This window comes from Semicossyphus pulcher, unplaced genomic scaffold (genome assembly GCF_022749685.1).
Source record: "Semicossyphus pulcher isolate SPU_LCO1_2020_fin unplaced genomic scaffold, fSemPul1.0.p SCAF_17, whole genome shotgun sequence".
Taxonomy (NCBI): domain Eukaryota; kingdom Metazoa; phylum Chordata; class Actinopteri; order Labriformes; family Labridae; genus Semicossyphus; species Semicossyphus pulcher.
Genome location: NW_027211681.1, coordinates 25,497,503 through 25,569,591, shown reverse-complemented (window position 1 = coordinate 25,569,591; position 72,089 = coordinate 25,497,503). Strand labels below are relative to the sequence as shown.

At 40.7% G+C, this 72,089-nt stretch overlaps 1 protein-coding gene and 1 long non-coding RNA gene across 2 annotated transcripts; both read left to right on the top strand.

The window, feature by feature from the left end:
- The first annotated feature begins 26,932 nt into the window (after positions 1–26,932).
- Positions 26,933–29,160, top strand: LOC138595326 (uncharacterized). The gene is made up of 3 exons (XR_011308465.1): positions 26,933–27,279; positions 28,805–28,867; positions 28,967–29,160. It is a non-coding gene; the product is annotated as an uncharacterized lncRNA (long non-coding RNA).
- A 3,479-nt stretch (positions 29,161–32,639) lies between these two features.
- Positions 32,640–66,705, top strand: LOC138595055 (B-cell receptor CD22-like). The gene is made up of 15 exons (XM_069666374.1): positions 32,640–32,657; positions 33,024–33,199; positions 39,075–39,181; positions 39,536–39,555; positions 40,369–40,421; positions 40,516–40,541; positions 40,672–40,785; positions 41,012–41,272; positions 41,443–41,569; positions 43,991–44,018; positions 54,231–54,336; positions 65,213–65,473; positions 66,345–66,429; positions 66,522–66,582; positions 66,682–66,705. Exons 1-15 carry the CDS (start codon positions 32,640–32,642, stop codon positions 66,703–66,705), a joined length of 1,467 nt encoding a protein of 488 aa, XP_069522475.1.
- Positions 66,706–72,089: the final 5,384 nt, after the last annotated feature.

Genomic DNA, 72,089 nt, shown 5'->3' with positions numbered 1-72,089 from the left:
GACTTTTTACAGACATTAGTAATGATGTATTTCATGGTTCATTAAGTCATGGTGGTAAGGAAGTTTCACTGTCTCATCATGCATGGTGTGTAAAGTGATATTTCAAGCTTTCTGCAGTCTGGATGGCAACTTAGTTTATTTGAGCACTGCTGGAAGGATTGACTAATTAATCTTTCAGATACTAAATTTTTCCTGTATTTTTACCAAAATGGAAGTCATGAAAAAAATAGCCTTCTCTTTTATATTATTGGTGAGGTGGTGTGGTGTGGACAACACAAGTCGTTGTTTTATCCTTGTTCTCACATCTGTTTCACGATGCATATTAAAACTTTGAACAGGAAGGAAGTGGGTTGTATTTTAGCAGCTTCTTTCTGTCTGCTAACCCCCTGACCACAGAGGTATGGTACAAGTAAAGACAACTTCTTTTAGTATTCTGAGAGCATTTGTTTGATTTGATCAGTCTGTATATGGTGTACAGTAATGATCTTGTGATGTGTTTTATTGTTACTAAAGCCAGACAGCAATAAGAGGAGCAGCTATGAGTTTAACAGCAGCAAAGAGTGGATTTGTCGTCTTTCTTCTCTCCATGACAGGTAACTTACATCATGTCACATGTTTTCTGTATCTTTACATATTAAGGTATAGTGATTTTATTGTGGCCGCATGAAGTCCTCAGATTTTTCTTTCAGACATGAAACATATCTTTGTATCTTTTTACCTAACACTTATAAAAATGGTTTTCCCGTTTAAGCCAGTGAGGGTTTTAGGGTAAATACAACCCTATTTACATGAAAGTGATTATTCTAGAAGTACAGGCTGCTGTTGACTTCGACTCGAGGCATTTTTCAATACAGTATGCCAAATTTGGACTTGTGCATTTGGTAATTCGAACTGGGCAAATTCAACTCAGGAATTTAAACTCTGAGAGCACACTAAGAGACCTTTGTGCAACAATGAAACTGCTTTATGGAGCTTTTAACCTATTAATAGTAAATGGCTATAAGAGGACTGCTGCTGTCATTATGGATTAATCTTCAATCAATTAAGTGTACAGCTCGTAATTTTAGCTTGAGAGTCTTTAGAGACTTGTTAGGACAGGGTGATAATAACGGATCACAACATTCTAGCATAGAAGCAACTAATTGAGACTAAAAAGTGTTCTGGCTTCTGTTTGTAGTCCCAGAAGTATTGTTCTACAGTGTTTACGCAGGCTTTGGCTGTGCTCATGAAAACAGTGTGTAGAAATCAAAAGGGGTGGAACGCAATCCACAACAATGCAAACCAGGAACCCATCAGCAGTCATCTAACAACGATTAAGCTTTAGTTACTGTATATAAACAGATACCTGCATGCAAGTGCCACTCATCAACCCCTCTGCTCAACACCAAATACATTCTAGCTCCTCAAGCTGCTAGTTGGACTGTAAACAATGGCAGCGCATGTAAAGGAAGTCTTACCGGATCACCAGGAGAACCTGTTCATCCAAAGCTCTGCTATAGGCAGAAGATTGAACCTACATTCTCAGTTCAAACACAGGATGTGTCTCAGGATGTGATTGGCCTCCCTGATCTGGTTTTGTTCACGTGTCCTGGCAACTGTGCGAAGCTCCTGTCAGCCTTCACATGCATCCAGTTGTAAAACTTCACACCTTCGATCGCACCTAAACCAGCTCTGCTTCCTGAATATAGACAGCTACATGCAACAGAATCTCTGAATTCTTAGAAGTATCTTTGAAATGAGATCGTCTTTACCATACATCACCTTTCCACACTTAATCACCCCCTTGACATTTCCTTTGGTTTTAATGTTACAACGGCAAATAAAAGGATTTCATGTAATGCACATTATGTGGGATATTACATGGTACATACACATTACATCAAAATTAGAGTATGAAAAGCTCAGAGTGGTTTGCTGTGAAATCTCTGAGATCAGGTCCAACCAATTGCCCGCATGTTGACTTTTGCATCCAGCAAATGTCTCCTTTTTGGTCTGCTCTTGATTGTTCATCAAACTGTTAAAAGTCCAGATTAAATCTTTTTGACTTTTACAATGTAACAGTGTTTAATTGAAAACTTTCAAGAGGGGTGGATACTTATGCAAGGCACTGTATCGTTCCCAAGGTGTAAAAGTGAATATCCATGTACTTACACTTGTGTCTGATTAGAACTTATATTTGTGTTCCTTCTTTACAGATCCAGATCTTCATGTGAAGGTGATTAATTCAACAGCCTACCGAGGTTTAACCTGGGCAGAACTGAAGTGTCACAGAAGTTGTCGTCTACCTGATCGTCCTTCCTACGTCTGGTACAGGAATGGACGGATAACTCTGAAAGAAACATCTTCATTTTCAGACAGCTTTTATCCTGCAGACAGCTTTACCTGTGCCCTTAAAGGTCATGAGGGTTTTCCTTCTCCTGCAGTGTGTGAGTTCATCTCAAGGTCAACCATACCAGAGTGCCATCTGGTGGCACATTGATCCTATTGCACTGCTCAGTGAATGCAAGTATAGTAAATATGGATTGCCTGACTTCCTTTTTGCTATGACACCCTCTAACATCTATCTATTTATCTAACACCATCTTTTTTGCATTGGGCTCCATAGGATAAATACAACCTGCTCTGTGCTGCAGACAAATGTAGCTGTTTCAGTTTTATTAAAAAAGGTTTTATCTTCCAGGTGTTGGCAGTGAAACCTGCCGCAGAGTGACGTACGCTGCCAGGAGTATCTGTGCCTTCAAAGGCTCATCAGTGGACATTTCCTGTACTTTCAACAGTTATGCAGCGATCACATCGAAATTCTGGTTCAGTCCTGAACGTAGTGGCTTGTGGAGGTTTCCCTCAAGTCCTGAAGACCTGAGTGAAGACTCCCAGTATGCAGGCCGTGTTCAGGTCCTTGAAACAGAGAGAGGACGCTCCACTCTGAGAATCAGTGACCTGAGAGAGAGCGACGCAGCCCAGTATCACTTCAAATTCAACACACAATGGACGAGCAGTTTACCTGGTACATCTCTGACTGTCACAGGTACTCATTAACACCAACGGATATTTACACAGTTTAATAAAACCATGTTGTTTTACAACTCTCTATTAAGGCTCCCTTAAAGGGGTTAACATGCTGCAACCAGTGACTTTATTAATGTGAAACAACCTTTTCTTTTTAGTTAGCTCAGTACTTAATCAGAGAGACTACTTTATTGACACTTTTGTTTGCCATATTAATCGGCCATATTAATCCACTAATGTCTTCAAGTATTTCACCGATCTATTGCATGTGTGCTTTTTTACTGTGAACCAACGACAGTTTATTCTTCCTGACATACCCAGCTCTGCAGGTACAGGTACAGTACATGGGCTGCAGATTTAAACTAAACCAGCGTCCAACCACACGGCTTTTTAGGTGTTTTTAAAGAAACCATTATGAATGTTTCGCAGATTTTTAGTTACTGACCATTAATACAAACTTTTGGGGTTGAAAGGCTCTGTAAATGTTTTGTCTCATTCCCATTCTCAGCCTTTCCTAAACTTGTAACAACACTGCAGTTATTATAAATACCCCTCCACGCACACGTAATAATTTGTTAAGTAACAAGTAGTAACTTACGACTACATGACCTCTTGCCGGGTTCACCTTCAGTACCTTCAAGGCCTGAAGAAATCAGATTATCCCGCTCTTTTAGGGGTGTTGATCATTTCATTTACAGATGCTTGAAGTATTTCACTTCCGGCTCTAAATAATATCATGGCTGTGTTTTTAACTAATGACATTTGGCTGTTTTCCTCACGTGTCCAGCTCTCCAGGTGCAGGTGACTGGGGTAACAATCCACCAGGGTTATACCGAGGCAGAGCTGAGGTGTCACAGCAGCTGCTCTCCTGCTGCTCATATTTCATATGTCTGGTTCAGGAATGGACAGAAAATACAGAATGAGGAGAAATCCTCTTATAAAGCCCTGTTTGATCCAGGAGACATTATCTATTGTGCTTTGAAAGGATTTGACAGTTACGGCTCTCCCTCTGTGTGTGAGTTTACGACTCATTAAAATTGTTCAAACGGTTAAACAAATTGGACTCAACAATCAGAGCTGGAAGGTAAAATGTTGTCAGGGTCCTGATTCAGTATCTGATGTTTCACTGTCCTCTAGTGGAGAAGTTTCAGTGGCACATTCAGGCTTCATCAGCCTGACTGCTCCCTCTACGTCCTGCTTTAAAGGAGCAGTTCACCAAGATAACATATTCACTCTCTTACCTGCAATGGTATCCATCTCTTCAGACGTCTGAGGTGTTGTTTTATTTTGTTGCACACTCTGAGGTTTGGTTGTTTTTTTCTGTTGGGTTCAAACTAACAGGCATGAGAGTCTCTCCACGTCTGTGTTCAGCTTCTCTCTACAAACAGCAGCGACCTGACCACAGAGTGAACAGAGAAGAAACTGACCAAGACAAAAGCTACACTTCCTCATCCTCTCTTATATTTAATAATCTGTCTGATTTTCACCCTGTTCAGTCAAACAGAAGTATACTAACAGCAATGTACTAGTAGTATACTTATAGGGGTCTTAATCGGCCAACTTTTAAGTACATAAATTATATTATTTTAAGTAAGTGTAAAAGTAGTAAAGTTTTTTAATTTTATTTTGTACTGCAACTATCATGTGGACTATACTATAAGTGAACATATATACTAGTTATATACTTCTTGTCAACTTTTTAGTTCATTAAAGTATATTTCGAAGTATACAACAAGTAAACCTATAAGAACACTGTCCTTTTACCAGTTATATACTACCAGTATCAGCAAACATATCCTCCATTTTGCTCCAAAGGCAATACATTATTTTGTCTGGACTTCTGGGAGGATAGGGCATTACACCTCCTGACAAGTGGAGGACATAAGGAGTTCCTCTCCAACATGTGGGACATACCACAATACCTGTGAAAATGCAGCTGGAGTCATGAAATGTAACAGCCCCCTCACTCATGGTTGCAACTATAAACCAGCTCAAAAATGACAATTAACAACTAAAGCCATATTCAGAAAATATGTTCTGAACAGACACATTTCAAACCCTTACAAAAAAAGGGCATTTTCATTTCGGAACATAAGATAGCGAACTTAAACGACTCAGTTAGCACTAGGTGGCAGGCATGAAGGGAAATGAGGACGGATGAGGAGTAAGTATACTTTGAAGTAAACCGCAAGTAAACTTATAATTACACTGTTAGTTTACCAGTTAGCTATGTACTACTAGTCCACTTTTTAGTTTATGAAAGTACACTTTAAGAATTCTACATTGTTACGACCTCACCAAAGGCTCTCAAGTCAAAGAGGCCAAACATAATAAAGAGTCAGAGTTTGCCAAAATCAACAAGAATTTATTTATCAAAATCAGAATAACCCACAAAACAACCCATTTCAAAAATCAAACCTAAACAAATACTGATGGGCCGGCCAAACCAAACAAAAGCAGGAAGACACTCAGACCAGCCCACAAAGGGCCGTAGGATCTGGTGTCTTTCCTCCTTCCCTAAACTTAACCAAAAACTAAACCGTAGTAAAGAAACAAAACCGAAAACTAGACTACCGGTCCCATCAGAAAATAATTAAAGAAAGCACAAAGCACACTCAAATTAACAAAGGAGTAGCTTCAGCTGCTCCTGCTGCTGCTGCTGTGAAGCCATCAGACAAAGAGGAAGAGAGAGTCGTTTTTCTGCCCCTCCCTTTTATGGGCTCTCCTCCATCAGGTGGATCACCCACACCTGAAAGCATTAACAGGGTGAGAACAGACCTTGACACAAATAACCAGTAGGGGGAGCGCATGTAACACCCCCACCCTAAGTTACTGAACATGTACTAAAAGAATAAGAAGTACATTGCATGATTTTCTATTACGATACAATGTTCAGGAAAAAAAAAAAAAAGAATCTACAGGCGCGACAACGCGTCGGCCAAAACATTGTCACTGCCACGGACATGGCGAATCTCCACATCTCCGCGCATGTAACATACATATATATACTGTATATTCTGGTAATGGCTGTAAAATATCAGCCAGAGTGAATCAAGTCTGTTACAAGCTTTGAAGTGCACACTTTTGTTTATGAATGACTCAAGTCATCAGTTAAACACATTGTACCATCTTTCAAGTGTACCGCACTGTTGTATCTCTGCTTAGTCTGACATATATTTGACTGTGATACAGAACTCAACCAAAAAACATCTGTAAGACCAGAAGCAGGTACTTAGATTTCCACATAACTTGGCAATGGCAAGCCTATATAAAATTGTGATATTTTCGTGCAATGGGGAACACTTATTATAGTATACTTTCATAAACTAAAAAGTGGACTAGAAGTATATATATCTATACATCCCCTTATAGTATAGTTACTAGTACATTGATGTTCGTACACTTACAACATAACGTATACTTGAGAAAGTATACAACATACAACATAAGGTATACATGGGAAAGTAACTATGAAACGACAAACTGACACTGAGACAAGGGAGCACAAAGACTAAATAAACTTAGGAGGTGAGGCTGATCAGACACAGGTGAGACAATCAAGGGGCAGGTGAAAACAATAAGGGCAGGGTACGTAATCAAACAAGCGGGAAAAACAAAGGCAGGAAGTGGATCAACACAAGTGACACGGTGACAATGTAAAACAGGAAATGATCTAAACCTACGAAACACAAATACAATACTTGACAAAACAAGACTAAATTGTAACAAAAACAAAGAAAACTAAATACAAAACTAAACAATAAGAACTCATGACACCAAGAGAGAAAGTGACAAAGTAAAACAGGAAATAATATCTGAGCCCAAAATACTAATCAAAATCATAGATTAACTAGAATAACTCATGACACAATAGTTAAAATAAACTCTGTTCTCAGCATGTGACCTTTTTTTATCACATACTGCTGCAGTGCAGAGGAAATTAAACTCGTCTGTTTTCCTCTTCTCTTTTTGCTCTTTTCTTGTGATTTATGCAGCAAACAGGTTTGAAACCAACAAGCTGTGTCCCTAGTTCTTTTTAAGTCTCTCTTAACTTAGCATTAAAACAACCTAACTTCTTGGTGATGTAGGTGTTAGCTGGCATTTGGCACCTCTTGTATTTTAGTCGTGTAAAGAGGAAGGAAACAAGCCTCACAATTCTCTCTTCTGCTGACTGACTGCAGAAGAAAGACATCTTTGACGACGACGTCCTTCATCTTTGTAAGTAAAAATAATAATCAATATGTGTCATTCTGTTTAATTTCTGTATACTTATTATTTTATCTGCTTTTTTGGTCCCTAAAGTCACACAGAAAGATGAGAGGAGCAATGAGGAGTTTAACTGCAGCGGCGAGTGGATTGGTCATCTTCCTTCTCTCTCTGACAGGTACCTTATATCTACAGTTAAATTCATTGCATTAAAAGAGGGGATTCTGGGAAAATGTGGGCTGATAAATGTGGGTTAAAGTGTGGAAAATGTTGATCACAGGAAAGCGAGAAACGCTACAAACATTGGTTTTGTGTTGTTTAACTCTGTAGACATTTTTTCTTGTATCTTTAAAATGTAGAAATTTTTGTGGATAACATCGTTTGCTCTGTTTTTTTGGAGAAAGAAGCTCTGTGTGAAAAAGGTTTACATGCTGTAAACTAAAATATTATTGTACATGTTTATAACTGCTTTCTGATGCTGACCCTGGTTTTTATTTCTATGAATATAAACTTTGAATATTGTACATTTTTTTGAAAGGTGAACTTGTGTCACTGTGAAGTCTCAAGACACTGTTTGAACTTCATCTTTTAGCATCTTACATCTGAACCACACAGTACAGTTTCTCACGCCTCAGTGTTCTGCATTTCTCTTTAGTTTTCACACTTAAGTCAGCAGCAACCTGACCACAGAGTAAACTTTCCAAAGAAAAGCACAGACTCTGTAATAATTCAAGTCATACATGTTGATTGTGTTTCCTGATGTGCTCTGTGTTACAGTGGTACAGGGTCAGAATGGCTGGAGAGTGACGTACTCTCCTACTAAGACCTGTGCCGCAAAAGGATCAACAGTGAACATCAGCTGCACCTACACATACCCATCAAGAGTAAATAAGAAGGATAACAAAGTTGAGAAAAAATTCTGGTTCACCAGAAAAGAAGGTCATGAATATATAGATGTTGAAACAGAATCAAAGTATTCAGGTCGTGTGCAGAATCACTGTGAGGGGAACAGATGCACTCTGACAGTCACAGACCTGAGAGAGAGCGACTCAGCTGAATACAAGTTCAGGATCATAACAAACCAAGACACATATGTTAATTATGATGGAGTCACCCTGTCTGTCACAGGTAAAGTTTTCACTAAAATATTCAATTATTTATTTTATAATTTCTTGTTTCGAAAACACTGTAAATGATTGTGCACACGTGCAAATGAATAAACTGTCATTTCTACACAGGTTCAGCTCCCCAGCTGCAGGTGAGCAGATCAGGTGGGCGTTTGCTCTTTAAGTGTCTCAGTTGTCCTGGTGCTTCTTCCTACGTCTGGATCAAGAACGGACAGAAAATTAAACGTGAATATTTACAGTATTATCCAGACCAGGAAGGTGATACAGACAGATTTTCCTGTGCTGTAGGAGGAAATGAGAAGTTCCCCTCTCCTTCAGTGTGTGAGTACATTCACAGTCTTCCACTGACATTAAACTCCTGTACGTTAAAGCTGCTGTGAGGAGTTTTTAGCTGGTTATAACCTACCTACAAAAGCAGTTGACTTTTTATATATAGTTATTTTAAGTCCTGTCACGGCTGCCACCAGGTCGGTCTCAGACGAGGTGATTTACAGCCTTTGTTTACATTTTGTACAGCAAAGTTTTATAGTGAGTGATACGATCGACTTTTAAAAGACAGCAGGAGGAGATTTTTCATCAGAACACACTACAAACACATGTACAGGACAAGATCAGCAGAGAGATGAGATGTACCGATGTGTCCACAGGGGTCGCCAAGATCGACACACAATGAAAGTCGCTCCCAGTTGCTTTAACTGCATGAACCTCAGTGATATTTGCTGATTTAATGGGCAGAATTGAGTGAAAAAAGTCTTTGCCCCGTGAGATTGTAGAGATAATGTATAATAATCTCTTCTCCTCTGTCTGCACTACAAAATTAAGCCATAACAGAAGCTTACACTTGAAATTTAGCAACACAAGTCAGCATCATTATGTCTTTAAAATTGATTTATCAGTTAACAGTCTCCACAAACACTAAACCAGGATCACTTCCTTGTTCTCAGGCCTTCAGCACTGCCGAACAGTTCTTTATATCTGTGATGTTGATGAACTTTAGGTTTGATTTCCACCCGTGTCTGACCTTTTGTCCATTTAAAATATGGTCAGATGTGAAACTCATCTAGAATTAAATGTGTCATTACATATTGTGTTTTCTCCTCCAGATGCTCCAAAGCTTCCCTCTGTGTCAGTGAGTCCCTCTGCTAAGATAGTGGAGGGCACATCAGTGACTCTGACCTGTAGCAGTGACGCTAACCCAGCAGCTCGATATACCTGGGACAAAATTAATCGACTTCAGAATCTTCATCGTCTCAGTTCAGGACCAAAGCTTGTCTTCAGGTCCATCCAGGCCTCTGACTCTGGAGAGTATTACTGTACAGCTGAGAACGAGCTGGGGAGGAAGACATCTACAAAGATCTCTGTTAGTGTTGAATGTAAGTAAACCACAGCTCTGTCTGTCTGTCTGTCTCTTTAAGTTGTATTGATCATTTGCTTATCTTGCACTGTTTTAGAGCAGCACTTTTCCACAGCTTTGCGTCCACATCTGCACAGATGTTCAGGGTCAACCACCTATCAAGATTCAGATGCTTCCACACACACAACAACTTCTAGCACTAAAAAAATTCAACACATTTTGTTTCATTGTTTCCAGATCCTCCGATGGTTCCAACTGTGTCTGTGAGTCCCACTGGTGAAATCAGAGAGAACAGCTCAGTGAATCTGACCTGTAGCAGTGACGCTAACCCAGCTGCTAAATACACCTGGTACAAGGAGAACCAAACACTGCCTAAAGAACGAGGGCACACTTATCATTTCACCTCCATCAGTTCTGAGGACAGAGGGTGGAAAAGGTCTTTGTCTCTCTTAATAGATGTCCAGTGTAAGTACAAAACAAGAGCAAATATGATGCACAGCTTTATAATATACATCATGGGGTCACAGTGTTCCATACATGACCTTACGCCAAAATGTAACATGACAAAGCTATGCTAACGTTTGATACAATGTTATCTGATATGAATGACTTTTTTCTCTCTGAATCTCCTCCAGACTCACCAAAGCTTCCCTCTGTGTCAGTGAGTCCCTCTGCTGAGATAGTGGAGGGCAGTTCAGTGAATCTGACCTGTAGCAGTGATGCTAACCCAGCTGCTAATTACACCTGGTACAAGGAGCATGATGACTCACCAAAAGCTTCAGGACAGATCTTCACCATCACTGAGATCACAGCTGAACACGGTGGGAATTATTACTGTGAAGCCAAGAACACAAAAGGACATCATAACTCCACCTTACACCTGATTGTGGCGGCAGGTAAGATTTTGAATTCAGCTACACACATCCTGCACCAAAATACAAAAGCATCATGTGATCTTATGCTTCATCCATCTGATTAAAACCCTTCCTGTTTGACTTCTTAAAGTCAGATAAAAACATCTTCAAAAGGTTTTTCTTGAAGTCAAAAACAAGGAAACATTTGTATCAGCTTTTATGTGTTTCAGTATGACAGAAAACCTCAGCATGGTATATAGTTTATGGAGTCTTCTTGTTGCAACAGTAACATACTCCAGATTGGGAACAGAAACAAGGGGTGTGTCCTCATGTTATCTGACTGATCTGGACCTCAGATCAAGGAACACAGCCCAGACTTTATCTTAGCTGTGAATGGAGGTTATGTATTTGTGACAAAGTACTTCTTTGTTCTTAAATTGCTAGATCCTATTCCCTGCTCTACTGGGCTGTAGTTGGCAAGTACAATTGGGCTTTAAGGTACAATTACCGTAAACCATGCTTTAGAGCTTTCTGCAGGAGATTGAGCTTATGTTTCATGAGGATGGTCCAAGTTGACCAATTGCTCTGACTTACACCTTGCTCTTTTCCCAAACATAACCACTAGTGTTACCACAAAACTTGACAATTTTAAAACTCTTAATGATGTTGTCTGTTGGGTCAAGACAACATAACTACTTGGTTTGATTTAGGAGACGATCATGATTCGGGAGAAATATTTATAAAGTCCTGTGTTTTTACGACTGGCTTTCCCAGACAAAACAGCAATACCAGCCAATCACAGCACAGCAGGGCAGGACTACGTAGCCCTCCATTGTAGGCATCATGTAATGTGGACTGTAAACTTTTTTTTAATGTTTTATCATACAACGCTCTGATCACCTTTTCTCAGGAGGAGGGAAATTACCTGTTGTTGCTGGAACAATCACTGTTGTCCTCGTGGTTATTGTGTCATTCTCTGTCTTCCTGTGGATCAGGTGAGCAGCTCTGTTTAACTGAATCATCAAAAGTAACGTTTTCAGATCTTAAACACTGTATAATTTTATTTTTTAATAAATTCTCCTAACCAGAAAGAGGAGGGCTTCCAATGAATCATCTGAGGCTGAAGAGAGACCAGGCATCAGGCAGCAGGTGAGAAGAATTATGTATTTTATTCTAATCCAAAAGAAATCCCCTTCTGGTTCCTGTTCATTCATACTGCTCCCTCACTGACTATTAATGTTTCCAAAGGAGTTGATGTGCCAGACAGGATAGGGAAGCGCCTTTGCCAAATTGGTTCTTGTGAAGCGTATATTTTACTCACATAACTAATCACAATTGATCAGCTGACCTCATCTACGTGCTTCTCTTATTTTCACTGTGCTGCAGTGTATAAAAACTGTGAATTTTTACTTGTTACAATGAAGGGGCACTTGCTCTGTTCTGCACCATCAATCTATCAGACAGATTTGTTTTTCTTTTTTTCTCGTTTGCAATATATCCTGATCTCAGTTTGAGCTAATGGAGGGTATTTATCTTTTTTAAAGGTTTATCTTGAGTGTTGGTTAATGACCATTACATTTGCAATCATCTTCACATGCCACAGAGATATGTTAAAGCCCTCACAGCTACTTAACGTTGCTATACTGTAATAGGAAGCTAAGTTCACAGGGACACTCAGGTTCTGAATGAATTCCTTTTTAATGAGATAGGGTGATGCATATCCGTAAAAATCCTGATTGACAATTGTTAGAGGAACAGCTTTGGCACAGAGCAGCTGCTGAGACAAGGTCTCACAGTGGCCGTCTCACAAGCCATGGCTGCTCCGTGAAACAATTCATGTGCTGTTACACACCATGATTAAATATACACTGGGCAAATTTGATACATTTCTAAAAAGTATACAGCTCAGAAAGTTAAACTGCACATATAACAAGCAAACAAAGTTCTTTGTGTATCTGTCTTAATAAGAAGAGACTATGGTATGTAGGTCTCATACGGGGCACCATAATATATGTAAATAATTAAACACATCCTTGAGGTCAGCTTTTTACACATATTCTGATTCTTTCTTTAGGCTGACAGCTCCCTGTGTTTCTGTGGCTGAATGTCAGTGACTAATACCTCATTTGTTGGCTGTACAAAACAGCTTTAGAAAAAGGAAGGACTTTAAAAACATTGTGGTTACATGGAGAAAAAATATATGTTTAACACTGAGGCAATCATGTTTCTGTAGGTTCTGTCAAACAGAGCACTTCTTACTGAAACTTCTAATAATTTCTGCTTCTTATGGGATTTGAATCTAAATTTATTTAAAAGTCAGGCTCCACAGATCATTACAGTCAAATAATCAGGATTAAAATATAAACTGTAGATCATAACACATACTATAACAAATATTCATATGGTTTTGCAGTAGTTCTTATCAAGTTCCTAATCAACAATATTTCCAGACATAGATTTATGTGATCTTTACATAGCTTACATAGTCATACAGCAGCATGTTGGTGACACAGGTATATTTATTACATCTACACCACAGCTGCTGTTGTTTTGGGCTTTTCTGTACTGGATGGGACCCATTTGGAGATTGCAATATTTCAATGAAAGACCTTCCCATGTAAAATAGGAGCTCAAAATTATTTTGTCGACCTGATCAGGGACAGCCAGAGGAGCAGGAAGACCTGCAGTATGCCAGCATCCACTTCTCCAACAAGCAGACAGATCCAGATCTGTACTACAACATCAGACCTGCTCGGCCACACAGACACATGGAGCAACAGGAAGACACTGAGTACACTGCTGTCAAATTTAACAGGGCCAGTACCACCATGAGGTGAGCAGCTCATGAGAAAAGGACATCCTCATAGCAAAATACATTTACTTGAGAATCATGCATTTATTTCGGCCTTCCGAGCGCTGTTGTTATTATTATCACTGATGGGATAATATTTTCTACTTAATCTATATAACCACTTGATTTTTCCCTTCAGAAGCAGAGGTCAGGAAACTGGAGGGGATCCAGCTGCACTGTACAGCACAGTCAACAAAACCCGATGACCACAACAAATATTGCATTCATACTCTGATATTTCTATTTCTATATTCTTTTTCAAATTTGTATTTTACTTATAATTTTTATAATATATTTCTAAGGATCAGCCGATCCAAGAAGGTACCAGAAGGTACAATTATATATAAAACATAACTTTAACATTCAGCAGTTTTCAGCTTAGTTCGTTCTCTGCCTGTTTCATAACTGAAGAATAATGAAAGTATTTACTGAGTGTTGCTGGGTTGCATCAACAAGATGAATTTTCAGTATCAGTAAATCTAAGTTTTTATCGGTAAAATAAATGAAATAGAGTTTAATTGATTCGTAGACGCTTACTCACCAGAATTAAAAGATGAACAGAATTAACATGAAGTGGTTTTCTATCAAGCTAAGTCTGTTAATTAGATAATAAGGCTCGGCAAAGAAACTCCAAATCTCCTTCTTTGAGAATTTAAAAGTTACGCTTTCTCCAATGTAATTTTAAAGTTGATACTGGATCACTTTTTCAATTTGAGTTAATGATTTTGGTAAAACAGAATTAAATTTAATCTAGGTTTAGAGTAGAACACAACTGAGGTTTAAATAGAGGTTTAAATTTCATCATTCTTCACTTCAAGCTAGTTTTTAAAGTTTGGTGCAAAACAATTTAAAGTTGAACCCTGATTTAATCTAGTTAAAAAAGTGCTTCTTGTCCTAAAGTATTTAACTGTGAATATAATTTGTGAAACATGCTTTTTATGACCAACTGATAAATAAATATTTAATACTCAGTAACCCTTTCTCTCTGAATTTGTCTGTAGAATCTCTTCCTCCAAAGCCTCTAGACTACCTATTAGCCTGTCTCTTTCACTGCTCTAACATGTGAATACATCCCAGATGATCAATGAAGCCCTACCTGATATTCACTGGTTTCATTCATTGGTTCCCTTAAGTTTGACTGGTTATTTTGTCTTTGTTAATGTCAACAGGTGTCATGTCATGGTTATGATGGTGTCACTTCAGTCTTATGCACACCCCTTCAAATAAAGTTTTAAAATAGAGATACCAAGTATTTTTTCAAATCCACATTCTCCCTGACTTACAACATTTAAAAGAAGCATCCAGAATGTGAAAAACCTAAAACCTAAAATAGACAAATGTATCCATTAGTAATTAGTAATTAGTAATTTCATAGTTCATTAAGTCATGGTGGTAAGGAAGTTTCACTGTCTCATCATGCATGGTGTGTAAAGTGATATTTCAAGCTTTCTGCAGTCTGGATGGAAACTTAGATCATTTGAGCACTGCTGGAAGGATTGACTAATTAATCTTTCAGATAATTAATTTTTCCTTTTACTAAAACGGAAGTCATGAAAAAAACAGCCTTCACTCTTACATTACTGGTGAGGTGGTGGTGTGTGGACAACACAAGTCGTTTTTTTATCCTTTTTCTCACATCTGTTTCACAATGCATATTTAAACTTTGAACAGGAAGGAAGTGGGGTGTATTTTAGCGGCTATAACAAATAAAACAACCATGATGGGAACGGAGAAAGCCTTTTCTGGGTGTAAACTCTTGCAAAAACTCTTCAGGAAAAGAACTGTGATAGGAGAACGGGGGCCTGCAGAGGGTTTCCCCTGTGGATTAGAGCATAAATATTCACAAAAATCCCACATGAGAAGAACCAGAATGGAAGAAGGGGGCAAGCCGACCACGGTCCCTGTTTTGCTGTTCATGTTCCCATATACCACCTTTACCAGTAATTATCAATCACACCAAGAGACAAAAAGAACTGTTCAGGGGTCTGCAAATGGTTTCCCAAGCAGAACAAAGCCCTCTCTGCTTGTAAACTCACTAAACAACCCTGCCTAAATAGAACAAGGATGGAAAATGAGGGCTAGCTGACCACGGTTTTGTTAAGTGTTCATGTCCCAATCTACTACCGATACCAGTAATTGCACTGACACCAAGTGAAAAGAAGAAATCTGACAAGAGAGAAGAAACAACAACGGGAGAATGGTGCTAGCTGACCATGGTCCCCGTTTAGCAGGTCGTGTCCCCTTATACCACCATTACCAGTCATTTCAAAGACACAGAGGGGAAAAAAGAACCTCGTAGGGAGAGCTGGGGCCTGCATGGGCTTTCCCCTGCAGAAGAGAGCCTTCTCTGGAGGTAAAGTCTCACGATAACACTGCCTGAAAGGGCTGGGAGAGACCCCTTACAGGCCCCTAACTTTTTTAGTTTTATTTTGTACTGCAACTATCATGTGGACTATAATATAAACAACATATATAATATATAATATATAATATATGTGAACCTATATACTAGTTATATACTTCTTGTCAACTTTTTAGTTCATTAAAGTATATTTCCAAGTATACAGCAAGTAAACCTATAAGTACACTGTCCTTTTACCAGTTATATACTACCAGTATCAGCGAACATATCCTCTATTTTACTCCAAAGGCAATGAATTATTTTGTCTGGACTACTGGGAGGATAGGGCATTACACCTCCCGACAAGTGGAGGACATAAGGACTTCCTCTCCAACATGTGGGACATACCACAATACCTGCAGAAATGCAGCTGGAGTCATGAAATGTAACAGCCCCCTCACTCATGGTTGCAACTATAAACCAGCTCAAAAATGACAATTACCAACTAAAGCCATATTCAGAACATATGTTCTGAACAGACACATTTCAAACACTAACGAAAATATTTTTTTTGCATTTCGTAACATAAAATAGCAAACTTTACAACTGTATAATAACAACTTAAACAACTCAGTCAGCAATAGTTAGTGTACCAGTTAGCTTTGTACTACTAGTCCACTTTTTAGTTTATGAAAGTACACTTTACGAATTCTACATATATATACCGTATATTCTGGTAATGGCTGTAAAATATTAGCCAGAGTGAATCAAGTCTGTTACAAGCTTTGAAGTGCACACTTTTGTTTATGAATGACTCAAGTCATCAGTTAAACACATTGTACCATCTTTCAAGTGTACCGCACTGTTGTATCTCTGCTTAGTCTGACATATATTTGACTGTGATACAGAACTCAACCAAAAAACATCTGTAAGACCAGAAGCAGGTACTTAGGTTTCAACATAACTTGACAATGGCAAGCCTATATAAAATTGTGATATTTTCTTGCAATGGTGAACACTTATTATAGTATACTTTCATAAACTAAAAAGTGGACTAGAAGTATATATATCTATACATCCCCTTATAGTATAGTTACTAGTACATTGATGTTCGTACACTTACAACATAACGTATACTTGGGAAAATATACAACATACAACATAAGGTATACTTGGGAAAGTAACTATGAAACGACGAACTGACACTGAAACAAGGGAGGACAAAGACTAAATAAACTTAGGAGGTGAGGCTGATCAGACACAGGTGAGACAATCAAGGGGCAGGTGAAAACAATAAGGGCAGGGCACGTAATCAAACAAGCAGGAAACACAAAGGCAGGAAGTGGATCAACACAAGAGACAAGGTGACAATGTAAAACGGGAAATGATCTAAACCCATGAAACACACATACAATACTTGACTAAACGACTAAATTGTAAAAAAAAAAACAAAGAAAACTAAATACAAAACTAAACAATAAGAACTCATGACACCAAGAGAGAAAGTGACAAAGTAAAACAGGAAATAATATCTGAGCCCAAAATACTAATCAAAATCATAGCTAAACTAGAATAACACATGACACAATAGTTAAAATAAACTCTGTTCTCAGCATGTGACCTTTTTTTATCACATACTGCTGCAGTGCAGAGGAAATGAAACACACCTGTTTTCCTCTTCTCTTTTTGCTCTTTTCTTGTGATTTATGCAGCAAACAGGTTTGAAACCAACAAGCTGTGTCACTAGTTTTTTTTAAGTCTCTCTTAACTTAGCTTAAAACAACCTAACTTCTTTGTGATGTGGGTGTTAGCTGCCATTTGGCACCTGATATATTTAAGTCGTGTAAAGAGGAAGGAAACAAGCCTCACAATTCACTCTTCTGTTGACTGACTGCAGAAGAAAGACATCTTTGACGACGACGTCCTTCACCTTTGTAAGTAAAAATAATAATCAATATGTGTCATTCTGTTTAATTTCTGTATACTTATTATTTTATCTGCTTTTTTGGTCCCTAAAGTCACACAGAAAGACGAGAGGAGCAATGAGGAGTTTAACTGCAGCAGCGAGTGGATTGGTCATCTTCCTTCTCTCTCTGACAGGTACCTTATATCTACAGTTAAATTCATTGCATTAAAAGAGGGGATTCTGGGAAAATGTGGGCTGATAAATGTGGGTTAAAGTGTGGAAAAAGTAGATCACAGGAAAGCGAGAAATGCTACAAACATTGGTTTTGTGTTGTTTAACTCTGTAGACAGAAATGTGTCCAACATCAACATCTTCTGCTCCTGTTTTTTGGATAAAGAAGCTCTGTGTGAAAAACTTGTACATGCTGTAAACTGAAAATATTATTGTACACATTTATAACTGTTCCCTCCTTACTCGTTAAAAACCTGACACCCTTTGTATCTCTTTTCTGAAGCCGACCCTGGTTGCAGAGGCTTCAGCTCATGTGGTGCACGATCAGTTTTTATTTCTTTAAATAGAAACTTTGATCATTGTAAAGTTTTTTGAAAGGTGAACTTGTTTCACTGTGAAGTCTCAAGACACTGTTTGAACTTCATCTTTTAGCATCTTACATCTGAACCACACAGTACAGTTTCTCACGCCTCAGTGTTCTGCATTTCTCTTTAGTTTTCACACTTAACTCAGCAGCAACCTGACCACAGAGTAAACTTTCCAAAGAAAAGCACAGACTCTGTGATAATTCAAGTCATACATGTTGATTGTGTTTCCTGATGTGCTCTGTGTTACAGTGGTACAGGGTCAGAATGGCTGGAGAGTGACGTACTCTCCTCCAAAGACCTGTGCCGCAAAAGGATCAACAGTGAACATCAGCTGCACCTACACATACCCATCAAGAGTAAATAACAAGGATAACAGAGTTGAGAAGAAATTCTGGTTCACCAGAATAGAAGGTCGTGAATTTATAGATGTTGAAACAGAATCAAAGTATTCAGGTCGTGTGCAGAATCACTGTGAGGGGAACAGATGCACTCTGACAATCACAGACCTGAGAGAGAGCGACTCAGCTGTGTACAAGTTCAGGATCATAACAAACCAAGACACATATGTTAATTATGATGGAGTCACCCTGTCTGTCACAGGTAAAGTTTTCACTAAAATATTCAATTATTTTTTTTATAATTTCCTTTTTCAAAAATACTGTAAATGATTGTGCACACGTGCAAATGAATAAACTGTCATTTCTACACAGGTTCAGCTCCCCAGCTGCAGGTGAGCAGACCAGGTGGGCGTTTGCTCTTTAAGTGTCTCAGTTGTCCTGGTGCTTCTTCCTACGTCTGGATCAAGAACGGACAGAAAATTAAACGTGAATATTTACAGTATTATCCAGACCAGGAAGGTGATACAGACAGATATTCTTGTGCTGTACGAGGATATGAGAAGTTCCCCTCTCCTTCAGTGTGTGAGTACATTCACAGTCTTCCACTGACATTAAACTCCTGTACGTTAAAGCTGCTGTGAGGAGTTTTTAGCTGGTTATGACCTACCTACAAAAGCAGTTGACTTTTTATATATAGTTATTTTAAGTCCTGTCACGGCTGCCACCAGGTCGGTCTCAGACGAGGTGATTTACAGCCTTTGTTTACATTTTATACAGCAAAGTTTTATAGTGAGTGATACGATCGACTGTTAAAAGACAGCAGGAGGAGATTTTTCATCAGAACACACTACAAACACATGTACAGGACAAGATCAGCAGAGAGATGAGATGCACCGAAGTGTCCACAGGGGTCGCCAAGATCGACACACAATGAAAGTTGCTCCCAGTTGCTTTAACTGCATGAACCTCAGTGATATTTGCTGATTTAATGGGCAGAATTGAGTGAAAAAAGTCTTTGCCCCGTGAGATTGTAGAGATATTGTATAATAATCTCTTCTCCTCTGTCTGCACTACAAAATTAAGCCATATCAGAAGCTTACACTTGAAATTTAGCAACACAAGTCAGCATCATTATGTCTTTAAAATTGATTTATCAGTTAACAGTCTCCACAAACACTAAACCAGGATCACTTCCTTGTTCTCAGGCCTTCAGCACTGCCGAACAGTTCTTGATATCTGTGATGTTGATGAACTTTAGGTTTGATTTCTACCCGTGTCTGACCTTTTGTCCAATTAAAATATTGTCAGATGTGAAACTCATCTAGAATTAAATGTGTCATTACATATTGTGTTTTCTCCTCCAGATGCTCCAAAGCTTCCCTCTGTGTCAGTGAGTCCCTCTGCTAAGATAGTGGAGGGCACATCAGTGACTCTGACCTGTAGCAGTGACGCTAACCCAGCAGCTCATTACACCTGGTACAAAAGTTATGGACCTCGAAACAGTCATTATGTCAGTTCAGGACCAGAGCTTGTCTTCAGGTCCATCCAGGCCTCTGACTCTGGAGAGTATTACTGTGAAGCTGAGAACGAGCTGGGGAGGAAGACATCTACAAATATCTCTGTTAGTGTAGAATGTAAGTAAACCACAGCTCTGTCTGTCTGTCTGTCTGTCCGTCTCTTTAAGTTGTATTGATCATTTGCTTATCTTGCACTGTTTTAGAGCAGCACTTTTTCACAGCTTTGCGTCCACATCTGCACAGATGTTCAGGGTCAACCACCTATCAAGATTAAGATGCTTCCACACACACAACAACTTCTAGCACTAAAAAATTGTAACACATTTTGTTTCATTGGTTCCAGATCCTCCGCAGGTTCCAACTGTGTCTGTGAGTCCCACTGGTGAAATCAGAGAGAACAGCTCAGTGACTCTGATCTGTAGCAGTGATGCTAACCCAGCTGCTAAATACACCTGGTACAAGGAGAACCAAACACTGCCTAAAGAACGAGGCCAAACTTATCATTTCACCTCCATCAGCTCTGAGGACAGAGGGACCTACTACTGCAAGTCTGAGAATGTACACGGATGGAAAAGGTCTTTGTCTCTCTTAATAGATGTCCAGTGTAAGTACAGAACAAGAGCAAATATGATGCACAGCTTTATAATACACATCATGGGGTCACAGTGTTACATACATGATCTTACGCCAAAATGTAACATGACAAAGCTATGCTAACATTTGATACAATGTTATCTGATATGAATGACATTTGTCTCTCTAAATCTCCTCCAGACTCACCAAAGCTTCCCTCTGTGTCAGTGAGTCCCTCTGCTGAGATAGTGGAGGGCAGTTCAGTGAATCTGACCTGTAGCAGTGATGCTAACCCAGCAGCTAATTACACCTGGTACAAGGAGCATGATGACTCACCAAAAGCTTCAGGACAGATCTTCACCATCACTGAGTTCACAGCTGAACACGGTGGGAATTATTACTGTGAAGCCCAGAACACAAAAGGACGTCATAACTCCACCTTACACCTGATTGTGGCGGCAGGTAAGATTTTGAATTCAGCTACACACACACCTGTTCACTGCACCAGACCAGATTGATGTTAATAAGTAGCATCTTATAACTGATGTAAAGAAAAGGTCCTGTCTTCATTCCCAGACAGTTGGCGTGAGGTTGATCACATATCTGTCTTTATTTGAAGGGAATTCCACATTAATCATGAACATCATCAGGCTGACTCTGGTGCTCTTGCTGTTGATTCCTCTGCTTCTCCTGATTGTGTGGACGAGGTAAAACCATTAAAATCCACCAGTTCACTCACCTCTCTTTCATTTAGCTCCTTTAACTTCCTTTAGTTTTATAGTTGTGAATTTCTATGATGAGTTTTGTATTTTTTGTGTTTTTACTCAATCCAGGAAGAAGACTCTGAGCTTTGCAGAGACGATAGAGGTGAGAGAGAGAGAGTGTCTTTAAAACATGAATAAATAGATTCTTAATTAAATCTTATCATCCGTCTTCAGTTAGGCTCTGGTGCTGAGTATGAGGACGTCTCAGACTTGAAGGCCGTCATTGCAGCACAGACAGAAGACACAGAGGAGCAGGAAGACACGGTGTGAAGTCCAGTCAGGTTAGAGCCTCCTGCAACGAATAAAAATGTGCGACTACAGTTTTATTGTCACAGTTACGACTATAACTTTAGTTTCATGTGATTTTCTTCAGATGCAGATGAACCAGAGGCATGACTCACTGTGGAGAGCGAGGATGTGAAGGATGTAGGGGGAGTGGAAACATTTACCTTCTACTGCAAAAGTTTTCATATTCAGTTTTCAGCATGTACGAGTCAGCAGCACAGAGAGTCAACATCAGCATGGAGCAGAAGGGTTAGAAGAATGTGGCCATGGCAGCTTAAACTGAATCATGTGGAGGTGTCAAACATTAATATTTAGATCAGCTGATGGTTAGGTTGTGTGTGACATAGTGACTTATTAATCACTGTTTTATATGCAAGCTTGTCTGTCCTTTAGAAGGTAATTATCTTGTTCCTTTAAGGACCTCTACAGCCGCCTCTCTTTTCACTCTGCTACATTTGTGCTCTTAATGTTTAAGTTTTCAAATACTGTATTATTTGTACTTCTACAAATAATTTTGCACTGTGATGATATTTGACTACGAGGCACAAAAGAACCAGGACAGGAGAACGTTCCCTGTTTAGCAGGTCATGTCCCCGTATACCACCATTACCAGTAATTTCAAAGACAGAAAGAAAGAAAAATAACCTCTAAAGGAGAGCTGGGGCCTATATGGGCTTTCCCCTGCAGAAGAGAGCCTTCTCTGGAGTTAAAGTCTCACAAAAGAACCAGGATGGTAGAACGGTGCGCGCCAATCATGTTCCACGTTTAGCAGGTGATGTCCCCGTAGACCACCATTACCAGTAATTTCAAAGAAAAACAAAGGGGAAAAAAGAACCTTGAAGGGAGAGCTGGGGTCTGCAGAGGGTCTGCCCTGCAGGAGAGAGCCTTCTCTGGAGGTAAACTCTCACAATAACCCTGCCTGAAAAGGACGGGAGAGACTCTGCTATGGACGTAGTTTTCCAATGTAAAAATTAAAGTAAACATTATGGAAGAAGCGGAGAGGATAAAACTATCCTATTATCACTCAGACAAGCAAGACAATCTTTACATCCACCTCTGCATGGTAGGAAACATTGAGATCATGTGGTGGGATTTCATTCCGGCTGCGTTCTCAGTGACCCCGATGCTGCGCTGAGAGTTGTTGTAGGGATAAAATTTCACTGTCATTGTATCTCACGTGACTACATGTGAAAATAAATGTATTGATTTGATTGTTTTTAAAGTAACATTTGATTTGAATTAATAAATAATAAATACTTTAAAATATTCTGGTCAGCGTCCTGGTTTGCTAAGAGTTTAGATTGTCACACATTTATATCCAAGAGAAGCTCAGTAGTACCACAGTTTGCTAGATGGTCAAAGTATTCCTGTGTCTGATTCACATAAACAGCCAGCGTCCACAACAGGTGACGGATCTGTTTTCAAACTCTGTGGTCGGAAACATTAGAGAGCTAAATGATTTGGATTCAGCTTTAAAGGAAATTTCAGATCAATTTTAAGTATTATTTTCTTTAACAGCTATCAAGACAATACAACTCAGATCTGTTCTTTAGCTTCTGCTTGTTTCTCACATTTTGTGTCTGTAAGGATGAAATGTGCCACAGTGTTTATTATGATGTGGGATGTTGCTGAGAGTAAGGTACACAGACCACAGAAGGTCATGTTTGAACTCTAAACCTCCTCTTGGTCCATTTAAAATACCTGGGTCCTTCATCCTAACAGAGTAGGTTAATGTTCACCAAATGTGAAGCCCTTTCAGAATAAAAGCCCACAATTTATAGCCTGTGCAAGCCAGTAATTATGAGCCTTTGCTCAACTACATCAACATGTTCTGAAAGGTTGTTGCTTTTGCACTGAGTCAAATATGTTGGTCAACAATGTAAACTGACTGTAAACCACTGACACTTCATGAACGTAATCTGGATCTCGTCTGTTTAATGAATGAAGTATCTGTGGTCAACAAGTTCAAATGCAAATGTTGTCAATCATAACAAATAAAGTTCAAACGGTTAAACAAATTGGACTCAACAATCAGAGCTGGAAGGTAAAATGTTGTCAGGGTCCTGATTCAGTATCTGATGTTTCACTGTCCTCTAGTGGAGAAGTTTCAGTGGCACATTCAGGCTTCATCAGCCTGACTGCTCCCTCTACGTCCTGCTTTAAAGGAGCAGTTCACCAAAATAACATATTCACTCTCTTACCTGCAATGGTATCCATCTCTTCAGACGTCTGAGGTGTTGTTTTATTTTGTTGCACACTCTGAGGTTTGGTTGTTTTTTTCTGTTGGGTTCAAACTAACAGGCATGAGAGTCTCTCCACGTCTGTGTTCAGCTTCTCTCTACAAACAGCAGCGACCTGACCACAGAGTGAACAGAGAAGAAACTAACCAAGACAAAAGTTACACTTCATTGTTACCTCCTCTCTTATATTTAATAATCTGTCTGATTTTCATCCTGTTCAGTCAAACTGCCTCGTGGTTCACAGGTCCAATCAGTCCTGTTCCTTCTCCTCACCTGCAGACTGTGAGGCCTCCTGCCTCAGTGCTCACAGAGATGAACTGTAGAGGCCATGAGTAAATATTGATCATCAATATAAGTGATTGTTGTTTAATATGTGCTTTGTGATACAGCGTCAGAGCGACTGTGAGTGAGTCATGTGTATTTTACATATTTATCAATAGTTCAAATAAACTCTGTTCTCAGCATGTGACCGTTTTTTATCACATACTGCTGCAGTGCAGAAGAAATTAAACTCGTCTGTTTTCCTCTTCTCTTTTTGCTCTTTTCTTGTGATTTATGCAGCAAACAGGTTTGAAACCAACAAGCTGTGCCACTAGTTTTTTTTAAGTCTCTCTTAACTTAGCTTAAAACAATCTAACTTCCTGGTGATGTAGGTGTTAGCTGGCATTTGACACCTGATGTATTTTAGTCGTGTAAAGAGGAAGGAAACAAGCCTCACAATTCTGTCTTCTGCTGACTGACTGCAGAAGAAAGACATCTTTGACGACGACGTCCTTCATCTTTGTAAGTAAAAATAATAATCAATATGTGTCATTCTGTTTAATTTCTGTATACTTATTATTTTATCTGCTTTTTTGGTCCCTAAAGTCACACAGAAAGATGAGAGGAGCAATGAGGAGTTTAACTGCAGCAGCGAGTGGATTGGTCATCTTCCTTCTCTCTCTGACAGGTACCTTATATCTACAGTTGAATTCATTGCATTAAAAGAGGGGATTCTGGGAAAATGTGGGCTGATAAATGTGGGTTAAAGTGTGGAAAATGTTGATCACAGGAAAGCGAGAAACGCTACAAACATTGGTTTTGTGTTGTTTAACTCTGTAGACAGAAATGTGTCCAACATCAACATCTTCTGCTCCTGTTTTTTGGATAAAGAAGCTCTGTGTGAAAAACTTGTACATGCTGTAAACTGAAAATATTATTGTACACATTTATAACTGTTCCCTCCTTACTCGTTAAAAACCTGACACCCTTTGTATCTCTTTTCTGAAGCCGACCCTGGTTGCAGAGGCTTCAGCTCATGTGGTGCATTGTAAAGTTTTTTGAAAGGTGAACTTGTTTCACTGTGAAGTCTCATGACACTGTCTCAACTTCTCTCTTATCATTATACATCCGCACCAAACATGCTGGTTCCTTTTTGAGTGTGATACTTCCATGTTGTGCTGACAGCTCTTTCAGGCTTTTATCTCGTTTTTAAATCGCAGCTGCTGCACAATTTCTCACGCCTCAGTGTTCTGCTTTACTCTATACTTTTCACTCTTAACTCAGCAGAAACTGGCCACAGAGTAAACTTTTAAAGAAAAGCAAAGACTAATAATTCAAGTTATACATGATGATTGTGTTTCCTGATGTGCTCTGTGTTACAGTGGTACAGGGTCAGAATGGCTGGAGAGTGACGTACTCTCCTACTAAGATCTGTGCCGCAAAAGGATCAACAGCCGACATCAGCTGCACCTACAAATACCCATCAAGAGTAAATAACAAGGATAACAAAGTTGAGAAAAAATTCTGGTTCACCAGAACAGAAGGTGGTGAATATATAGATGTTGAAACAGAATCAAAGTATTCAGGTCGTGTGCAGAATCACTGTAAGGGGAACAGATGCTCTCTGAGAATCACAGACCTGAGAGAGAGCGACTCAGCTGTGTACAAGTTCAGGTTCATAACAAACCAAGACAAGTATTTTGGTTATAATGGAGTCACCCTGTCTGTCACAGGTAAAGTTTTCACGAAAATATTCAACTATTTATTTTATAATTTCACCTTTTTCGAAAATACTGTAAATGATTGTGCACACGTGTAAATGAATAAACTGTCATTTCTACACATGTTCCAGGTGCAGGTGAGCACATATGGTCTACATGGGTCTTTGCATTTGCAGTGTCTCAACAGTTGCCCTGGTGCTTCTTCCACTGTCTGGATCAAGAACGGACAGAAAATTAAACGTGAATATTCACTATATTATAAGCCAGGCCAGGTTGGTGATACAGACAGATTTTCCTGTGCTGTACGAGGATATGAGAAGTTCCCCTCTCCTTCAGTGTGTGAGTACATTCACAGTCTTCCACTGACATTAAACTCCTGTACGTTAAAGCTGCTGTGAGGTTTTTTCAGCTGGTTATGACCTACCTACAAAAGAAGTTTGATTAATAAGTCTTGTTTTTTTTTGGTTTTTTATTATTATTATTATTATTTTTTTTTTTTGTTTTCACCCCATCTGTTGTACTTATGATAATGACATTTTCATTCATGATTTTACTTGGTTATTTTGAAAAAATTATCTATTATACATATAAATACAATTAAACATTAGTGGTGGGGTGTGGGGCCAGCTGGGGTGGGGACAGGGTGGGCGGGCGACGATTCCTGTCCGGCTGCCTGGTGGTGTGGCGGGGCCTCTGGTTGGGGCAGGTGGAATCCAATCCAATAAGCATGTGCTTCCTCACTGGACAGACTCCCTCCCCAAGAGTCTGGCAGTGGTCCATGTACAGGACAGGACAAGAGATTTGGGCCCAGATGTTTAGCTCTAACGACGCCACTGATGATAACTCTGAAAAAGTTCTTTTTTCAGGAATGTACATGCCCTTGATCTAAAATGCAATATGTGACAAGGGTTTGTTATCATTTGATATCAACATCCTCATATGATATGAATGACATTTGTCTCTCTAAATCTCCTCCAGACACACCAAAGCTTCCCTCTGTGTCAGTGAGTCCCTCTGCTGAGATAGTGCACTCAAAAAAATGATTCAAGCCCTTCTTAGATGTGACACAATTAAATATAATTTCCTTTATTTAATTATATCTATTCACAAATATATGTATATATATTTAATGGGTGTAACATAATATGTGTTAATACTCTCAGCAATGAGATTTATTTACGTTGGATCACAAGATAACAATTTAATTGGGGACCGCCCTTTTGTGCATGTGCAAGATTACGCGCTCCCTCTCTGCGCCCGTCCCTCCTTCTCCTCCCTCTGGCTGCAATGGCGGATGTCTGAGACGGTGGAAGTCGACACAGAAGTACAGTCCTTGGTAAGTATTCTTGTTTGTAGTTGTTTAGAATGTAACTCGGTGTCTAATAACGTGCATTCCATAATATTCCAACTGAAATATGTGCAACAGCCCTAATAACGTTACGCAAGGCTTGTCTTCATTCAAGTCCAAGTTTTCAGGCTAGCTAAGTAGCCAACACGGTTAACATTATGGACCTGACATGACTGGAGATGTACACTTTGCTGCTAGCACAGTCCGAAATTAGCACCGCTGCCACATTGGACTGTGCATGACTGGTCTGTAATGTTTAACAAATATAAGTAAACGGCGAACCGCGTACCGCGTTTTTTTGCGCGTGCATGGCCAACATGGCAGCGGTGTGTCGGCAGAGCAGGTCATTGTCAGCGGATTTCACAGCGAGGGGTGGGCGGTCCAATGCCGTGGCGACATCGACGGCAGAAGAACAACAACCGCCTGCCACTCGTTAGCGGTGAAATCCGCCGACAATGACCTGCTCTGCGGACACACCGCCGCCATATTGGCCATGCACGGGCTGTAAAAACGCAGTTCGCCCTTTACTCTGTTGACACATGGGCTCAATCAAACGTTACATGGACTTGTACAAGGGAGCTCAAAGTAGTGGATCGGCCCTGTTTACACGACAACGCTCGCGGGTGAAAACGACAAAATATTTCCCCCAAAAACGCTCGTCTAAATGCGGAATAAAAAGTGAGAACGCAATGCCACTGTTGCGTTTTCTGTTCAGAACGTGTCCGTCTACACATTAGGAAGCAGCAGTGCATCTCTATCTCTTTGCAGGGAGTAACGTGAGTGAGTTAACGTACTACTACTCAGGTGATGGGGACGCTGTCTGTTGCTCTGAAACATTGAGAGAAGAGTCGTTTTGTTCACTGTGCTCAGGATATGAAGTCAAATCAGTCTCAATGAAGGCACAGTGGGCTTCATAAATATGTCTCGAGATTAATATATAGATTTATATAAAGATAATATTACATCAATATTTACATATTTAAAAAAAATGCTCACATATGTATTGTTGATGCACACAAATTATGTTTTTAATATTATATATAATATTTACAAATATCAATTTTAATGATATTGTCATATTCATGTACAAACTGAAGTCATTTTCAAGCATTTACAAATGGCTTGTTATTTTTAAAAATCTCAAACACAAATCTCATAAAAAGATGATTATTGATAATTATATTCCTGATGCACATGATTTAATATTTACTTAAAAAGCCATAACAAAATTTGTTTTACATGATTTGATCCAATATATGTAGCTTCAGTGTTGTTGAAAATCATAGTTCTTCATAATGACACTGGAACACTGACATATCTCTTCATTGGTATGATTAGGCTCTTGTGTTGATCAGACTTGTGCTTAAAGGTTTGGGTGGGCCTCAGAGGATTTTCAGATTTCAATTGGGCTGTGGCATTAAGAAGTTTGAGAGTGTCTGCTGTAGGGCAAGACCTTTCAAGTATTTGTGCATGTGTATTCATACCTCTAATATATTTTTCTCATCTTTTGCAGTTACCTCATGTTTTGTGGCTTTTGCAGTGTTACCAAGCTACCTTCGGCAATCTCTGAGTGATAGTAAGTAATAGGCTACTTGGTAATTGATGACACCAGCTTATTTTTTATCACTGTCATTTGTTCAATGTGATATGGCTAATGGTCTTTTTTTATTTACAGGTTGATGTTCAGGGTCAATCACCTATCAAGATTCAGATGCTTCCACACACACAACAACTTCTAGCACTAAAAAAATTCAACACATTTTGTTTCATTGGTTCCAGATTCTCCGAGGTTCCAACTGTGTCTGTGAGTCCCACTGGTGAAATCAGAGAGAACAGCTCAGTGACTCTGACCTGTAGCAGTGATGCTAACCCAGCTGCTAAATACACCTGGTACAAGGAGAACCAAACACTGCCTAAAGAACGAGGCCAAACTTATCATTTCACCTCCATCAGTTCTGAGGACAGAGGGACCTACTACTGCAAGTCTGAGAATGTACACGGGTGGAAAAGGTCTTTGTCTCTCTTAATAGATGTCCAGTGTAAGTACAGAACAAGAGCAAATATGATGCACGGCTTTATAATATACATCAGGGGGTCACAGTGTTACATACATGACCTTACGCCAAAATGTAACATGACAAAGCTATGCTAACATTTGATACAACGTTATCTGATATGAATGACATTTGTCTCTCTGTATCTCCTCCAGACTCACCAAAGCTTCCCTCTGTGTCAGTGAGTCCCTCTGCTGAGATAGTGGAGGGCAGTTCAGTGAATCTGACCTGTAGCAGTGATGCTAACCCAGCAGCTAATTACACCTGGTACAAGGAGCATGACGACTCACCAAAAGCTTCAGGACAGATCTTCACCATCACTGAGATCACAGCTGAACACGGTGGGAATTATTACTGTGAAGCCCAGAACACAAAAGGACGTCATAACTCCACCTTACACCTGATTGTGGCGGCAGGTAAGAGTTTGAATTCAGCTACACACATCCTGCACCAAAATACAAAAGCATCATGTGATCTTATGCTTCATCCATCTGATTAAAACCCTTCCTGTTTGACTTCTTAAAGTCAGATAAAAACATCTTCAAAAGGTTTTTCTTGAAGTGAAAAACAAAGAAACATTTGTATCAGCTTTTATGTTTTCAGTATGACAGAAAACCTCAGCATGGTACATAGTTTATGGAGTCTTCTTGTTGCAACAGTAACATACTCCACATTGGGAACAGAAACAAGGGGTGTGTCCTCATGTTATCTGACTGATCTGGACCTCAGATCAAGGAACACAGCCCAGATTTTATCTTAGCCGTGAATGGAGGTTATGTATTTGTGACAAAGTACTTCTTTGTTCTTAAATTGCTAGCCCCTATTCCCTGCTCTACTGGGCTGTAGTTGGAAAGTACAATTGGGCTTTAAGGTACAATTACTGTAAACCATGCTTTAGGGCTTTCTGCAGGAGATTGAGCTTATGTTTCATGAGGATGGTCCAAGTTGACCAATTGCTCTGACTTACACCTTGCTCTTTTCCCAAACATAACCACTAGTGTTGCTACCAAACAGAACTTGACAGTTTCAAACTCTTAATGATGTTGTCTGTTTGGTCAAGACAACATAACTACTTGGTTAGATTTAGGAGACAATTATGATTCGGGTTGAAATATTTATTCAGTCCTGTGTTTTTACGACTGGCTTTCCCAGACAAAACAGCTATACCAGCCAATCACAGCACAGCAGGGCAGGACTACGTAGCACTCCATTGTAGGCATCATGTAATGTGGACTGTAAACATTTTTTTCATGTGTTATCATACAACGCTCTGATCACCTTTTCTCAGGAGGAGGGAAATTACCTGTTGTTGCTGGAACAATCACTGTTGTCCTTGTGGTTATTGTGTCCCTCTCTGTCTTCCTGTGGATCAGGTGAGCAGCTCTGTTTAACTCAATCATCAAAAGTTAGTTTTTCATCTTAAACACTGTATAATTTCATTTTAATACATTCTCCTAACCAGAAAGAGGAGGGCTTCCAATGAATCGTCTGAGGCTGAAGAGAGACCAGGCATCAGGCAGCAGGTGAGAATAATTATGTATTTTATTCGAATCCAAAAGAAATCCCCTTCTGGTTCCTGTTCATTCATACTGCTCCCTCAATGATTATTAATGTTTCCAAAGGAGTTGATGTGCCAGACAGGATAGGGAAGCGCCCTTGCCAAATTGGTTCTTGTGAAGCGTATATTTTACTCACATAACTAATCATAATTGATCAGCTGACCTCATCTACGTGCTTTTGAATAACTGCATTAAATTTCCTTCCTCCCCAGACAGCAAGAGACATGGGCATTCATTTCTGACATAAAAGAACACTTAATACTTAGTCCAAATTCTCAAGAGTTAGCTTTACAATGAGCCTAGTTTATTGGTCAGAAATGTATTTATGTCAGGATAAACCCCTTGAGATGTATTATCTTGTTTTCACTGTGCTGCAGTGTATAAAAACGTAAGATGTGAATTTTTACTTGTTACAATGAAGGGGCACTTGCTCTGTTCTGCACCATCAATCTATCGAACAAATTAATTTTTCTTTTTTTCTCGTTTGCAATATATCCTGATCTCAGTTTGAGCTAATGGAGGGTATTTATCTTTTTCAAAGGTTTATCTTGAGTGTTGGTTAATGACCATTACATTTGCAATCATCTTCACATGCCACAGAGATATTTTAAAGCACAGCTACTTAACATAGCTGTACTGTAATAGGAAGCTAAGTTCACAGGGACACTCAGGTTCTGAATGAATTCCTTTTTAATGAGATAGGGTGATGCATATCCATAAAAATCCTGATTGACAATTGTTAGAGGAACAGCTTTGGCACAGAGCAGCTGCTGAGACAAGGTCTCACAGTGGCTGTCTCACAAGCCATGGCTGCTCCGTGAAACAATTCAAGTGCTGTTACACACCATGATTAAATATACACTGGGCAAATTTGATAAATTTCTAAAAAGTATACAGCTCAGAAAGTTAAACTGCACATATAACCAGCAAACAAAGTTCTTTGTGTATCTGTCTTAATAAGAAGAGACTATAGTATGTAGGTCTCATACGGGGCACCATAATATATGTAAATAATTAAACACATCCTTGAGGTCAGCTTTTTACGCATATTCTGATTCTTTCTTTAGGCTGACAGCTCCCTGTGTTTCTGTGTCTGAATGTCAGTGACTAATACCTCATTTGTTGGCTGTACAAAACAGCTTTAGAAAAAGGAAGGACCTTAAAAACATTGTGGTTACATGGAGAAAAAATATATGTTTAACACTGAGGCAATCATGTTTCTGTAGGTTCTGTCAAACAGAGCACTTCTTACTGAAACCTCTAATAATTTCTGCTTCTTATGGGATTTGAATCTAAATTTATTTAAAAGTCAGGCTCCACAGATTATTACAATCAAATAATCAGGTTTTAAATATAAACTGTGAATCATAACACGTACTATATCAAATATTCATATGGTTTTGCAGTAGTTCTTATCAAGTTCCTAATCAACAATATTTCCAGACATAGATTTATGTGATCTTTACATAGCTTACATAGTCATACTGTAACAATCCTAAACCAAGGATACTCAAATGCAGAGAAAAAGTCCAGAACACAAAAATCCAGTAGCAGGAAAACTACTTTACTGAAAACGTTCAAAGGTAATACACAGGACATCCGTCAGCAAGGGCAGAACAATCCAAAACGGGCAATCCACAAAAACCAAAATCCAAAAATCCAAACAGGGTTTAAAAACCGGGCAAGCAAACACAATAATATCGAGGCTGGAAAACATGAACACACGAGGGTGACAATGACAATCTGGCAGAGGGTGAGTGGAAACACAGGGGTATATATACAGGCTGGACTAATTACCAATGGGATACAGGTGTAGGGAAAAAACTGGCGGGAAACTGAACAAAGGCAGGAAGTAACACTAGACATGATACACAAGCACCAGGATACAAAATAAAACAGGAAGTGAACACAGATCAAATTAAAACAAACAGGTTACACAGAACATTACACATACAGCAGCATGTTGGTGACACAGGTATATTTATTACATCTACACCACAGCTGCTGTTGTTTTTGGCTTTTCTGTACTGGATGGGACCCACTTGGAGATTGCAATATTTCAATGAAAGACCTTTCCATGTAAAATAGGAGCTCAAAATTATTTTGTCGACCTGATCAGGGACAGCCAGAGGAGCAGGAAGACCTGCAGTATGCCAGCATCCACTTCTCCAACAAGCAGACAGATCCAGATCTGTACTACAACATCAGACCTGCTCGGCCACACAGACACATGGAGCAACAGGAAGACACTGAGTACACTGCTGTCAAATTTAACCGGGCCAGTACTACCATGAGGTGAGCAGCTCATGAGAAAAGGACATCCTCAGAGCAAAATACATTTTCTTGAGAATCATGTATTTATTTTGGCCTTCCGAGCTCTGTTGTTATATGGCAAGCCGTTTTAACATTTAATAACTAGACTGGATATGTATTGCAGATATCTGTAATTCAATTCCTCCTAGTCAAAAAGAACATTTCAGATATCCACAATGACATTCTTCCTATCCACAATTGTCATTTCAGATATTCACAATGCCATTCTTCCTAGGACAAATGACGTCACTTTTGCCATTCATGTGTATTGGGCTTTCAATTTCAGATATCCACAATTACATTCTGGATATCTAGAATGAACATTCTGGATATCTGCAATAGAATTCTTACTAGGAAAAACTCCCATTTCAGATATCTTCAATCCAATTGTTACTAGTCATAATTTTCATTTCATAAAATGGCGTCCTGTCTATCCAGAATGTTCATTCTAGATATCCAGAATGTAATTGTGGATAACTGAAATTGAAAGCCCAATACACATGAATAGCAAAAGTGACGTCATTTGTCCTAGGAAGAATGGCGTTGTGGATATCTGAAATGACAATTGTGGATAGGAAGAATGTCATTGTGGATATCTGAAATGTTCTTTTTGACTAGGAGGAATTGAATTACAGATATCTGCAATACATATCCAGTCTAGCCATTAAATGTTAAAACGGCCACTTATACTTTTTAAGGATTTTTAGATATCTTAAATTTAGTTTTGACTAGTACAATCAAAGTTGTAGATATCTTGAAATACAATTTCTACTAGTAAGAATGTTATTGCGGGTATCTTTAATTACCATTCTGACTAGTGAGAATACAATTTTGACTAGGAGAAATGCTATTATGGCTATCTAAAATGTAATTACAGATAGGAGCGTGGTTTGATTAAATGTTAAAACGGCTTGCCATAGTTGTTATCATTATCACTGATGGGATATTATTTTCTACTTAATCTATATAACCACTTGATTTTTCCATTTAGAAGCAGAGGTCAGGAAACTGGAGAGGATCCAGCTGCACTGTACAGCACAGTCAACAAAATTCGATGACCACAACAAATATTGCATTCATACTCTGATATTTCTATTTTCTTTTACAAATTTGTATTTTACTTATAATTTTTATAATATATTTCTAAGGATCAGCCAATCCAACAAGGTACCAGAAGGTACAATTATATATAAAACATAACTTTGACATTCAGCAGTTTTCAGCTTAGTTTGTTCTCTGCCTGTTTCATAACTGAAGAATAATGAAAGTATTTACTGAGTTTTGCTGGGTTGCATCAACAAGATGAATTTTACCCAAGATTTGTTTAAATAAGTGTTTGAAATCAGTAAATCTAAGTTTTTATCTGTACAAAAAATGAAATAGAGTTTAACTTATTCGTAGACGCTTACTCACCAGAATTAAAAGATGAACAGAATTAACATGAAGTGGTTTTCTATCAAGCTAAGTCTGTTAATTAGATAATAAGGCTCGGCAAAGAAGCTCCAAATCTCCTTCTTTGAGAATTTAAAAGTTCCGCTTTCTCCAATGTAATTTTAAAGTTGATACTGGATCACTTTTTCAATTTGAGTTTATGATTTTGGTAAAACAGAATTACATTTAATCTAGGTTAAGAGAAGAACACAACTGAGGTTTAAATAGAGGTTTAAATTTCATCTTTCTTCACTTCAAGCTAGTTTTTAAAGTTTGGTGCAAAACAATTTAAAGTTAAACCCTGATTTTTTTAAGTATTTAACTGTGAATATAATTTGTAAAACATACTTTTTATGACCAACTGATAAATAAATATTTAATACTCAGTAACTCTTTCTCTCTGAATTTTTCTGTAGCATCTCTTCCTCCAAAGCCTCTAGACTTCCTATTAGCCTGTCTCTTTCACTGCTCTAACATGTGAATACATCCCAGATGATCAATGAAGCCCTACCTGATATTCACTGGTTTCATTCATTGGTTCCCTTAAGTTCGACTGGTTATTTTGTCTTTGTTAATGTCAGCGTGTCATAACAAATGACACCTAATGACAACTGTCATGAACATGAAATAAAGACTTCATGTTCATGACAGGTGTCATGTCATGGTTATGATGGTGTCACTTCAGTCTTATGCACACCCCTTCAAATAAAGTTTTAAAAAAGAGATACCAAGTATTTAATAAAATCCACATTCTCCCTGACTTACAACATTTAAAAGAAGCATCCAGAATGTGAAAAAGCTAAAACCTAAAATAGTATATCTAATGACAAATGTATCCATTAGTAATTAGTAATTAGTAATTTCATAGTTCATTAAGTCATGATGGTAAGGAAGTTTCACTGTCTCATCATGCATGGTGTGTAAAGTGATATTTCAAGCTTTCTGCAGTCTGGATGGAAACTTAGATCATTTGAGCACTGCTGGAAGGATTGGCTAATTAATCTTTCAGATACTTAATTTTTCCTTTTACTAAAACGGAAGTCATGAAAAAAACAGCCTTCACTTTTATATTACTGGTGAGGTGGTGGTGTGTGGACAACACAAGTCGTTGTTTTATCCTTGTTCTCACATCTGTTTCACAATGCATATTTAAACTTTGAACAGGAAGGAAGTAGGGTGTATTTTAGCGGCTATAACAAATAAAACAACCACGATGGGAACGGAGAAAGCCTTTTCTGGGTGTAAACTCTTTCAAAAACTCTTCATGAAAAGAACTGTGATAGGAGAACGGGGGCCTGCAGAGGGTTTCCCCTGTGGATTAGAGCATTTTAAATATTCACAAAAATCCCACATGAGAAGAACCAGAATGGGAGAAGGGGGCAAGCCGACCACGGTCCCTGTTTTGCTGTTCATGTTCCCATATACCACCTTTACCAGTAATTATCAATCACACCAAGAGACAAAAAGAACTGTTCAGGGGTCTGCAAATGGTTTCCCAAGCAGAACAAAGCCCTCTCTGCTTGTAAACTATCGCAAAAACCCCGCCTGAACAGACGAGGATGGCTAGCTGACCATGGTCCCCATATACCACCGTTACCAGTTTTTATATGAACATAGAGAGGAAAAAGAACCTCGTAGGGAGAGCTGGGGCCTGCATGGGCTTTCCCCTGCAGAAGAGAGCCTTCTCTGGAGGTTAAGTCTCACGATAACACTGCCTGAAAGTGCTGGGAGAGACCCCTTACAGGCCCCTAACTTTTTTAGTTTTATTTTGTACTGCAACTGTCATGTGGACTAGAGTATAAACAACATATATGATATATAATATATGTGAACATATATACTAGTTATATACTTCTTGTCAACTTTTTAGTTCATTAAAGTATATTTCGAAGTATACAGCAAGTAAACCTATAAGTACACTGTCCTTTTACCAGTTATATACTACCAGTATCAGCGAATATATCCTCCATTTTGCTCCAAAGGCAATAAATTATTTTGTCTGGACTACTTTGGGGATAGGGCATTACACCTCCCGACAAGTGGAGGACATAAGGAGTTCCTCTCCTACATGTGGGACATACCACAATACCTGTGAAAATGCAGCTGGACTCATGAAATGTAACAGCCTCCTCACTCATGGTTGCAACTATAAACCAGCTCAAAAATGACAATTACCAACTAAAGCCATATTCAGAACATATGTTGTGAACAGACACATTTCAAACACTAACGAAAATATTTTTTTTGCATTTCGTAACATAAAATAGCAAACTTTACAACTGTATAATAACAACTTAAACAACTCAGTCAGCAATAGTTAGTGTACCAGTTAGCTTTGTACTACTAGTCCACTTTTTAGTTTATGAAAGTACACTTTACGAATTCTACATATATATACCGTATATTCTGGTAATGGCTGTAAAATATTAGCCAGAGTGAATCAAGTCTGTTACAAGCTTTGAAGTGCACACTTTTGTTGAAGAATGACTCAAGTCATCAGTTAAACACATTGTACCATCTTTCAAGTGTACCGCACTGTTGTATCTTTGCTTAGTCTGACATATATTTGACTGTGATACAGAACTCAACCAAAAAACATCTGTAAGACCAGAAGCAGGTACTTAGATTTCCACATAACTTGGCAATGGCAAGCCTATATAAAATTGTGATATTTTCTTGCAATGGGGAACACTTATTATAGTATACTTTCATAAACTAAAAAGTGGACTAGAAGTATATATATCTATACATCCCCTTATAGTATAGTTACTAGTACATTGATGTTCGTACACTTACAACATAACGTATACTTGGGAAAATATACAACATACAACATAAGGTATACATGGGAAAGTAACTATGAAACGACAAACTGACACTGAGACAAGGGAGCACAAAGACTAAATAAACTTAGGAGGTGAGGCTGATCAGACACAGGTGAGACAATAAAGGGGCAGGTGAAAACAATAAGGGCAGGGTACGTAATCAAACAAGCGGGAAACACAAAGGCAGGAAGTGGATCAACACAAGAGACACGGTGACAATGTAAAACGGGAAATGATCTAAACCCATGAAACACAAATACAATACTTGACTAAACGACTAAATTGTAAAAAAAAACAAAGAAAACTAAATACAAAACTAAACAATAAGAACTCATGACACCAAGAGAGAAAGTGACAAAGTAAAACAGGAAATAATATCTGAGCCCAAAATACTAATCAAAATCATAGCTTAACTAGAATAACTCATGACACAATAGTTAAAATAAACTCTGTTCTCAGCATGTGACCGTTTTTTTATCACATACTGCTGCAGTGCAGAGGAAATGAAACACACCTGTTTTCCTCTTCTCTTTTTGCTCTTTTCTTGTGATTTATGCAGCAAACAGGTTTGAAACCAACAAGCTGTGTCACTAGTTTTTTTTAAGTCTCTCTTAACTTAGCTTAAAACAACCTAACTTCTTTGTGATGTAGGTGTTAGCTGGCATTTGGCACCTGATGTATTTTAGTCGTGTAAAGAGGAAGGAAACAAGCCTCACAATTCTCTATTCTGTTGACTGACTGCAGAAGAAAGACATCTTTGACGACGACGTCCTTCACCTTTGTAAGTAAAAATAATAATCAATATGTGTCATTCTGTTTAATTTCTGTATACTTATTATTTTATCTGCTTTTTTGGTCCCTAAAGTCACACAGAAAGACGAGAGGAGCAATGAGGAGTTTAACTGCAGCAGCGAGTGGATTGGTCATCTTCCTTCTCTCTCTGACAGGTACCTTATATCTACAGTTAAATTCATTGCATTAAAAGAGAGGATTCTGGGAAAATGTGGGCTGATAAATGTTGGTTAAAGTGTGGAAAATGTTGATCACAGGAAAGCGAGAAATGCTACAAACATTGGTTTTGTGTTGTTTAACTCTGTAGACAGAAATGTGTCCAACATCAACATCTTCTGCTCCTGTTTTTTGGATAAAGAAGCTCTGTGTGAAAAACTTGTACATGCTGTAAACTGAAAATATTATTGTACACATTTATAACTGTTCCCTCCTTACTCGTTGAAAACCTGACACCCTTTGTATCTCTTTTCTGAAGCCGACCCTGGTTGCAGAGGCTTCAGCTCATGTGGTGCACGATCAGTTTTTATTTCTATAAATAGAAACTTTGATCATTGTAAAGTTTTTTGAAATGTGCACTTGTGTCACTGTGAAGTCTCAAGACACTGTTTGAACTTCATCTTTTAGCATCTTACATCTGAACCACACAGTACAGTTTCTCACGCCTCAGTGTTCTGCATTTCTCTTTAGTTTTCACACTTAACTCAGCAGCAACCTGACCACAGAGTAAACTTTCCAAAGAAAAGCACAGACTCTGTGATAATTCAAGTCATACATGTTGATTGTGTTTCCTGATGTGCTCTGTGTTACAGTGGTACAGGGTCAGAATGGCTGGAGAGTGACGTACTCTCCTCCAAAGACCTGTGCCGCAAAAGGATCAACAGTGAACATCAGCTGCACCTACACATACCCATCAAGAGTAAATAAGAAGGATAACAAAGTTGAGAAAAAATTCTGGTTCACCAGAATAGAAGGTCATGAATTTATAGATGTTGAAACAGAATCAAAGTATTCAGGTCGTGTGCAGAATCACTGTGAGGGGAACAGATGCACTCTGACAGTCACAGACCTGAGAGAGAGCGACTCAGCTGAATACAAGTTCAGGATCATAACAAACCAAGACACATATGTTAATTATGATGGAGTCACCCTGTCTGTCACAGGTAAAGTTTTCACTAAAATATTCAATTATTTATTTTATAATTTCTTGTTTCGAAAACACTGTAAATGATTGTGCACACGTGCAAATGAATAAACTGTCATTTCTACACAGGTTCAGCTCCCCAGCTGCAGGTGAGCAGACCAGGTGGGCGTTTGCTCTTTAAGTGTCTCAGTTGTCCTGGTGCTTCTTCCTATGTCTGGATCAAGAACGGACAGAAAATTAAACGTGAATATTTACAGTATTATCCAGACCAGGAAGGTGATACAGACAGATTTTCCTGTGCTGTAGGAGGATATGAGAAGTTCCCCTCTCCTTCAGTGTGTGAGTACATTCACAGTCTTCCACTGACATTAAACTCCTGTACGTTAAAGCTGCTGTGAGGAGTTTTTAGCTGGTTATGACCTACCTACAAAAGCAGTTGACTTTTTATATATAGTTATTTTAAGTCCTGTCACGGCTGCCACCAGGTCGGTCTCAGACGAGGTGATTTACAGCCTTTGTTTACATTTTGTACAGCAAAGTTTTATAGTGAGTGATACGATTGACTGTTAAAAGACAGCAGGAGGAGATTTTTCATCAGAACACACTACAAACACATGTACAGGACAAGATCAGCAGAGAAATGAGATGTACCGATGTGTCCACAGGGGTCGCCAAGATCGACACACAATGAAAGTCGCTCCCAGTTGCTTTAACTGCATGAACCTCAGTGATATTTGCTGATTTAATGGGCAGAATTGAGTGAAAAAAGTCTTTGCCCCGTGAGATTGTAGAGATATTGTATAATAATCTCTTCTCCTCTGTCTGCACTACAAAATTAAGCCATATCAGAAGCTTACACTTGAAATTTAGCGACACAAGTCAGCATCATTATGTCTTTAAAATTGATTTATCAGTTAACAGTCTCCACAAACGCTAAACCGGGATCACTTCCTTGTTCTCAGGCCTTCAGCACTGCCGAACAGTTCTTTATATCTGTGATGTTGATGAGCTTAAGGTTTGATTTCCACCAGTTTTGTGTCTGAACTGATGTCAATTTAAAAAAGTTTCATTAAAAAATGTGTCATTACATGTTGTGTTTTCTCCTCCAGATGCTCCAAAGCTTCCCTCTGTGTCAGTGAGTCCCTCTGCTAAGATAGTGGAGGGCACATCAGTGACTCTGACCTGTAGCAGTGACGCTAACCCAGCAGCTCGATACAACTGGGACAAAATTAATCGACTTCTGAATCTTCATCGTGTCAGTTCAGGACCAGAGCTTGTCTTCAGGTTCATCCAGGCCTCTGACTCTGGAGAGTATTACTGTACAGCTGAGAACGAGCTGGGGAGGAAGACATCTACAAAGATCTCTGTTAGTGTTGAATGTAAGTAAACCACAGCTCTGTCTGTCTGTCTGTCTGTCTGTCTCTTTAAGTTGTATTGATCATTTGCTTATCTTGCACTGTTTTAGAGCAGCACTTTTTCACAGCTTTGCGTCCACATCTGCACAGATGTTCAGGGTCAACCACCTATCAAGATTCAGATGCTTCCACACACACAACAACTTCTAGCACTAAAAAATTTCAACACATTTTGTTTCATTGTTTCCAGATCCTCCGATGGTTCCAACTGTGTCTGTGAGTCCCACTGGTGAAAACAGAGAGAACAGCTCAGTGAATCTGACCTGTAGCAGTGACGCTAACCCAGCTGCTAAATACACCTGGTACAAGGAGAACCAAACACTGCCTAAAGAACGAGGGCACACTTATCATTTCACCTCCATCAGTTCTGAGGACAGAGGGACCTACTACTGCAAGTCTGAGAATGTACACGGGTGGAAAAGGTCTTTGTCTCTCTTAATAGATGTCCAGTGTAAGTACAAAACAAGAGCAAATATGATGCACAGCTTTATAATATACATCATGGGGTCACAGTGTTCCATACATGACCTTACGCCAAAATGTAACATGACAAAGCTATGCTAACGTTTGATACAATGTTATCTGATATAAATGACATTTGTCTCTCTGAATCTCCTCCAGACTCACCAAAGCTTCCCTCTGTGTCAGTGAGTCCCTCTGCTGAGATAGTGGAGGGCAGTTCAGTGAATCTGACCTGTAGCAGTGATGCTAACCCAGCAGCTAATTACACCTGGTACAAGGAGCATGATGACTCACCAAAAGCTTCAGGACAGATCTTCACCATCACTGAGATCACAGCTGAACACGGTGGGAATTATTACTGTGAAGCCAAGAACACAAAAGGACATCATAACTCCACCTTACACCTGATTGTGGCGGCAGGTAAGATTTTGAATTCAGCTACACACATCCTGCACCAAAATACAAAAGCATCATGTGATCTTATGCTTCATCCATCTGATTAAAACCCTTCCTGTTTGACTTCTTAAAGTCAGATAAAAACATCTTCAAAAGGTTTTTCTTGAAGTCAAAAACAAAGAAACATTTGTATCAGCTTTTATGTGTTTCAGTATGACAGAAAACCTCAGCATGGTATATAGTTTATGGAGTCTTCTTGTTGCAACAGTAACATACTCCAGATTGGGAACAGAAACAAGGGGTGTGTCCTCATGTTATCTGACTGATCTGGACCTCAGATCAAGGAACACAGCCCAGACTTTATCTTAGCTGTGAATGGAGGTTATGTATTTGTGACAAAGTACTTCTTTGTTCTTAAATTGCTAGATCCTATTCCCTGCTCTACTGGGCTGTAGTTGGCAAGTACAATTGGGCTTTAAGGTACAATTACCGTAAACCATGCTTTAGAGCTTTCTGCAGGAGATTGAGCTTATGTTTCATGAGGATGGTCCAAGTTGACCAATTGCTCTGACTTACACCTTGCTCTTTTCCCAAACATAACCACTAGTGTTACCACAAAACTTGACAATTTTAAAACTCTTAATGATGTTGTCTGTTGGGTCAAGACAACATAACTACTTGGTTAGATTTAGGAGACGATCATGATTCGGGAGAAATATTTATAAAGTCCTGTGTTTTTACGACTGGCTTTCCCAGACAAAACAGCAATACCAGCCAATCACAGCACAGCAGGGCAGGACTACGTAGCACTCCATTGTAGGCATCATGTAATGTGGACTGTAAACTTTTTTTTAATGTTTTATCATACAACGCTCTGATCACCTTTTCTCAGGAGGAGGGAAATTACCTGTTGTTGCTGGAACAATCACTGTTGTCCTCGTGGTTATTGTGTCATTCTCTGTCTTCCTGTGGATCAGGTGAGCAGCTCTGTTTAACTGAATCATCAAAAGTAACGTTTTCAGATCTTAAACACTGTATAATTTTATTTTTTAATAAATTCTCCTAACCAGAAAGAGGAGGGCTTCCAATGAATCGTCTGAGGCTGAAGAGAGACCAGGCATCAGGCAGCAGGTGAGAAGAATTATGTATTTTATTCTAATCCAAAAGAAATCCCCTTCTGGTTCCTGTTCATTCATACTGCTCCCTCACTGACTATTAATGTTTCCAAAGGAGTTGATGTGCCAGACAGGATAGGGAAGCGCCTTTGCCAAATTGGTTCTTGTGAAGCGTATATTTTACTCACATAACTAATCACAATTGACCAGCTGACCTCATCTACGTGCTTCTCTTATTTTCACTGTGCTGCAGTGTATAAAAACTTAAGATGTGAATTTTCACTTGTTACAATGAAGGGGCACTTGCTCTGTTCTACACCATCAATCTATCGGACAGATTTTTTTTTCTTTTTTTCTCATTTGCAATATATCCTGATCTCAGTTTGAGCTAATGGAGGGTATTTATCTTTTTCAAAGGTTTATCTTGAGTGTTGGTTAATGACCATTACATTTGCAATCATCTTCACATGCCACAGAGATATTTTAAAGCCCTCACAGCTACTTAACGTTGCTGTACTGTAATAGGAAGCTAAGTTGACAGGGACACTCAGGTTCTGAATGAATTCCTTTTTAATGAGATAGGCTGATGCATATCCATAAAAATCCTGATTGACAATTGTTAGAGGAACAGCTTTGGCACAGAGCAGCTGCTGAGACAAGGTCTCACAGTGGCTGTCTCACAAGCCATGGCTGCTCCGTGAAACAATTCAAGTGCTGTTACACACCATGATTAAATATACACTGGGCAAATTTGATAAATTTCTAAAAAGTATACAGCTCAGAAAGTTAAACTGCACATATAACCAGCAAACAAAGTTCTTTGTGTATCTGTCTTAATAAGAAGAGACTATAGTATGTAGGTCTCATACGGGGCACCATAATATATGTAAATAATTAAACACATCCTTGAGGTCAGCTTTTTACGCATATTCTGATTCTTTCTTGAGGCTGGCAGCACCCTGTGTTTCTGTGGCTGAATGTCAGTGACTAATTCCTCATTTGTTCACTGTACAAAACAGCTTTAGAAAATGGAAGGACCTTAAAAACGTTGTGGTTACATGGAGAAAAAATATATGTTTAACACTGAGGCAATCATGTTTCTGTGGGTTCTGTCAAACAGAGCACTTCTTACTGAAACTTCTAATAGTTTCTGCTTCTTATGAGATTTGAATCTAAATTTATTTAAAAGTCAGGCTCCACAGATTATTACAGTCAAATAATCAGGTTTTAAATATAAACTGTAAATCATAACACGTACTATATCAAATATTCATATGGTTTTGCAGTAGTTCTTATCAAGTTCCTAATCAACAATATTTCCAGACATTGATTTATGTGATCTTTACATAGCTTACATAGTCATACAGCAGCATGTTGGTGACACAGGTATATTTATTACATCTACACCACAGCTGCTGTTGTTTTGGGCTTTTCTGTACTGGATGGGACCCACTTGGAGATTGCAATATTTCAATGAAAGACCTTCCCATGTAAAATAGGAGCTCAAAATTATTTTGTCGACCTGATCAGGGACAGCCAGAGGAGCAGGAAGACCTGCAGTATGCCAGCATCCACTTCTCCAACAAGCAGACAGATCCAGATCTGTACTACGACATCAGACCTGCTCGGCCACACAGACACATGGAGCAACAGGAAGACATTGAGTACACTGCTGTCAAATTTTACAGGGCCATTACCACCATGAGGTGAGCAGCTCATGAGAAAAGGACATCCTCATAGCAATATACATTTACTTGAGAATCATGCATTTATTTTGGCCTTCCGAGCGCTGTTGGTATCATTATCACTGATGGGATATTATTTTCTACTTAATCTATATAACCACTTGATTTTTCCCTTCAGAAGCAGAGGTCAGGAAACTGGAGAGGATCCAGCTGCACTGTACAGCACAGTCAACAAAACCCGATGACCACAACAAATATTGCATTCATACTCTGATATTTCTATTTCTATATTCTTTTTCAAATTTGTATTTTACTTTTTTATTTTTATAATATATTTCTAAGGATCAGCCGATCCAAGAAGGTACCAGAAGGTACAATTATATATAAAACATAACTTTAACATTCAGCAGTTTTCAGCTTAGTTCGATCTCTGCCTGTTTCATAACTAAAGAATAATGAAAGTATTTACTGAGTTTTGCTGGGTTGCATCAACAAGATGAATTTTACCCAAGATTTATTTAAATAAGTGTTGGAAATCAATAAATCTAAGTTTTTATCTGTCAAAAAATGAAACAGAGTTTAGTTAATTTGTAGACGCTTACTCACCAGAATTAAAAGATGAACAGAATTAACATGAAGTGGTTTTATATCAAGCTAAGTCTGTTAATTAGACAATAAGGCTCGGCAAAGAAGCTCCAAATCTCCTTCTTTGAGAATTTAAAAGTTACGCTTTCTCCAATGTAATTTTAAAGTTAATACCGCATCACTTTTTCAATTTGAGTTTATGATTTTGGTAAAACAGAATTAAATTTAATCTAGGTTAAGAGTAGAAACACAACTGAGGTTTAAATAGAGGTTTAAATTTCATCGTTCTTCACTTCAAGCTAGTTTTTAAAGTTTGGTGCAAAACAATTTAAAGTTAGACCCTGATTTAATCTAGTTAAAAAAGTGCTTCTTGTCCTAAAGTATTTAACTGTGAATATAATTTGTGAAACATGCTTTTTATGACCAACTGATAAATAAATATTTAATACTCAGTAACCCTTTCTCTCTGAATTTGTCTGTAGCAGCTCTTCCTCCAAAGCCTCTAGACTACCTATTAGCCTGTCTCTTTCACTGCTCTAACATGTGAATACATCCCAGATGATCAATGAAGCCCTACCTGATATTCACTGGTTTCATTCATTGGTTCCCTTAAGTTTGACTGGTTATTTTGTCTTTGTTAATGTCAACGTGTCATAACAAATGACACCTAATGACAACTGTCATGAACATTAAATAAAGACTTCATGTTCATGACAGGTGTCATGTCATGGTTATGATGGTGTCACTTCAGTCTTATGCACACCCCTTCAAATAAAGTTTTAAAAAAGAGATACCAAGTATTTAATAAAATCCACATTCTCCCTGACTTACAACATTTAAAAGAAGCATCCAGAATGTGAAAAAGCTAAAACCTAAAATAGTATATCTAATGACAAATGTATCCATTAGTAATTAGTAATTAGTAATTTCATAGTTCATTAAGTCATGATGGTAAGGAAGTTTCACTGTCTCATCATGCATGGTGTGTAAAGTGATATTTCAAGCTTTCTGCAGTCTGGATGGAAACTTAGATCATTTGAGCACTGCTGGAAGGATTGGCTAATTAATCTTTCAGATACTTAATTTTTCCTTTTACTAAAATGGAAGTCATGAAAAAAACAGCCTTCACTTTTATATTACTGGTGAGGTGGTGTGGTGTGGACAACACAAGTCGTTGTTTTATCCTTGTTCTCACATCTGTTTCACAATGCACATTTAAACTTTGAACAGGAAGTAAGTAGGGTGTATTTTAGCGGCTATAACAAATAAAACAACCATGATGGGAACGGAGAAAGCCTTTTCTGGGTGTAAACTCTTGCAAAAACTCTTCATGAAAAGAACTGTGATAGGAGAACGGGGGCCTGCAGAGGGTTTCCCCTGTGGATTAGAGCATAAATATTCACAAAAATCCCACATGAGAAGAACCAGAATGGGAGAAGGGGGCAAGCCGACCACGGTCCCTGTTTTACTGTTCATGTTCCAATATACCTCCTTTACCAGTAATTTTCAATCACACCAAGAGACAAAAAGAACTGTGCAGGGGTCTGCAAATGGTTTCCCAAGCAGAACAAAGCCCTCTCTGCTTGTAAACTATCACAAAAACCCCGCCTGAACAGACGAGGATGGCTAGCTGACCATCGTCCCCATATACCACCTTTACCAGTTTTTATATGGACATAGAAAGGAAAAAGAACTGTGAAGGGAACTTGGGCCTCCAGGGGGTCTCCCCCATAGGAGAGAGCCTTCTCTGAGGCTAACCTTAGCAAAAAACCCTCACGAAAAGAACCAGGACGGGAGAACCGGGGCCTGAGGAGGGTTTCCCCCATGGGACAGAGCCTCCTCTGCGGCTAAACTCACCAAACAACCCTGCCTAAATAGAACAAGGAGGGAAAATGAGGGCTAGCTGACCACGGTTTTGTTAAGTGTTCATGTCCCAATCTACTACCGATACAAGTAATTGCACTGACACTAAGTGAAAAGAAGAAATGTGACAAGAGAGAAGCGACAACAACGGGAGAATGGTGCTAGCTGACCATGGTCCCCGTTCAGCAGGTCGTGTCCCCTTATACCACCATTACCAGTAATTTCAAAGACACAGAGGGGAAGAAAGAACCTCGTAGGTAGAGCTGGGGCCGGCATGGGCTTTCCCCTGCAGAAGAGAGCCTTCTCTGGAGGTAAAGTCTCACGATAACACTGCCTGAAAGGGCTGGGAGAGACCCCTTACAGGCCCCTGCTCTCCCGTCACCTCCCTTCCTGTGCTATGGACATAGTTTTCAAAAAAGAACCAGGATTATAGAACGGTGCTAACCAATCATGTTCTACGTTTAGCAGCTGATGAAGAAAAACAAGGGAAAAAAAGAACCTCGAAGGGAGAGCTGGGGTCTGCAGAGGGTCTGCCCTGCAGGAGAGAGCCTTCTCTGGAGGTAAACTCTCACAATAACCCTGCCTGAAAAGGACGGGAGAGACTCTGCTATGAACGTAGTTTTCCAATGTGAAAATTAAAGTGAACATTATGGAAGAAGCGGAGAGGATAAAACTAACCTATTATCACACAGACAAGCAAGACAATCTTTACATCCACCTCTGCATGGTAGGAAACATTGAGATCATGTGGTGGGATTTAATTCCGGCTGCGTTCTCAGTGACCCCGATGCTGCGCTGATAGTTGTTGTAGGGATAAAATTTTATTGTCATTGTATCTCACGTGACTACATGTGAAAATAAATGTATTGATTTGATTGTTTTTAAAGTAACATTTGATTTGAATTAATAAATAATAAATACTTTAAAATATTCTGATCAGCGTCCTGGTTTGCTAAGAGTTTAGATTGTCACACATTTATATCCAAGAGAAGCTCAGTAGTACCACAGTTTGCTAGATGGTCAAAGTATTCCTGTGTCTGATTCACATAAACAGCCAGCGTCCACAACAGGTGACGGATCTGTTTTTAAACTCTGTGGTCGGAAACATTAGAGAGCTAAATGATTTGGATTCAGCTTTAAAGGAAATTTCACATCAATTTTAAGTATTATTTTCTTTAACAGCTATCAAGACAATACAACTCAGATCTGTTCTTTAGCTTCTGCTTGTTTCTCACATTTTGTGTCTGTAAGGATGAAATGTGCCACAGTGTTTATTATGATGTGGGATGTTGCTGAGAGGAAGGTACACAGACCACAGAAGGTCATGTTTGAACTCTAAACCTCCTCTTGGTCCATTTAAAATACCTGGGTCCTTCATCCTAACAGAGTAGGTTAATGTTCACCAAATGTGAAGCCCTTTCAGAATTAAAGCCCACAATTTATAGCCTGTGCAAGCCAGTAATTATGAGCCTTTGCTCAACTACATCAACATGTTCTGAGAGGTTGTTGCTTTTGCACTGAGTCAAATATGTTGGTCAACAATGTAAACTGACTGTAAACCACTGACACTTCATGAATGTAATCTGGATCTCGTCTGTTTAATGAATGAAGTATCTGTGGTCAACAAGTTCAAATGCAAATGTTGTCAATCATAACAAATAAAGTTCAAACGGTTAAACAAATTGGACTCAACAATCAGAGCTGGAAGGTAAAATGTTGTCAGGGTCCTGATTCAGTATCTGATGTTTCACTGTCCTCTAGTGGAGAAGTTTCAGTGGCACATTCAGGCTTCATCAGCCTGACTGCTCCCTCTACGTCCTGCTTTAAAGGAGCAGTTCACCAAGATAACATATTCACTCTCTTACCTACAATGGTATCCATCTCTTCAGACGTCTGAGGTGTTGTTTTATTTTGTTGAACACTCTGAGGTTTGGTTGTTTTTTTCTGTTGGGTTCAAACTAACAGGCATGAGAGTCTCTCCACGTCTGTGCTCAGCTTCTCTCTACAAACAGCAGCGACCTGACCACAGAGTGAACAGAGAAGAAACTGACCAAGACAAAAGTTACACTTCATTGTTACCTCCTCTCTTATATTTAATAATCTGTCTGATTTTTATCCTGTTCAGTCAAACTGCCGCGTGGTTCACAGGTCCAATCAGTCCTGTTCCTTCTCCTCACCTGCAGACTGTGAGGCCTCCTGCCTCAATGCACACAGAGATGAACTGTAGAGGCCATGTGTAAATATTGATCATCAATATAAGTGATTGTTGTTTAATATGTGCTTTGTGTTAAAGTGATACAGCGTCAGAGCGACTGAGTGAGTCGTGTATTTTACATATTTCTCAATAATAAAAATAAACTCTATTCCTGGCTGCACGGCGGTGCAGTGGTTAACGCTGTTACCTCACAGCGAGAAGGTCACTGGTTTAAACCCCGGTATGGGCAAGGTGGGCCTTTCTGTGCGGAGTTTGTATGTTGTCCTCGTGCATGCGTGGATTCCCTCTGGGGTCTCTGGCTTTCTCCCACAGTCCAAAGACATGCTTGTAAGGTTAATTGATGACTCTAAATTACCCATAGGTGCACCTCACCCCTATCCGACTGTTTCCGAGCCTCCAATCACGTCTTCCCAATTTCAGCTTTGAAAGCCAATTGCGGATTTCAGAATTCTCATCTTTCCCAACCGATGGCGCTCAGAGGATTTCAGCTTTCTAGCTCCCGCCCCCCTCTTTCTTTCAGCCAATCTTAGCCATGCAAGTCCAACTTTCTACGGGGTAATGGTCTGCACCAGATGCGGTGGCAAACTCAAACTCGAAGAGGAATTTCAGCTCTCAATCTCAAGGTAAATGCCATCAATAAAACTATTGTCATCCATATATTACTATTGATCGTTAGCATCATTGTGGTTAGCGTCTTTGTGTCAAATCCAGTTGTAGGTAAAAGAACAAAAACACCGTCTTGGTTAACACGGTCGATGTCTTCATTCACTAAAATGATTATTGTTGTCAGAGTTAGAGACGTGTAAGTTATGTTTGTATTGTATTTTGTCATGTTACATCGTCATGCATCCTGTATCTCCACACGTCGTTGTTGTATGACTTCGATCCTAACGTTGTTGAGGCCATTTCGGCTAATATATAAATATACATAGAATATAACATTGCCCTATTTCATGAGCTTATTCATTATTTATGAACATCTTGTGGGGGGAGGGGTCAGTTAGTAAAAAAGAATGGGGAGTTTTGCTGTGTGGTAGGCTAAATAACAAGATGAGATTTTTCTCCGTGTTGTCACGGTAACAGTGTTTTGTTTACAGTATGACCTTATAACTTATAATGGAACTAGAATTATTACACACAACATTACCTTGTGACCCTCACTTTTACCTCTTGTACCCTTCATTTATGTATTTTTGCCCTATATTCCATGCTTAAGCTCTATGTTTTATTCAGTAGTTGTGAATAAGTTAATTTCACATATCTATACTATATTAACATTGACTTTGTTCTGTCTTATCTTATCTTATGATGGTAGCATTATGTGATGAGATGGTGGCATTTGATAGTGTAAGTTTTTTTCTCCTCTTTGGCCACAGATGGCTTCAACACAAAAAAAACACAGGACTATGGGTGATTATGAATGGATGTCACGCCTGCGGAGGTTTGCTGCCACAGGTGTTTGGCCGTCCGATGCAGGAAACAGGCCTGCTCCCCGCCAGAAGATGTGACATGACCTCTATCAGAAGGTAGAGTTGTATAAAGCAATAAGCATACAGTTATAAATGATAAAGCTAAATGTTTTTAAAAAGACACTTGCCTATTTGTTGTCATGAAATATTACAGATTGAGAAATACCCAATGCAGCTGAGGGGGCAGGCAACTCTGTTCAGGGGCCCACAGACATGTGAATGTGGTTTCCATACTAAGAAGGTATTTGTAAACTAATATCAAATTGTCATGTGCAGATTGTTGATGTTGTGTTCTTAAAATTCATGTTTCTGCTTCTCTTTAGCCTCCCAAGAAAGTGTGGCCACCGATTAAAGTGGCCACAGCTACCATCTACTGTCAGACCCATGCAGGGATGCCACTGGAGCAGTTGCTGGAAGGCATTTGGTGGAAACGGGCAGAGAAGAAAAAAAAACAGTGTATCTCTCTCCCTCTCTGACTGTCTCTTTTTTTGTATTTTATTTATTTTTGTGTGTGTTGTATTTATTCATGATTGTGTTCTTTGCACTACTGGAGTCATTTGATTAATAATTTTTGTCATCATTTTTCTTATTTATTTTGTTCCATAATTTTGTGTGTGTGTGTGTGTGTGTGTGTGTGTGTGGAGATGGGGTGTGTGAAAGAGAGGGTTTGGGGGGTGGGATGTTTTTTTTTTTGTTTTTTTTAAGATTATTTTTTTGGCTTTTTTTGCCTTTATTCATAGAATAGCTGAAGACAGACAGGAAATGTGGGGAGCAGAGAGTGGGGGATGACATGCACCAAATGGATCGGCAGACCGGGAGTCGAACCTGCGATCAGTGCGACGAGGACTGTAGCCTCTATACATGGGACGCCTGCTCTACCAACCGAGCCAAACCAGCGCCCGGGGGATGTTTTTTTTTTTACTGCGTTTTCTATTTAGAATAAATGTGTGGTTTGTTTCTACAACAATTCTTTCATTTGACTTATTTATATATCTCAGTGTAATACCAGGAGTCAAACATGGTTTTGCTTTTTGCCCCACCATGCATGATAACACAATACAGTACCATAATATTGTGGCTATAAAATAACCCTTTCTTAAATGGGAAGGAGAAGCTAAAAGCTAATATTTTCAATTCCTTAGTTAGAAATAATGTCTTATACCTAATACAGTTCTATGAATTAATGTCATTAAAAGTTCTGAGGAAGAATGAAAATCACAGTATCACTTTCCTGCACATCATGAATGCATAATAAAACACAGCATGACAAACAGTACTGATTTAATTAAATCTGAATACTAATAAGTGTTTTTTTTATGTCATATAATTCATTTAAACTTATTTCATCTAAACATTCCAAAGCACTTTGGATTGGGTAAAATTTGTTTTGATCTTTAATTCCCATTTATAGAAAATGCAAAAATAAAATATTTGGGTGATTTCTGGAATTATTATGAAAAATGACGACCTGGAGGGACTCTTCACATGCAGAAGAGCCACTAAGAGTCCTCATTTTCTGTCCTTTTCTGTCTTCTGTCTTTCCCTTTTTTCCCTCTCTTTTTCCTCTTTCTTCTCCCCCTCTATACAGACTATTGTTCTCTAGCTTCCAACTTAACTTCTTTTTGATGTGGATGTTTACTGCCATTTGGCTCCTCATGTATTTTAATCATGTAAAGAGGAAGGAAATGAGACGTTTGACAATCTGATATCAGTCTTCTGCTGACTCACTGCAGAAGAAAGGCATCTTTAAACACGACGTCCTTCATCTTTGTAAGTAAAGAGAATATTCAATATGTCCGATATTGTTTAACTGCTGTGTCCTTAATATTTTTATCCGCTGGCTTGTTTTATGGTCACTCAAGTCACACAGAAAGAAGATGGGAGCAATGAGGAGTTTAACTGCAGCAGCGAGTGGATTGGTCATCTTCCTTCTCTCTCTGACAGGTACCTTATATCTACAGTTAAATTCATTGCATTAAAAGAGGGGATTCTGGGAAAATGTGGGCTGATAAATGTGGGTTAAAGTGTGGAAAATGTTGATCACAGGAAAGCGAGAAATGCTACAAACATTGGTTTTGTGTTGTTTAACTCTGTAGACAGAAATGTGTCCAACATCAACATCTTCTGCTCCTGTTTTTTGGATAAAGAAGCTCTGTGTGAAAAACTTGTACATGCTGTAAACTGAAAATATTATTCTACACATTTATAACTGTTCCCTGCTTACTCGTTAAAAACCTGACACCCTTTGTATCTCTTTTCTGAAGCCGACCCTGGTTGCAGAGGCTTCAGCTCATGTGGTGCACGATCAGTTTTTATTTCTATAAATAGAAACTTTGATCATTGTAAAGTTTTTTGAAAGGTGAACTTGTTTCACTGTGAAGTCTCAAGACACTGTTTGAACTTCATCTTTTAGCATCTTACATCTGAACCACACAGTACAGTTTCTCACGCCTCAGTGTTCTGCATTTCTCTTTAGTTTTCACACTTAACTCAGCAGCAACCTGACCACAGAGTAAACTTTCCAAAGAAAAGCACAGACTCTGTGATAATTCAAGTCATACATGTTGATTGTGTTTCCTGATGTGCTCTGTGTTACAGTGGTACAGGGTCAGAATAACTGGAGAGTGACGTACTCTCCTACTAAGATCTGTGAGGCAAAAGGATCAACAGTGGACATCAGCTGCACCTACACATACCCATCAAGAGTAAATAAGAAGGATAACAAAGTTGAGAAGAAATTCTGGTTCACCAGAAGAGAAGGTCGTGAATATATAGATGTTGAAACAGAATCAAAGTATTCAGGTCGTGTGCAGAATCACTGTGAGGGGAACAGATGCACTCTGAGAATCACAGACCTGAGAGAGAGCGACTCAGCTGTGTACAAGTTCAGGTTCATAACAAACCAAGACAAGTATTTTGGTTATAATGGAGTCACCCTGTCTGTCACAGGTAAAGTTTTGACGAAAATATTCAATTATTTATCATTAATTATCCACAGGGGTCGCCAAGATCGACACACAATGAAAGTTGCTCCCAGTTGCTTTAACTGCATGAACCTCAGTGATATTTGCTGATTTAATGGGCAGAATTGAGTGAAAAAAGTCTTTGCCCCGTGAGATTGTAGAGATATTGTATAATAATCTCTTCTCCTCTGTCTGCACTACAAAATTAAGCCATATCAGAAGCTTACACTTGAAATTTAGCAACACAAGTCAGCATCATTATGTCTTTAAAATTGATTTATCAGTTAACAGTCTCCACAAACACTAAACCAGGATCACTTCCTTGTTCTCAGGCCTTCAGCACTGCCGAACAGTTCTTTATATCTGTGATGTTGATGAGCTTTAGGTTTGATTTCTACCCGTGTCTGAACTTTTGTCCAATTTAAAATATTGTCAGATGTGAAACTCATCTAAAATTAAATGTGTCATTACATATTGTGTTTTCTCCTCCAGATGCTCCAAAGCTTCCCTCTGTGTCAGTGAGTCCCTCTGCTAAGATAGTGGAGGGTACATCAGTGACTCTGACCTGTAGCAGTGAAGCTAACCCAGCAGCTCGATACACCTGGTACAAAAGTTATGGACCTCGAAACAGTCATCATGTCAGTTCAGGACCAGAGCTTGTCTTCAGGTCCATCCAGGCCTCTGACTCTGGAGAGTATTACTGTACAGCTGAGAACGAGCTGGGGAGGAAGACATCTACAAAGATCTCTGTTAATGTTGAATGTAAGTAAACCACAGCTCTGTCTGTCTGTCTGTCTGTCTGTCTGTCCGTCTCTTTAAGTTGTATTGATCATTTGCTTATCTTGCACTGTTTTAGAGCAGCACTTTTTCACAACTTTGCGTCCACATCTGCACAGATGTTCAGGTTCAACCACCTATCAAGATTCAGATGCTTCCACACACACGTCAACTTCTGGCAGTAAAAAAATTCAACACATTTTGTTTCATTGGTTCCAGATCCTCCGAAGGTTCCAACTGTGTCTGTGAGTCCCACTGGTGAAATCAGAGAGAACAGTTCAGTGACTCTGACCTGTAGCAGTGACGCTAACCCAGCTGCTAAATACACCTGGTACAAGGAGCATGATGACTCACCAAAAGCTTCAGGACAGATCTTCACCATCACTGAGTTCACAGCTGAACACGGTGGGAATTATTACTGTGAAGCCAAGAACACAAGAGGACGTCATAACTCCACCTTACACTTGATTGTGGCGGCAGGTAAAATTTTGAATTCAGCTACACACACACCTGTTCACTGCACCAGACCAGATTGATGTTAATAAGTAGCATCTGATAACTGATGTAAAGAAAAGGTCCTGTCTTCATTCCCAGACAGTTGGAGTGAGGTTGATCACATATCTGTCTTTATTTGAAGGGAATTCCACATTAATCATGAACATCATCAGGCTGACTCTGGTGCTCTTGCTGGTGATTCCTCTGCTTCTCCTGATTGTGTGGACGAGGTAAAACCATTAAAATCCACCAGTTCTCTCACCTCTCTTTCATTTAGCTCCTTTAACTTCCTTTAGTTTTATAGTTGTGAATTTCTGTGATGAGTTTTGTCATTTTTGTGTTTTGACTCAATTCAGGAAGAAGACTCTGAGCTTTGCAGAGACGATAGAGGTGAGAGAGAGAGAGTGTCTTTAAAACATGAATAAATAGATTCTTAATTAAATCGTATCATCTGTCTTCAGTTAGACTCTGGTGCTGAGTATGAAGACGTCTCAGACTTGAAGGCCGTCACTGCAGCACAGACAGAAGACACAGAGGAGCAGGAAGACACGGTGTGAAGTCCAGTCAGGTCAGAGCCTCCTGCAACGAATAAAAACGTGCGACTACAGTTTTATTGTCACAGTTACGACTATAACTTTAGTTTTTTGTGATTTTCTTCAGGTGCAGATGAACCAGAGGCATGACTCACTGTGGAGAGTGAGGATGTGAAGGATGTAGGGGGAGTGGAAACATTTACCTTCTACTGCAAAAGTTTTCATATTCAGTTTTCAGCATGTACGAGTCAGCAGCACAGAGAGTTAACATCAGCATGGAGCAGAAGGGTTAGAAGAATGTGGCCATGGCAGCTTAAACTGAATCATGTGGAGGTGTCAAACATTCATATTTAGATCAGCTGATGGTTAGGTGGTGTGTGACATAGTGACTCATTAATCACTGCTTTATATGCAAGCTTGTCTGTCCTTTAGAAGGTAATTATCTTGTTCCTTTAAGGACCTCTACAGCCGCCTCTCTTTTCACTCTGCTACATTTGTGCTCTTAATGTTTAAGTTTTGCAAATACTGTATTATTTGTGCTTCTACAAATAATTTTGCACTGTGATGATATTTGACTACGAGGCACAAAAGAACCAGGACAGGAGAACGGTCCCTGTTTAGCGGGTCATGTCCCCGTATACCACCATTACCAGTAATTTCAAAGACACAAAGAAAGAAAAAGAACCTCGAAAGGAGAGCTGGGGCCTACATGGGCTTTCCCCTGCAGAAGAGAGCCTTCTCTGGAGGTAATGTCTCACAAAAGAACCAGGATGGTAGAAAGGTGCGCGCCAATCATGTTTCACGTTTAGCAGCTGATGTCCCCGTATACCACCATTACCAGTAATTTCAAAGAAAAACAAGGGGGAAAAAAAACCTCGAAGGGAGAGCTGGGGTCTGCAGAGGGTCTGCCCTGCAGGAGAGAGCCTTCTCTGGAGGTAAACTCTCACAATATCCCTGCCTGAAAAGGACGGGAGAGACTCTGCTATGGACGTAGTTTTCCAATGTAAAGATTAAAGTAAACATTATGGAAGAAGCGGAGAGGATAAAACTAACCTATTATCACACAGACAAGCAAGACAATCTTTACATCCACCTCTGCATGGTAGGAAACATTGAGATCATGTGGTGGGATTTAATTCTGGCTGCGTTCTCAGTGACCCCGATGCTGCGCTGAGAGTTGTTGTAGGGATAAAATTTCACTGTCATTGTATCTCACGTGACTACATGTGAAAATAAATGTATTGATTTGATTGTTTTTAAAGTAACATTTGATTTGAATTAATAAATAATAAATACTTTAAAATATTCTGATCAGCGTCCTGGTTTGCTAAGAGTTTAGATTGTCACACATTTATATCCAAGAGAAGCTCAGTAGTACCACAGTTTGCTAGATGGTCAAAGTATTCCTGTGTCTGATTCACATAAACAGCCAGCGTCCACAACAGGTGACGGATCTGTTTTTAAACTCTGTGGTCGGAAACATTAGAGAGCTAAATGATTTGGATTCAGCTTTAAAGGAAATTTCACATCAATTTTAAGTATTATTTTCTTTAAAAGCTATCAAGACAATACAACTCAGATCTGTTCTTTAGCTTCTGCTTGTTTCTCACATTTTGTGTCTGTAAGGATGAAATGTGCCACAGTGTTTATTATGATGTGGGATGTTGCTGAGAGGAAGGTACACAGACCACAGAAGGTCATGTTTGAACTCTAAACCTCCACTTGGTCCATTTAAAATACCTGGGTCCTTCATCCTAACATAGATACATGAAGTATCTGTGGTCAACAAGTTCAAATGCAAATGTTGTCAATCATAACAAATAAAGTTCAAACGGTTAAACAAATTGGACTCAACAATCAGAGCTGGAAGGTAAAATGTTGTCAGGGTCCTGATTCAGTATCTGATGTTTCACTGTCCTCTAGTGGAGAAGTTTCAGTGGCACATTCAGGCTTCATCAGCCTGACTGCTCCCTCTACGTCCTGCTTTAAAGGAGCAGTTCACCAAGATAACATATTCACTCTCTTACCTGCAATGGTATCCATCTCTTCAGACGTCTGAGGTGTTGTTTTATTTTGTTGCACACTCTGAGGTTTGGTTGTTTTTTTTCTGTTTGGTTCAAACTAACAGGCATGAGAGTCTCTCCACGTCTGTGTTCAGCTTCTCTCTACAAACAGCAGCGACCTGACCACAGAGTGAACAGAGAAGAAACGAACCAAGACAAAAGTTACACTTCATTGTTACCTCCTCTCTTATATTTAATAATCTGTCTGATTTTCTTCCTGTTCAGTCAAACTGCCTCGTGGTTCACAGGTCCAATCAGTCCTGTTCCTTCTCCTCACCTGCAGACTGTGAGACCTCCTGCCTCAGTGCTCACAGAGATGAACTGTAGAGGCCATGTTTAAATATTGATCATCAATATAAGTGATTGATGTTGAATATGTGCTTCGTAGTCCTTCTGGAGGCAAGATGGCGGCGCACACAGACGCAGCGGTTCAATGCTCTCCTTATCGGTGCTTCGTATGGTTGTTTTTGTATGTTTCGTTTGTGTTTCTGGCGAAACTGTGTTGGGCGAACAACATTTGCGGCCGACATGATCTTCTAAAGATCGGAATACGGAGCGAGCTGTGTGTTACAGCGGAATTCCACCGCTCACACGGGATACCGGCAGACATAGCCAGGGCACCCGGCTGTCTGTGGATCACCATCCCCGAGGGCAGGAGGTGGAGGCGGCGCAGGGACAGGAAGCAAAAGCGGGGCTGCAGGGCCGGCACGCTGGTGAGGCTACGCAAGCAGCCTCACAAACCACCGCTTCCCAGCGTTTTTCTCACCAACGCCAGGTCCCTCGCCAACAAGCTGGATGAGTTGAGGCTACAGATTACAGCGAACAAGATCGTCGCGGACAGCTGCATCCCGGTAATCACAGAGACCTGGCTTCACCCACTTATTCCGGACATGGCTATCGAGCTAGAAGGCCACACAGCAAACCAGTACGACAGAACTACAGAGTCCGGTAAGAGCAGAGGAGGGGGGCTGTGTGTTTACGTTAACAACAGCTGGTGCACAAACACAAAGACTGTAGCCAGCCACTGCTCCCCGGACCTGGAGTATGTGACTGTTAAATGCAGGCCTGTGTATCTCCCCCGGGAGTTTACTGTTGTCATGGTAACCGCTGTGTACATTCCACCGGATGCTAATGCTAGCTTGGCTCTTGGACATTTATACAACACTATTAGCAGTCAACAGACCATGTATCCTGAGGCGGTTCACGTCATTGCAGGGGACTTTAACCACGCGGATTTAAAGGCAGTGCTCCCCAAATTCCATCAGCACATTAAATGTGCAACCAGGGGAGCAAACACACTGGACAAAGTCTATTCCAACATCAAGAAGGGCTACAGGGCTAAACCACTACCACACCTGGGCCAGTCTGACCACTTGTCTCTGCTTGTAATCCCTGCATACACCCCCTCAGGAAAAGTGCTCTTACCACAACAAAAACTGTTAAAACATGGCCTGAGGGTGCTTCCCATCAGCTGCAGGACTGCTTCCAAACAACAAACTGGGATATCTTTCAACATCAGGACCTGGAGGACTACACAGCAGCCGTCCTGGGCTACATAAAGTTCTGCATGGACACTGTTACTGTGGACAAGCGCATCCGGGTCTATCCTAACCAGAAGCCCTGGATGACAAAAGAGGTCAAGATCCTGCTGACGGAGCGAAACACTGCTTTCAGGTCTGGTGATGGGGCACAGAACAGTGCTGCCAGAGCCAACCTAAAGAGAGGCATCAGAGAGGCCAAGGCTGTTTACGGCAGGAAAATAGAGGACCAGCTCAGCAGCAACAACACAAGGCAGGTGTGGCAGTGGGTCCAGCACATCACTAGCTACAGGTCTGGCAACCTCTCAGCTGCTGACTGTGATGCCTTGCTGGCAGAGGAGCTGAACCTCTTCTTTGCCCGCTTTGAGGAGGTGTCACCTGAGGCGGCTGCATCCCATCCACCAGCCCACAGCAGCCACATCCTCACAGTGGAAGAGCACAAGGTGAGGCGTACACTAAGGGCAGTAAACCCAAGAAAAGCTGCTGGACCTGACGGCGTTCCTGGACAAGTGTTGAAGGACTGTGCGGACCAGCTGGCGGGGGTCTTCACCAGGATCTTCAACCAGTCCCTATCCCAGTCCACTGTCCCTCCCTGCCTGAAATCCTCCACTATAGTCCCACTGCTAAAGAAGACCACCATCACTGGCTTGAATGACTACCGTCCAGTGGCAGTAACACCAATAGCCATGAAGTGCTTTGAAAAACTGGTGCGGAGTCACATCATGTCAAACCTGCCACCCACCTTGGACAAACACCAGTTTGCCTACAGAGAAAACAGGTCCACAGAGGATGCAGTTGCCACAACTCTTCACACTGCTCTGACCCACCTAGAGCAGCGAGGGAGCTATGCAAGGCTGCTCTTTGTGGACTTCAGCTCTGCATTTAACACCATACTCCCCCTCAGACTGGTGTCCAAGTTGGCAGATCTGGGACTTTCATCATCCATCTGCTGCTGGATCCTGGACTTCCTGACGGGCCGCTCCCAGAGAGTGAGAGTCGGCCCCCACTACTCCTCAGCCCTCAGCCTCAGCACTGGCTCCCCACAGGGCTGTGTGCTGAGCCCACTACTCTAAACCCTCTATACACATGACTGCACCCCCGCCCACTCCAGCAACACCATCATCAAGTTTGCTGACGACGCGACAGTGGTGGGTCTCATCTCCGGGGGGGATGAGGCAGCATACAGGGACGAGGTGAAGCGGCTGGCTGGGTGGTGCGGGGACAATAACCTGCTCCTGAACACCACCAAGACAAAGGAGCTGATCATTGACTACAGGGGGAATAAAACAGATATTCAGCCATTGAACATCAGCGGGGAGGAGGTGGAGAGAGTCGCAGTCTTCAGGTTTCTGGGCGTCCAGATTGAGGAGGACCTGACCTGGAGCACAAACACCGCAGCAATGATAAAGAAGGCCCAGCAGAGACTCTACTTCTTGAGACTCCTCAAGAAGAGCCACATCACACAGAAACTGCTGGTGTCCTTCTACCGCTGCTCCATAGAGACGGTAATGACATACTGCATGTGTGTGTGGTTCTCCAGCTGCACAGCAGCTGACAGGAAAGCGCTCCAGAGGGTCGTCAACACGTCCCAGAACATCATCGGCTGCCCTCTTCCCTCCCTGGATGAGCTGTACAGCTCTCGCAACCTCCACAAAGCCCACAATATCCTTAGAGACCCCTCACACCCGGGTCACCACCTGTTTGAACTGCTGCCTTCGGGCAGAAGATACAGGACAATTAAAACAAGGACAAACAGGTTAAAAAACAGTTTTTATCCAAAAGCAATAACGGCACTTAACTGCATTAATGCACTTTATTATTTATTTATTACCACTTTATTAGAACTGGAACATGCCCTGTGTGTGTGTGTGTGTGTGTTTTTTTATGTGATATATATATATTTTTATTTTTATATATACTGTTTTTTTTACTGTTTTATGTGTTCTTGTCTGCACAAATAAGGTTTGCACTCAATTTCGTTGTACTTGTACAATGACAATAAAGATATTCTATTCTATTCTATTCTATTCTAAAATGTTGTCAGGGTCCTGATACAGTATCTGATGTTTCACTGTCCTCTAGTGGAGAAGTTTCAGTGGCACATTCAGGCTTCATCAGCCTGACTGCTCCCTCTATGTCCTGCTTTAAAGGAGCAGTTCACCAAGATAACATATTCACTCTCTTACCTGCAATGGTATCCATCTCTTCAGACGTCTGAGGTGTTGTTTTATTTTGTTGCACACTCTGAGGTTTGGTTGTTTTTTTCTGTTTGGTTCAAACTAACAGGCATGAGAGTCTCTCCACGTCTGTGCTCAGCTTCTCTCTACAAACAGCAGCGACCTGACCACAGAGTGAACAGAGAAGAAACTGACCAAGACAAAAGTTACACTTCATTGTTACCTCCTCTCTTATATTTAATAATCTGTCTGATTTTCATCCTGTTCAGTCAAACTGCCTCGTGGTTCACAGGTCCAATCAGTCCTGTTCCTTCTCCTCACCTGCAGACTGTGAGACCTCCTGCATCAGTGCTCACAGAGATGAACTGTAGAGGCCATGTGTAAATATTGATCATCAATATAAGTGATTGTTGTTTAATATGTGCTTTGTGATACAGCGTCAGAGCGACCGTGAGTGAGTCATGTGTATTTTACATATTTCTCAATAGTTAAAATAAACTCTGTTCTCAGCATGTGACCTTTTTTTATCACATACTGCTGCAGTGCAGAAGAAATTAAACTCGTCTGTTTTCCTCTTCTCTTTTTGCTCTTTTCTTGTGATTTATGCAGCAAACAGGTTTGAAACCAACAAGCTGTGTCACTAGTTTTTTTAAGTCTCTCTTAACTTAGCTTAAAGCAACCTAACTTCCTGGTGATGTAGGTGTTAGCTGGCATTTGACACCTGATGTATTTTAGTCGTGTAAAGAGGAAGGAAACAAGCCTCACAATTCTGTCTTCTGCTGACTGACTGCAGAAGAAAGACATCTTTGACGACGACGTCCTTCATCTTTGTAAGTAATAAATAGTAAACAATATGTGTCATTCTGTTTAATTTCTGTATACTTATTATTTTATCTGCTTTTTTGGTCCCTAAAGTCACACAGAAAGATGAGAGGAGCAATGAGGAGTTTAACTGCAGCAGCGAGTGGATTGGTCATCTTCCTTCTCTCTCTGACAGGTACCTTATATCTACAGTTGAATTCATTGCATTAAAAGAGGGGATTCTGGGAAAATGTGGGCTGATAAATGTGGGTTAAAGTGTGGAAAATGTTGATCACAGGAAAGCGAGAAACGCTACAAACATTGGTTTTGTGTTGTTTAACTCTGTAGACAGAAATGTGTCCAACATCAACATCTTCTGCTCCTGTTTTTTGGATAAAGAAGCTCTGTGTGAAAAACTTGCACATGCTGTAAACTGAAAATATTATTGTACACATTTATAACTGTTCCCTCCTTACTCGTTAAAAACCTGAACCCTTTGTATCTCTTTTCTGAAGCCGACCCTGGTTGCAGAGGCTTCAGCTCATGTGGTGCACGATCAGTTTTTATTTCTATAAATAGAAACTTTGATCATTGTAAAGTTTTTTGAAAGGTGAACTTGTTTCACTGTGAAGTCTCAAGACACTGTTTGAACTTCATCTTTTAGCATCTTACATCTGAACCACACAGTACAGTTTCTCACGCCTCAGTGTTCTGCATTTCTCTTTAGTTTTCACACTTAACTCAGCAGCAACCTGACCACAGAGTAAACTTTCCAAAGAAAAGCACAGACTCTGTGATAATTCAAGTCATACATGTTGATTGTTTCCTGATGTGCTCTGTGTTACAGTGGTACAGGGTCAGAATGGCTGGAGAGTGACGTACTCTCCTACTAAGATCTGTGCCGCAAAAGGATCAACAGTGGACATCAGCTGCACCTACACATACCCATCAAGAGTAAATAAGAAGGATAACAAAGTTGAGAAGAAATTCTGGTTCACCAGAATAGAAGGTCGTGAATATATAGATGTTGAAACAGAATCAAAGTATTCAGGTCATGTGCAGAATCACTGTGAGGGGAACAGATGCACTCTGACAATCACAGACCTGAGAGAGAGCGACTCAGCTGAGTACATGTTCAGGATCATAACAAACCTAGACAAATATGTTAATTATTATGGAGTCACCCTGTCTCTCACAGGTAAAGTTTTCACTAAAATATTCAATTATTTATTTTATAATTTCCTTTTTCAAAAATACTGTAAATGATTGTGCACACGTGCAAATTAATAAACTGTCAATTCTACACAGGTTCAGCTCCCCAGCTGCAGGTGAGCAGACCAGGTGGGCATTTGCTCTTTAAGTGTCTCAACAGTTGTCCTGGTGCTTCTTCCTACGTCTGGATCAAGAACAGACAGAAAATTAAACGTGAATATTCATGGTATTATTATCCAGGCCGGGTTGGTGATACAGACAGATTTTCCTGTGCTGTACGAGGATATGAGAAGTTCCCCTCTCCTTCAGTGTGTGAGTACATTCATAGTCTTCCACTGACATTAAACTCCTGTACGTTAAAGCTGCTGTGAGGAGTTTTTAGCTGGTTATGACCTACCTACAAAAGCAGTTGACTTTTTATATATAGTTATTTTAAGTCCTGTCACGGCTGCCACCAGGTCGGTCTCAGACGAGGTGATTTACAGCCTTTGTTTACATTTTGTACAGCAAAGTTTTATAGTGAGTGATACGATTGACTGTTAAAAGACAGCAGGAGGAGATTTTCCATCAGAACACACTACAAACACATGTACAGGACAAGATCAGCAGAGAGATGAGATGTACCGGTGTGTCCACAGGGGTCGCCAAGATCGACACACAATTAAAGTTGCTCCCAGTTGCTTTAACTGCATGAACCTCAGTGATATTTGCTGATTTAATGGGCAGAATTGAGTGAAAAAAGTCTTTGCCCCGTGAGATTGTAGAGATATTGTATAATAATCTCTTCTCCTCTGTCTGCACTACAAAATTAAGACATATCAGAAGCTTACACTTGAAATTTAGCGACACAAGTCAGCATCATTATGTCTTTAAAATTGATTTATCAGTTAACAGTCTCCACAAACACTAAACCAGGATCACTTCCTTGTTCTCAGGCCTTCAGCACTGCCGAACAGTTCTTTATATCTGTGATGTTGATGAGCTTTAGGTTTGATTTCTACCCGTGTCTGACCTTTTGTCCAATTAAAATATTGTCAGATGTGAAACTCATCTAAAATTAAATGTGTCATTACATATTGTGTTTTCACCTCCAGATGCTCCAAAGCTTCCCTCTGTGTCAGTGAGTCCCTCTGCTAAGATAGTGGAGGGCACATCAGTGACTCTGACCTGTAGCAGTGAAGCTAACCCAGCAGCTCGATATAACTGGTACAAAAGTTATGGACCTCAAAACAGTCATTATGTCAGTTCAGGACCAGAGCTTGTCTTCAGGTCCATCCAGGCCTCTGACTCTGGAGAGTATTACTGTAAAGCTGAGAACGAGCTGGGGAGGAAGACATCTACAAAGTTCTCTGTTAATGTTGAATGTAAGTAAACCACAGCTCTGTCTGTCTGTCTGTCTGTCTGTCTGTCTGTCTGCCTGTCTGTCTCTTTAAGATGTATTGATCATTTGCTCATCTTGCACTGTTTTAGAGCAGCACTTTTTCACAGCTTTGCGTCCACATCTGCACAGATGTTCAGGGTCAACCACCTATCAAGATTCAGATGCTTCCACACACACAACAACTTCTAGCACTTAAAAAAATGTAACACATTTTGTTTAATTGGTTCCAGATCCTCCGAAGGTTCCAACTGTGTCTGTGAGTCCCACTGGTGAAATCAGAGAGAACAGCTCAGTGAATCTGACCTGTAGCAGTGACGCTAACCCAGCTGCTAAATACACCTGGTACAAGGAGAACCAAACACTGCCTAAAGAACGAGGCCAAACTTACCATTTCACCTGCACGAGCTCTGAGTACAGAGGGACCTACTACTGCAAGTCAGAGAATGTACACGGGTGGAAAAGGTCTTTGTCTCTCTTAATAGATGTCCAGTGTAAGTACAGAACAAGAGCAAATATGATGCACAGCTTTATAATATACATCATGGGGTCACAGTGTTACATAGATGACCTTACGCCAAAATGTAACATGACAAAGCTATGCTAACATTTGATACAACGTTATCTGATATGAATGACATTTGTCTCTCTGAATCTCCTCCAGACTCACCAAAGCTTCCCTCTGTGTCAGTGAGTCCCTCTGCTGAGATAGTGGAGGGCAGTTCAGTGAATCTGACTTGTAGCAGTGATGCTAACCCAGCAGCTCGATACACCTGGTACAAGGAGCATGATGACTCACCAACAGCTTCAGGACAGATCTTCACCATCACTGAGTTCACAGCTGAACACGGTGGGAATTATTACTGTGAAGCCAGGAACACAAAAGGACATCATAACTCCACCTTACACCTGATTGTGGCGGCAGGTAAAATTTTGAATTCAGCTACACACATCCTGCACCAAAATACAAAAGCATCATGTGATCTTATGCTTCATCCATCTGATTAAAACCCTTCCTGTTTGACTTCTTAAAGTCAGATAAAAACATCTTCAAAAGGTTTTTCTTGAAGTCAAAAACAAAGAAACATTTGTATCAGCTTTTATGTTTTCAGTATGACAGAAAACCTCAGCATGGTATATAGTTTATGGAGTCTTCTTGTTGCAACAGTAACATACTCCAGATTGGGAACAGAAACAAGGGGTGTGTCCTCATGTTATCTGACTGATCTGGACCTCAGATCAAGGAACACAGTCCAGATTTTATCTTAGCTGTGAATGGAGGTTATGTATTTGTGACAAAGTAATTCTTTGTTCTTAAATTGCTAGCCCCTATTCTCTGCACTACTGGGCTGTAGTTGGCAAGTACAATTGGGCTTTAAGGTACAATTTCCGTAAACCATGCTTTAGAGCTTTCTGCAGGAGATTGAGCTTATGTTTCATGAGGATGGTCCAAGTTGACCAATTGCTCTGACTTAAACCTTGCTCTTTTCCCAAACATAACCACTAGTGTTGCTACCAAACAGAACTTGACAGTTTCAAACTCTTAATGATGTTGTCTGTTTGGTCAAGACAGCCTAACTGCTTGGTCAGATTTAGGAGACAATTATGATTCGGGTTGAAAAATGTATTCAGTCCTGTGTTTTTACGACTGGCTTTCCTAGACAAAACAGCAATACCAGCCAATCACAGCACAGCAGGGCAGGACTACGTAGCACTCCATTGTAGGCATCATGTAATGTGGACTGTAACATTTTTTTCATGTTTTATCATACAACGCTCTGATCACCTTTTCTCAGGAGGAGGGAAATTACCTGTTGTTGCTGGAACAATCACTGTTGTCTTCGTGGTTATTGTGTCATTCTCTGTCTTCCTGTGGATCAGGTGAGCAGCTCTGTTTAACTCAATCATCAAAAGTAAAGTTTTCAGATCTTAAACACTGTATAATATCATTTTTAATACATTCTCCTAACCAGAAAGAGGAGGGCTTCCTATGAATTGTCTGAGGCTGAAGAGAGATCAGGCATCAGGGAGCAGGTGAGAATAATTATGTATTTTATTCTAATCCAAAAGAAACCCCCTTCTGGTTCCTGTTCATTCATACTGCTCCCTCACTGACTATTAATGTTTCCAAAGGAGTTCATGTGCCAGACAGGATAGGGAAGCGCCTTTGCCAAATTGGTTCTTGTGAAGCGTATATTTTACTCACATAACTAATCACAATTGATCAGCTGACCTCATCTACGTGCCTTTGAATAACTGCATTAAATGTCCTTTCTCCCCAGACAGCAAGAGACATGGGCATTCATTTCTGGCATAAAAGAACACTTAATACTTAGTCCAAATTCTCAAGAGTTAGCTTTACAATGAGCCTAGTTTATTGGTCAGAAATGTATTCATGTCAGGATAAACCCCTTGAGATGTATTATCTTGTTTTCACTGTGCTGCAGTGTATAAAAACTTAAGATGTGAATTTTTACTTGTTACAATGAAGGGGCACTTGCTCTGTTCTGCACCATCAATCTATCGGACAGATTATTTTTTCTTTTTTTCTCGTTTGCAATATATCCTGATCTCAGTTTGAGCTAATGGTGACAGGCCTGGACTAAAAAGAGGACTCAGATGCAGAGGTTTGCGCAGATCAAGCAGGCTTATTCTGAAATTTCACTGTTCAGCCAGAGTGACAAGAAAAAAGGCTATCAACTCTAGACTATCTGAAAAATAAGGAACAGGAAAAAGTAAAATTCAAAACGCAACAGAAAATCACTCCAAGGGAGGAAACAAAAAGGCTGAAAACTGATCTACACTGACGAGGAATATTAACTATGAAAATTCAATAACAAAAAGCACTCCAAACGGAGGGAGGGTATAAAGGCTATAAAATTAGGCTACTCTCTTTCTGAAAAAACTATGAAAACAAAACCACTCCTACAGAGGGAAAAAAAAGGTTACAAAACAAGGCTAGCTTAAACACTGCTCTGAAAAAGTTACAACACAAAATCACTCTATTTAAGAGGAGACAAGGGAAATCGAATACCAACTTAGACGCTGAGGACAAGAACGAGACAAGTACTGTGACCATGGGGCTGGAGGCACACGAACAAACGAGATACCCTGGCACAGGACAAAGGGAGACGCGGACTATAAGGCACATGAGGGTAATGGGAAACAGGTGGAAACAATCAGGGATCAGGGGAGACGTCAGACCGGTGACACAAGAGGAAGGGCAAGTGACCTGAAACGAGAGGAGAGTTACTTTTCAAAATAAAACATGAAATTCACAAGACAAAAAATCCCAAGACGAGACACCCCTCACCGCGGTGTGACAGTACCCCTCCCTCTAGGGCCGACTCCTGACGGCCCAGACTGTTCAGGATGGTCTCTATGAAAGTCAGCAATGAGGGTGGAGTCCACGATGTGTCGAGAAGGGACCCACTGTCTCTCCTCTGGTCCGTAACCCTCCCAGTCCACAAGGTACTGTCTGCCCCGGCCCCGGTTGCGTACCGCCAACAACTGCTTAACCTTGTACACAGGGCCGCCATCAACCACCTCGGGTGGCGGGGGGGGTGTGGCGGCTGGAACCATAGGACTCTCCTTGAACGGTTTCACCTGGCTGACGTGGAAAGTCGGGTGTACGCGGAGGGACCGAGGCAGACGAAGCCGTACTGCTGTGGGGCCGATGACTCTGGTGACAGGAAACGGACCCACGAACCGTGGCGCCAGCTTCTTGGAGGGAACTTTGAGGTGCAGTGGTGCCACACTCTCTGTCCTGGCTATATGCGGGGGCCGGCCGTCTCTTTCGGTCTGCTGCCTTCTTGACCCGGTCTCCCTGTCGGATCAGCACCTGGCGGGCCGCTGCCCAGATGCGGCGGCAACGTCGGACCATGGCATGGGCAGAGGGGACCGACACCTCCGGCTCATTGTCTGGAAAGACTGGGGGTTGAAAGCCATAAGCACACTTAAAGGGAGAGAAGCCTGTGGCAGATGTTGGCAAAGAATTATGCGCATACTCAACCCAGACCAGGTGTTTGCTCCATGTCGAGGGGTTCTGGGAGACCTGGCACCGGAGGCCTGTTTCCAGTTGTTGGTTGAGGCGTTCGGTCTGGCCGTTGGCCTCCAGGTGATACCCCGAGGTCAGGCTGGCCTTAGCTCCGATGAGCCCGCAAAACTCCCTCCAGAACCGGGACACGAACTGGGGCCCCCGGTCAGAGACGATGTCCTTAGGGAAGCCGTGAACCCTGAAAACACTGGTCATCATGATCTCCGCCATCTCCTTGGCGGAGGGCAGCTTAGGCAGAGCAATGAATCTAACCATCTTGGAAAATCTGTCCACCACTGTGAGGACAGTGGTATTACCTTGGGATACCGGGAGCCCCGTGACAAAGTCCATGGATATGTCGGACCACGGTCTGGAGGGGATAGGGAGCGGCTGCAGTAGGCCCATGCGCGACCCGGAGGATGTCTTGTTACGAGCACAGACCGAACATGCCTCCACGTACTCCCGAACCTCCGGCTCCATGGATGGCCACCAGAACCGCCGAGAGATGGCGAACATCGTCCTCCGAACTCCCGGATGGCATGAAAGCAGCGAGGTGTGAGCCCAGTGGATCACCTGTGGGCGTAACTCAATGGGGACAAACAAGCGATTATCTGGGCACCCACTAGGTGACGGGTCTCCACCATTAGCCTGCTTCACCTCATCTTCTATCTGCCAAGTTACCGCTCCAACCACACGGGTAAGTGGGAGGATGGTCTCAGGTTCCTTGGCAACAGGCTCGGGGTCGAATAGTCGAGAGAGGACGTCTGGCTTGACGTTCCGGGACCCCGGCCTGTAAGAGAGAGAAAAGGAAAAGCGGTTAAAGAATAGCGCCCACCTGGCCTGGCGAGAGTTGAGCCTCTTAGCTTTTCTGATATACTCAAGATTTTTATGGTCAGTCCAGACTATGAATGGGTGGTTGGCCCCCTCCAGCCAGTGCCTCCACTCCTCTAAGGCGAGTTTAACCGCCAACAGCTCCCGGTTACCGACATCATAGTTTCTTTCAGCCTTGGACAGTCGTCGTGACAGGAAGGCGCAGGGGTGCATTTTACCATCCTGTTCCAAGCGTTGAGAGAGGATGGCCCCGACCCCTTCATTGGAGGCATCCACTTCTACCACGAACTGGCGTTGTGGATCTGGCATGGTGAGGATGGGAGCAGAAGTGAAACGCTTTTTGAGATCCTGGAATGCCCTCTCCGCCTCTGGAGACCAGCGGAACTGCACCTGAGTGGAGGTAAGAGCATGGAGGGGAGCAGCTATTGTGCTAAAGCCTCTGATAAACCGCCTGTAAAAGTTAGCAAATCCCAAGAATTGCTGAACCTTCTTGCGGCTATCTGGTGTAGGCCACTCAGCTACAGCGCTAATTTTAGCCGGGTCCATCTGTACTCTTCCAGGGGCTACAATGAAGCCCAGGAAGGAGACGGTGTCGGCATGAAACACACTCTTTTCTGCTTTGACATACAGATGGTTTTCTAACAGTCTTTTCAGAACCCTGGTCACGTGGTCTTGGTGTGTGTCAATGTCTGGGGAGTAAATTAAAATGTCATCTAAATACACATAGACAAAAAGGTCAAGGAAGTCTCTCAATACATCGTTAATCATGGCTTGGAAAACGGCGGGGGCGTTGGTGAGTCCAAATGGCATGACCAGGTACTCATAGTGACCACTAGGGGTGTTAAATCCAGTCTTCCACTCGTCTCCCTCTCTTATGCGAATCAGGTGATAGGCGTTGCGAAGATCTAACTTGGTGAACACCTTGGCCTGCTTGAGTTGGTCTAAAACAGAGGACATGAGAGGGAGAGGGTAACGGTTCTTTACTGTGATGTCATTTAGAGGGCTATAGTCTATGCATGGTCTTAGGGACCCATCCTTCTTGTCCACGAAGAAGAACCCTGCGCCTGCTGGTGACGACGAGGGACGGATTAGACCCGTTTTTAAAGATGCTGTGAGATAATCTCTCATGGCCTCTCTCTCCGGTCCGGAGACAGAGTACAGGCGACCCTTAGGTATGGTGGAACCTGGAAGGAGGTCAATGGCGCAGTCGTATGGGCGGTGTGGGGGAAGAGACATGGCTTTGGTTTTATTAAAAACCTCACGGAGCTGGTGGTAGCAGGAGGGCACCGAGTTCAGGTCTGGATACTCAGATTCTGTGGCAGGGTTGATAGAAAACAGGTTAACTTCTGCTACATCACTGCTCTGGGCTGGATTGAAAAAACAGTCTTTGATACATTCTTCCCCCCACTCTTGGATTTCTCCAGATCTCCAGTCTACCTGGGGGTTGTGACGAAAGAGCCATGGTTGTCCCAATATCAGAGTGTGAGTGGATGCTTTGAATAAATAGAAGCGAATGCGCTCCTTGTGGTCCTTAATGTGCATGTGGAGTGGTTCAGTGATATGGGTGATGAAAAACAGTTCTTTCCCATCTAGAGCTCGGGCCCTGATGGGTTTAGCTAAAAGTTCAGACTTTATGCCCAATTCTTCTGCTAAACCACAGTCCATCAAACTCTCATCGGCTCCTGAGTCTATGAGCGCCCCAAGATTGGTGACAGTGTGGTGCAATACCTTGACTTTTGTGAGAATGCGTGTGACAGGGCCTGAAGCCATGATTTGACTCACCGCCTTAGATCGCTTGGCTGGACAGGTTATGACGAGGTGACCAGCCTCTCCGCAGTAGAAGCACCTTCCTTCCAGCTGTCGTCTCCGTCGTTCCTCCTGTGTCAGCCGTGCTCTGCCCAGCTGCATGGGGTCCCCCGCTCCCTCCGCAGGGGAATGATTACGCAGCTCCGGCGGGGAGCGGTGGAGAGCTGGCCAGCTCTGTGTTTGCGAGTGCGGAGCTCCCTCGGTCATCACAGTCCTGTCGCCCCGGTGTCGTCTGAGCTGTCCGAGTCGGTTGTCCGTCCGGATGGCGAGAGCGATGAGATCGTCCAAGTCTGCGGGTAAGTCTAGAGGGACGAGAAGATCTTGAATCGGGGCTGCCAGTCCCTTTAAAAACACATCATATAGAGCCGTGGAGTTCCACCCGCTCTCCGCCGATAGGGTGCGGAAACGGATGGCGTAGTCACACACAGAGTCTCTGCCTTGTCTTAGCCCACTCAGCTCCTGTGCTTTCTCCCGGTCGTCTGTCACGGGATCAAAGGTCCGTTTTAACGCCGCCTGAAACTCTGTGAGAGAGCTGCAGATCGGTGAACGTCGGCCCCATTCTGCCGACGCCCAGGCTTTGGCTCGCCCAGTCAGGTGCGAGATCATGAATGCGATCATTGACCGATCATTAGGGAAAGCATGGGGGGTTAATTCGAAATGAATTGAGCAGTCTATGAGAAATGTCCTACATAGTCCTGGTTTCTCTGAATACTGTGCTGGTGGAGCCAACTTACTTCCTGCTCCGGCATAGGGCGTGGGCGGAGTGACTACGGGAGCCGGGGCGGTGGGTCGAGGGAGCTGCGCAATCAACTCCTGTAGTTGGGAAGTGAGCTGACCCATATGCGCAGCCATCGCCGTCTGGAACTCC

What these genes read in the sequence shown, in the direction of transcription:
- LOC138595055 (XM_069666374.1), top strand. An exon ending in GTGATGTTGATGAGCTTAAG is followed by an intron (nt 40,422 to 40,515) that starts GTTTGATTTCCA and finishes TTTCTCCTCCAG; the next exon opens with ATGCTCCAAAGCTTCCCTCT. An exon ending in GATCTCTGTTAATGTTGAAT is followed by an intron (nt 54,337 to 65,212) that starts GTAAGTAAACCA and finishes AATCTCCTCCAG; the next exon opens with ACTCACCAAAGCTTCCCTCT.